The sequence below is a fragment of the Crinia signifera genome, chromosome 4 (assembly GCF_055691185.1).
Source record: "Crinia signifera chromosome 4, ASM5569118v1, whole genome shotgun sequence".
NCBI classification, from domain to species: Eukaryota; Metazoa; Chordata; class Amphibia; order Anura; family Myobatrachidae; genus Crinia; species Crinia signifera.
This window is the reverse complement of record NC_139220.1, coordinates 86696793-86768881: the sequence shown is the minus strand read 5'-3', so window position 1 is coordinate 86768881 and position 72089 is coordinate 86696793. Positions and strand designations below refer to the sequence as shown.

General features: G+C 44.7%; 1 protein-coding gene across 2 annotated transcripts; it reads left to right on the top strand.

Moving 5' to 3' along the window:
• The first annotated feature begins 35195 nt into the window (after window positions 1-35195).
• RNF14 (ring finger protein 14) lies at window positions 35196-69918 on the top strand. 2 transcript variants are annotated; one of them, XM_083181935.1, is made up of 9 exons: window positions 35196-35332; window positions 42040-42200; window positions 46294-46445; window positions 49175-49684; window positions 50724-50952; window positions 51308-51349; window positions 62208-62380; window positions 63889-64019; window positions 66617-69918. In XM_083181935.1, exons 2-9 carry the CDS (start codon window positions 42047-42049, stop codon window positions 66693-66695), a joined length of 1470 nt encoding a protein of 489 aa, XP_083038061.1. In that variant the 5' UTR covers window positions 35196-35332; window positions 42040-42046; the 3' UTR covers window positions 66696-69918. The 2 variants fall into 2 exon arrangements, with proteins under 2 accessions (XP_083038061.1, XP_083038062.1); XM_083181936.1 differs by lacking the exon at window positions 51308-51349.
• The last annotated feature ends 2171 nt before the right edge of the window (window positions 69919-72089 follow it).

Here is a 72089-nt window from a genome sequence, read left to right as displayed (position 1 = left end):
GTGGACATGCTGTGGTTGTACCGGTCAGTCATCTTCCTCTTCAGTGTCGTTTTGAAGTCTGTCCACCTACAAGTTTAAAAATACAAATATCACCATGAGATATGTGCACCACTGTGCTAGTGAACATCATGACTACGTTACATTTCCTAGTGTGGGTGATTTTATGTTTTTTAGCCATATGTGTCCCACACACACATTAATGTCTCCATTATGAGGCATTTCAGTGTCTCATCTCATTCATTAGGCCACTAAATGCACATACATAGATCACTATGCAGAAATGACATCATCCATGGCCAAATTATGCACCTCCACCTGTTGTGAAACTACACATTCCACCATAGCTTGACAGTGTGGTTATTATGGAGTAATTTAACTATGGGAAGGCATACTGGGATGTGTAGTTTCTCACCAGCTACATGTGCACAGTTTGGTCATTCTTGTTTCAGTAGCATCATATGGAACATGTTACAACAACTCTTTTTCAAAAACACACTTTCTCTTGTCCCATCACATACTTCACATGAGCAGAACTGTGCCCATAACCTCACATCACACCAATGGTGCATGTTTCATATATAAATGTGGGTTATTAGACATGGTTGTGTTCACATGTGACATTGAAGTGTAGCACTATTTACAACCTTTCTATTATTCTCAAAACATACATGTAACATATGTACACACATATGACATTATCAGGGGGAGAAACACACTTGCCTTTTCTTCACCGCTAGCCAATCTCTGACCACTGGTGACACCTGGTTCACTTCCTCTGTGATCTTGTCACAAAGGTTTCTCCTTGCACTGGCACCCGGCTTCCTGGTTGGCAATTCGATCCATTCGTGTGCCCTGGGCACTAAAATTCTCAATTCTGCCTCTACAAATGCAGGGTTTCTCTTTTTGGTGGTGGTATCCTGCTCAGTCCTCACCCTAGATGTTTCAGCTCGTTTTCTGGTGGCCCCAGTTCTCTCACCATGCACCTGCTGGGTCACACCTGTTTGGAGAGATGCAACCTCTTGTTCTGGCTGGTTGCTTGGCCCTTGTGGAGCTGGTGGAGTTTGAACAGGGCCTGTTAGTGAGGGGCCCGCTTGGTCTTGCAGGCTACTCCTCTCTTGGGCCCTCCTTCTCCGCTCCTGTTCCCTCTTGGTCAAAGCTTCAAGCAGGGATTCTGCTGTAGCTCTCTGTAGAGCGTCCTCAGCTGCGGAATCATCTGAGCTAGACATGTTTGCAGCAATTCTGGCCTGCATCTGACTGAATATTTATATGGTAATCTCCCGCCATGAACAAGGGGGCGTATATTTTTCCCCGCAATGTAGTAGCTAATTTACGCCGATATTTCCCGGCGATAATTCCCGCTTAAATTACGCAGGTCTCAACGCACCTGAACATTCACCTGTATATGCACATACACAGGTTGTGGAGCATTGTGTGCTACATGGTGAAATGTGTGCACCTGTCATTCCAATGATGAGTGTTGTCAGCTGGTATCTGTTGGAGTTCGTGTATGCTTTCTGAATCACATTTCAAAACATCACGTTATAATGCTTTCCTTACATATGTAATGAGTATGAAATTGTCATACACCAACATGTTGCATTGTGCCTTTTTTAGCAGCGTATTTATTAGTAGACGGTTGCGTGTATTATTTTCAGCACACTGTATATACAGTATGTCTCTCTATACATTGAAAGCATGCTGTTGGTTATGGTGTGTGTATATCAGAACAGTCCGCGTAAGTTTCTATTCGCATCCAGTTTGTTAATGTAAGAAGGATTAATAAAGTTAATACTAAACAAACAAGTTTTTAGACCAATCAGCAAGCACCAAAAGTGATATATGTACCTGCAATTAATAACTGCGCCATTGCCAATATGACTTCAACCAGGGCTAACGCGTTTTCTACCCAGGAGCTGGTGGCCTTGGTTGAGGTCATGGACCGGCGCCTGGGGCCCAGGGGCCCATATGTGTCCAACATGTACAAGCGGCGGGCATATAATGCTGCCCGCCGGCTAATATACGCCCGGACCGGCGTCCAGAGAAGCCTGGCACAAGTAGAGCGGTGCTGGTCTGACCTCCGCCGGCGCCAGCCAGTGATGCTGTGTTCGATTCGCCGCCATATTGCCCGATGTAAGTTTTTATTAACTAGTATGTCTGCGTTTTTTTGCAATGATTTCTGTACTTTTTATAAATATGTTCATGAGTATGTGGGTGTATATGGGGTGTATAGGGGGTGTATAGGGGGTGTATATGGGGGTATATGGGGTGTATATGGGGTGTATATGGGGTGTATATGGGGTGTATAGGGGGTGTATATGGGGGTATATGGGGTGTATATGGGGTGTATATGGGGGTATATGGGGTGTATATGGGGTGTATAGGGGGGGTATAAGTAGTCGCTCTGTTTTTGGGTGTAGCATATCAATTAGTTAGCATGATAAATGTATGAAATATAACAGAAATGTAAATTTGTAAGGTTATGAGCATGACTAATGCGAATTTTTCTTTCCCCCATTTTTATGAAACCCAACCTTCGATTTCTATGCCATCAACATTAACATTTCAGCACGGGCAAGGGCACGCATGGAAGCCCGGGAGGAGGCAGCCCGGGAGCAGGCAGCCCAGGAGGAGGAAGAGGAGGAGGAAGAGGAGGAGGAAGAGGAGGAGACTATGGGTCCTGCTGGTGACCACCACATTTCCACATCCCCTTCCACCAGCCACTCCCCTACCCCCACCCCCTCCCCTACCCCCACCCACACCCCTACCCCCTCCCCCCACCCACACCCCTACCCCCGTCCCCTCCCCTACCCCCACCCACACCCCTACCCCCACCCACACCCCTACCCCCACCCCCTCCCCACCCCATTTCCAACCCCCCTACACCTCCCCACCACCCACCCCCAAACCTCTCCAATCCCCACTCCAACCCACTACCTGTATCCCAAGTCCTATCCCATCCCCCTTGCTCCTGACCCCCCCCAACCACCGGACACCCAACCAGCGGCGAGCAGGATGGCTCAACTAGCCGTAAGTATTTAATGTGTCTAATGTTTACATACACATTTCTACACATAAACAATCACAACAACCACATATGTGTATCCAACATCAACATTAGTTGCAACATATCACTGCAGGGCGACCATGAGGTGTGGCCTGTCCTTCTCCAGGAACAGGGGTCCCCTTGGTGGTTTTTTTGAGTGTGGCCATGCCTCACCCCTTGAATAATTGACATAACAGTACATCCAATGACATATCCAACATTAGTGGTGTGGAGGTTATGTGGGTCCAGGTGTTGTGTAACTCCACTTCCCAGCATGATGTGCAACATTAATTTATAGATTGTTTTGTTAATAGTGTGTGAGGCCATGCGGATGCATGCTTTACAAACATAGCTTTAGGCCTATAATTAGTACAGCAATGGTCAACATTTTACTAAGTAAGGAGTGCTTAAGCCGCAACAATGTCATAACCCTTAAATAGCACAGCCTAATTGTGAGGTTAGAGGTGAGTCCCCCAAAACCAAACTACCAATTGGGATACAGCATACATTCATCCAATAAGGAGTAATTTTTATATTTTTATGTAATATGTACAGTATGTGTGTGTCAACAGAATAGTATTTTGGACCATGTTTACAGCATACCCATCTTCAATGTAGTGGAAAAATGTATGTGGCCTTCACACTTAACTCACAAATTCATATTATGTTACAATGCAATAAACATTTATGTATATGATATATTAATTATAATGTGTTTTTCCCCTTCACTACAGACACTGAACAACACCAGGAGGAGGTGGCACGGATAATGAGGGAAATCTTCCTGACCCTCCTATATTTATATATTCTTTTTGGCCAACTGGAGGCCCTCATTTAATGTTTTTTACAAGTTTAAAATTTTTGTTACAAAAAAAATAAAAGTTCATGTACAGTTAGAAGTTGCCTGTGTTGTTACTCATAAATATGTTTGAGGGTTTGTAAGGGCAGGTACATACAGATGTGTAATGTAAGTTATATTTGTAATTTGAGGTGAGGGGTAACGATTGCTGTGTGAATGTGTGTGTTTTTGAGTTAAATAACACATAGTGAAAATGCATGAATGTTTAATGTTGTTCGATTAAAACATCACACATAACATCAGGGTAGGTATACATGTTACACATTTTGGACAAACTAATTATGGACATAATTTAGTACATACACACAAACACCAACATAAATTTATTTACAAGTAAAAGCAATGTGGGGACACATACAGTAGATAGTGATTAAAATGCCACATTAGAACATAACAAATATACATGTAATGAGGGTTAAAATGTTGTTTTATTAGGGTCTTTATTAAGGTAGACAATTGAGTTAATAGAAAACAATAATTGAATAACAATTAGAATAATTAATTAATTGTCTGAATTATAGTTGAAAGGCAAGATTTGCAGGTCCATATATGTGAAGGGTATGCCAGCGTACACGGACGTACGCTCACTCTCACGAGCGGTGACATAAGCTGAGTTTTCCATTGAAAACAATAGCAAACCGTCCGTGCAAGCTGGCGTACGCTCAGATTTCCGCAAGAAGTCGGCGGGAAGACGGACGAGAGATGTCCGTAAACGGTGGCGTACGCTCTGTTGTACGCCAGTTGTCGGAGTCTAAGGGCTGATCCGTCCGTGTACGTTGGCGTACGCTCAATTGTACGCCACTCCCCTTTGACGTTGTTTCTGGCCGTACGTATGCGGCAGATTTGTGGGTGGACTTAACCTCAGCGGCCGCGTACGGAGAGCGTACGCTAATATGGAACGTACGCACGTTTGGCCGCACCAACCAGAATAACCTCCCATGTCTTTAGCATGTGTCTCTGAAAGTTCTAGACTTCTAGCATATTGCTGCAGTTCAGTCAGCGTCATTTCAGATTTAAGAGCACGTCTGCGTAACTTTCCACATTTTCCAAATGCAATTAACTGCTGCTTAATTTCATCTTCTACATCATGGAACTGACAAGGTTTGGCAAGAATCCTTAATCTAGTAATATATGCATCAACAGATTCAGTTTGTAGTTGCATAGCTGTCCTGAACAAGTATTTTGAATGTGACAGGCTGCATTTTGGAGCAAAGTAGGCATTCAGAGAGCCCCTGCATTTGTTATAATCCCTGGTGTCTTCCTCTGGCAAAGTATCATACAGTTCATATATCTTGGGGCCTGCACTGATAAGAAGCATGCTTTTCTTTTTGCTGTCAGAAGTTATCCCCATGGCTTCAATAAAGTGTTCAAACTGGGCAAGCCATTTTCTCCATAATTCTGCTGCATTAGGGGCATCAGTATGCAGAAACTGAGGAATTAATGCTAGCATGTCAGCCATGATTACTAAGAGGAATATATACTGTAGTTGCTGAATGTAAGTAATCAAAAGTTTATCCTCGTCGCCAGTTGTTGTATCTTGACATACCTTTGTTACTCTCAATTAATCTTGCACACTGAAGATTAGATGTTTTATTTCTTATGTATAAATCATACTTGCAGGAGTACAGTTAGACATCCCCACATGCTTGCTCTCCTCCTTCTTCTATATCCTCTTACTTCCTGGTCACATGTTCTATCCCACTGCAAGATTCTTATGTAGCTTTCACATCACATAAAACATTTTGAAACGTTTTGAAAAACTGTAATTTTAAATGGTATTTTAAACGGGTCTAGTGTTCATATTGCAGCAGATTACCATTTAAAAATACAGTTTAAGTACAATTCACATCACCAGTCAAGCCGTTTAACCTCTGAACACGTTTCTACCCACAGCTTATTTCCTGGTTCAGGGAAGGGACACAAGACAAGGGACAGTGCTCTAACCTTTATTTTTTACTAAATACCATTTCAGTGCCATTCAGACAGCACAAAAAACGGCTCTGAATTGGCTTTAAAACGGGTAGGACTCTGCTTTTAAAACGTGTTGAAATACCAGTTAACTTTAAATGGTATTTCAACTATGACACTTTCACACTGCAGCCTTAAACGTTTTAAAAGGCAAAAAAACGGCAATATACCGTTTTAAAAGTGTGATGTGAAAGCTACATTCAAGAGATACTAATACCCCTTTCACATCGCAGACACGGTTTAAAAACCGGTATTTTAAAACGGTAATTAAAACGGGTCAGAGCCTTAACAGTGACCCAGATTACCGTTTTAAATACCGGTTACGTGTCATTCACATAGCACTTGAAACGTTTCATCCAGAACACGTTTCAAGTGCTATGTGTGCCTTTTGCCTGTGCTAAGAATTTGGGGTACAGGCGTCCTTTAACCCCTTGAGTGGTGGGTTTTACTGGGGCAGGACAAACCTACCAGGGCAGGTTTATCCTGCCCCAGCAAAACCCACCACAGAAAGCCAGAAGCAGCCCGCCCCCCTCAACCTCCGCTCCGGCATTAGTACGCCGGAGCTTCCTTGCTGCCTCTCTCCCCGAGTCCCCCCTGCCTAAGCCGCGGCGCCTGTCATATTTAGCAGTGACGTCGGCGGCAGGCTGGGGGATGTTCGCTGCTCGGAAGGACTCCGAGTCCCCCCGAGCCTGGCCGACCATGTATGCTCAGACACTGCAGCGCGTGATAGTACAGCAGGCATGTGCCAATGTATGCACCCACGTTGTGTGTTTAACCCTAGTTTAACCCTCGGATGGTATCCCAGAGGCGCATTATCATACAGGATGAGTAGTTTTTTTTGGTGTTCAATGCGTGGCTGCTGAGCTCCTAGGGTGTGCAGGTATATCAGTGCACACACTTTAAGAGCAGGATAAGAGCGTGATACTGCTGCAGAAATGTGCTGGTGTATGTAAGCACGCTCTCTGTTCTCCCTCGCCTGAATGCCAGAGATCTAATCGCCGGAGCACAGGTACAGGGGGGGGGGACAATGACTGGGGAGACAGAAGGTGGTCACAGGGGTGTCCCGTACAGGTGCTGCGCCAGTGGTGCACACCTGGACACCACTGGCGCGCACCTATTGTATAGCAGTGGGATTGTGCTTGTGCTTGTGTTGTTTGCCTGAAATACCGTTTCAGACAAACTGTACACATTCACATTGCACAAAAAACGGCAAGGAACCGTGTAGGACTCTGCTTTTTACACGGTTCGAAATGCCAGTTAACTTAAAACGGTAAATTGCCTGTGGTGCATTCACAGTGCACCCTTAAACGTTTTAAAAAGGGAAAAAAACGGCAATATACCGTTTTAAAAGTGCGATGTGAAAGGGGTATAACTTATCTAGCTAATGCACATAAACTATCTTTATATATACTACAGTTTCTTCCGGGTATATGGTAGGGAATACAGATTGTAAGCTCCACTGGGGCAGGGACTGATGTGAATGTTCAAATATTCTCTGTAAAGCACTACGGAATATGTATGCGCTATATAAGAAACTGTTAATAATAATAATAATAATAATAACAATATACCTGCCCACACTCCCAAAGTTCCTTTTGACAGGATAAAAATATTTGGACACACAGAATGGTTTCATCCACTGTATGTGTGCAGTCAGTTTACTTAATGTGACACAGATAGTAAGCCTACTTCCAAAACACCTAGGGCCTGATTCAGTTTTGTACGCAATGCTGATGTTCACGCAGCTGAGCATTTACCGGTACACTCTGCATGCAGCAAGTTTCTCCATCAATACCGCCTGCAATCAGCAGCAAAAATATAGTGCTATGGATTGTGTAAGGGAGTAGGGGCCCGAACAGTTATCTTGCCTAGGGCCCAATGAGGTCTAATCTGCCTCTGGCTTTCAGCATTACTCACTCTACATGCAGAGTAATGAAATTATCTCTGTGCTATATATATATATATATATATATATATATATATATATATGTGTCATATTCTGTAAAAATGTCCCTTCTATTTATTTCCTTATTTTCTTAAAATAGACACTGTAGGTGTATAGCTCTATTTGTGTGCCGTTTGTACTGCTATCTATGTAGTACGTATCACATAAGGTTTGTTTTAATGAAATGTTTAGGTATTTCTTCCAACTTGCTTTGACACACTGGTGTAATGTTGTGATGATGTGTGGTACTTTGTGTGGTAACTGGTAATTCTTAGAATGCTTAGTGGTTGCTTATGGCTCTGCCAGCCACAAAAATAGAGATTGGCTTTTCTATGACTCATATTATGATGTAGCTACAGGTTTACAGCTCACAGAGTTGACTGATATAATATTGATCGCAGATTTGATATATTTCATCTCCAAATCTTAATTGTAACTGGATAACAGCTCCATCTACCTCACATGCTAGTTGCTGCACAAAATCTTGCTTCGGAAAATCTCTGTAAAACTGTTGTAGATAGCTCCTGGAAATTCCTCATATTGTGAATAGATTCCGTCTGATACAGAACATGTAGGTAATGGAGAAGGGCTACTAGCTGATTCATAGTTGCACAAATGGATTATCTTGTTTTAGTTTTTTTTTTAAACAATCCATGACTGTAAGTAAGTGGGACTGACAGAGCTCATATGTAACCCGTATTATACTGTACAGGAGAAATCCATATCATGGTTATTTGCCAGCTGTAACAATAATAAGGAAATTGTACTGTATGCAGTGTCGGTGCAAGGAGGTATGCACCGGAGCGCCCCAGACGGGGGAGGGGGAGACACACTCCGGTGCTCACCTGCCCCCCGGCCGCTGTACAGGGGGGGTTGCCGGTGATTGCGGTGGCAGACCGCCGTGGTGTTCTGGGCCAGGGAGGGGGGTTTGGCAGGGGGGGGCACGTCGGGTGATGCGGCGACCGCCGCTAAGTAATTCCAGGGGTAGGGAGGGGGATCGAGTGATGCGGTGGCGGGCGCCTAGTCGCTCCAGAGGGGGGGGGGGACTTGCGGCCGGTGCCACTCACCTCCATGGGGGGGGGGGAGAAACCTGCTGCAAACTGGCGCCCCCCAGTGGCCCTAGGCAAATGCCTAGAGCTGCCTAGTGGTAGCGCCGGCCCTGACTGTATGCTTGGATAAATGAGTGGAAGACTGTGGGATATCCATCAGGGAGCCCCCCAAAAATCCCAGCATTGACTTGGTGGTGGCACTGGCAGGCAGCAGCAGCACTCTGGCATTACCATCCTGTCCCTCCATCCTTATCTCTCTCCCCTCAGTCCTTATCTCGCTCTCTCCCCTCATCCCTCATCCTTATATATCTCCTCTAATACTTCAGTCCTTATCTCTCTCCACTTAGTCCTTATCTTTCTCTCCTCATCCCTCAGTCCTTATATATCTCCTCCTCTAATGTGGGGTACACCCCAGGACGATTTGGCCCAAAATGAGTCAATTTAGATACAATCTCGACCGATTGTATGTAAATTGGCCATGTTCTGCAATCTGCAATCCCGATCCGCGGCCCCGTGTGTCGTTAGGTCTTTTCTGAGATCCTACTTGTAGCAGGTAGGATCTGAGAAATGACCATTGAAGTGGGTGCGTGTCGCGATCGGATCGCGATCACTTCAGGCACATTTTCTGAGCGGGTCGTCGGGGGTCGTAGGCTCCGTCAGCTCGTGAGCGGGTTGTACGTTCCTGTAATGACCCACTCATGAGCTGCATCGTGCTGGCGTGTACCCAGCATAATACTTCAGTCCTTCTCTCTCTCCTCTCTCCCCTCAGTCCTTATCTCTCCCCATCATCCCTCAGTCCTTATCGCTCTCTCCCCTCATCCCTTAGGGCCAGATGTATCATGCTTAAAAAAGTGATAAAAATGGATAAATGGATAAAATGGAGAGTGATACACAGCTAGCCATGTTGCAGGTTGCTTTGAAAAATGACAGGTGGAAACTGATTGGCTGGCTGTTTATCAGTTTACACTTTGAAGACTGATACATCTGGCCGATTATCTTTTTCACTCTCTCTCTGGCCTCTCCACCTTTATGCTTCTATATTTATTGCTCTCTGAGGGGTAGATGTATGAAGCAGTGATAAGTGAGGAGAAGTGAGCCAGAGGAGAAGTGGCCATGGCAACCAATCAGCACTGAAGTAACATCTATAATTTGCATAATATAAAATTATACAGATCAGCTGATTGGTTCTCTACCTTTATCACTGTTTCACATTCTCCCACAGTGTTGACTCCAGAATTCTTGCCAATAGGAGTGGGTTTTCTGACTACCTGTCTCCCAGTGGCGTAAGTTTGTCCCAGTTTCCTGGAGGCAAGATAAATATTGGTGCCCCCCCCTGCATCCCCATACACACACACACACTTACACTAACTTATATAAATATATGTATGCATGAATGTACTCTATGTATGTCATATAAATTATGTTTCAAATAAGGAGAGTGTGATGTCTATGGTCCTGCTAGGAAGGGGAGTCAGACACAGAAGAGATATGATTGGCTTTCACTTAATTGTTTTAAAGTCACAGGAGAGGGGAAGTGTTCCCTAAGGAGCAGGAGCCCGGCGGCAGAAGACACCTTTGTCTCACAGAGTTATGCCTCTGCTGTCCCCCCCACCAACCACACCCCCTGCGTTCGCCTTTGACAATAAATCCTAATACGGAGAAGAGGAAGGTACTGAAGTTGTAGTCCTACCTGAACTTTAACATACATGTTGGATTACATTTTGTGGCTACTTCCAGCAGAAGGCCCAGCTTGTGTTCTACGGAATACAACTGCACCACTTCCAGTTTACGCAGAATTTGATGAAAATAAAAGAGACTTTTGTTGTCTTCTGATTGTAAAACGATCACCAACTTGGGTCCCCTATCAATGCCTCTTATCCGTATAATGTAATATATTACACACTGTGCATAGTATCACAATATAGGTGTTTAGCCACCCTGGAGAAACTGGTTGCTATGACAATGGACATACACAAACAAGTACAAATCTTAAACTGCAACAATAGTGTATAATGCCACTCAAATTTGGCGAAAAAAAACAGGGCTGATCAGAGCGCAACGAATGTTAATACATTCCACAGCGCTTCAACTTACATTGAACCCAATGCAAGTGTCAGCCGCATCGGAAGCTCTGTGATAGTTGAGACAGGCGGAGTTTTTTTTTTTTTTAAACGTGAAACTTTATTAGTACATTAAAGAAGGCACTGCGGATGCGGAAACGGGATGTCAGCGCTGCGGTAAGTGTTGATACATCCCGGCCATAAAGAGTAGATTTTAATATTTGCACAATTTATATATTGAATGTTTATATGTCTGCCGTGGTCATTACTAATTGATGACATCACTTTCTGCGAATTACAAATGGTTGTTACGTATGTTAAATATCAGGCTCATCACACTCCAAATGTGTCTTGATATTGGTGTAAAACAAAAAGGTGCCAGCAAAGAAATGTATGCTTCATGAAATCAATTAAATGGTATTATGATCATTGTTTTTCATGGGCTTGCTTTTTATGAATTACCACATTTACGTGTTGTTTTTGTGTGGATGTTTTTAATTTTTTACCATATGGTGTGGGCAATCTTGAAAATATTTTTTATATGTTGAAATGTATGATTTTGGATTATTCAAATGGTCAGTTGTGAATTAACTCCATATATAAGATGATTATCTGTTACATCATGACACTGCACTCACAGCAAACAATTTAAACACATTAACCACTAGAGTGGTGGCTTTTTCTGGGGCAGGACAAACCTATCAGGGCATCTTTGTCCTGCCCCAGAAATACTTACCACTCAAGCTGCAACCGCTGGTCTTCTGCAGCAGCCTCTGTTCCCCTGGGGCTGCTGCTGTTGCCAGCTTCGACTGTTTCCGTCGATTAGGGAAGTTCCAAACTGCTCAGGGGGGAGTCGAGCATGCTCGGGTGTTTGGGCACTCATGCATTTGTGTGTTCAGGTGCCCAAACACACAAACCCCTGAGGGGGAGCCCAATCTGGCTTACGATCGCCGGGAAGATATGCAATGGTGGGGTGGAACAATGAGAGGAATGTCTGCCCCTAGAGATGGTGTGTCAGTGGTGCACAGCTGGAGACACCACTGGCGCACACCTACTTATCAGTGGCAGGCCCGTAGATTTCTTGAGAGAGCCTGCTCCTGCAGTGCAGCTCAGCCTGAGAAATTTCAGGGCATACCACAAAGAGGTTAAGGTTTATTTTATGGATTCATATTCAGGGGTAAATTTACTAAGTTTCTATCTATTATCTTCTAGAAAGTGCTAAATAAATATGAATTAGATTCTGATTGGTTGCCCATAGCAACATCCCATCTGAAATGGAACTCCCATCTTAGTAAATATACCCCTGAAAATAGATCCATAAAAGAAACCTTAATGTGTTTGAAATTGTTTCTGTGAGTGGGGTATGCTCATCTAATGCTGAAACCAAACCTAGATGCTAAAGATACCTATATATGTTGTTGTTTTTTTGTTGTTTTTAATAAAGTTTTTTATTTTCAATAAGTATACAGATATAAATAAACAATATCCAATGCCATGAGGGGACCCAGAGCACATTACCAAGGGTAAAACAGAGTCCATGGGGCACAAAACTGTTGGACGGACCCAGTCCACGGATCACGGGTAGCATCTTGTACAACAACTTCTGGATAAAGAGCTTATATCTTTAGCTTATAGACCCAAAATTTGACCTGGGCGGGCCAATTTAAATCTTGGAAATGTGAGACGGCACACCTTGGTGAATAAACTCACTGTCCCACTCAATCCCAAAACATATCTTTCAATATAAACATCATTTGGCAATACATGTGAAAGAAAACAGAGAGAGAAAAAAAGAGGGGGGGGGAGAGATAAGGAGAGTTGGGAGGAGAGGGGGGTCGCAACTCTTATCAGTGGGTCACACTAAACATTATTTCGGTAAACCTGGTCCGGCCCGGGCCCCTATCAAGGTGCCTTGGAGTAAACAGAGTAGCTTCACAGGTAGCCAAAACTCAATTCAGTTGTGAGAAGTGTGTGTGTGTGTGGGGGGGGTAAATAGATGTTAGTTAAGTTAGACTGTAACACGGGACTCATCTGCTGTGTCATTCTGGCTAGTTCTCAATTGTCTATCGAGAGACCATGACTGGAACTCAGCATACATGTGAATCTTAGGTTGAGTGTCTGGATCAAGCGTGAGAATAAACCTTTCCCATATCCTACGAAAACGGGAGTCTTCAATGTGAGGCGCCTCCGTTAGGTATTTACGGTAGTAATACATTTGTTGAACAACCATTCTGTGCAAGTCTCCCAACCTCGGGCTAGCTTTGGTTGTCCAGTGCCTCAATATCAATTTCTTGGAAATTGTAAATATGACAAGTAGCAATGGAATCGCCGCTCTGTGCTGAGCCATGTCCGCCCACCCCGTGAAATTGATACACAGACAGGCTGCCGGGTTAGGTGACATACAGATATGTAGTCGAAGATTTATAAATTCAAACAATTTATTCCAGTACTTTTTGATTTTATGACAGTCCCAGAAACAATGAATCAAGGATGCCTATAGCGTGTCACATTTTGGGCAACGTCCCTCCTCGTTTGGAACAAAGTGGGCCCTGACGCTCGGGGGATATATGCCCTATGAAGGGTCCTAAAGTGCACTTCTTGCAAATAAGCCGAATGCAAAGTCTTCATTGTGGCCGAGTAGTTTCTAATAAGATCTGTCCCTGTCTGAATTTCTCCCACATCGTGGTGCCATCTGTCTGCCAGCTTTGTCATGAATGCAGTGGAGGGGATATCAACTACAAGTGTGTATATCTGTTTCAGTGTGTAGGCCTGAGTTTCCCATCTCTTTAGTACCCTCAGAATCCCGACCAAGGGCAGCTGTGGTGTGTCAGTGAGGTGTAGAGACTGTACATAGTGCCTTGTCTGTAAGTACATATAGAAATTGGCATTAGGTAAGAGGAAGTGTTCTCTCAGATCATGGAACGGAAGGATCACACCCCCAGGATCAAAAATTTGGTCCGCTGATGACAGTCCCTTTTCCCTCCATTGGAGAAAGGTGGCATTGTGCACGGAGGGCAAGAAGGAGGGATTGCCCCAAAAGTGGACATATGAAGTAGCTTTGTGACGTCCCTTGAGCTTCTTGTTGAGTGTTACCCAGCTCGCATATGTGTCGGGGGGATAAGGCTTTCCGGGGGGATAAGGCTTTGATACCTATATATGTTTAACATAAGTATATAAATAATGAGTGGGGCATGCTCATCCATTTAAGTAATGTGGGCATTTACAACAGAAGGTGAGTAATTAGCGTTACATCTCTACATTTCACAAATACATATGCCTTTATGGGAATGCCACCATCCATTAAAGTGTGATTTTGAGTATGCCCACAGCTTCAACACCTTCCCTTCTCCTATTAGCATCACTTGGGCTGATCTGCCTCTGGAAAATCAGGGTTTAAAAAAAACAATTCTACTTGATTCCAGTTGATTCTACTTTACTTTCTATGAACCGAGAGATGAAGTTTGTAATCTTAAGGGGCATACACACGGGACGATTTCAGCACCATTTCTAAGCGATCTGACTAGATTGCTTAGAAATGGAGCATAGATCGCTCCATTGGTGAAGCACCCTAATGCCATCGCCCGCAGGGAAAGACAGTGCTTGCCATTACCATGCTTGCTATATAAGGATAGGTAAAACCCAGCTGTGCTGAGCATTTTGCAAGCTCCTTTAGCACACATGGCGGGTTACTGAGCGGGTGTGCAGCGATGTGTGCTGAACAATCTTGTTTAAGCAAAATGCTCAGCATCACTGGCTCCTGTCGCTCCATGTGTACGGGGTTTAACATATTGAAGTGAAGAAAAAAACAAGACCGGGGACGAATAAAGCGGATAAAGGAAGGGGATGTACTGTATTGTATAAATATTTTATTCCTGCAGACCTAGCGCTTGAAGATGCATACAATGATGTTTATATGGTACAGCAGACCCACATGAATTAGTATTATACTTTAAACTAAACACACCTCACATGAGGCTCTCTGGCAGTCATGTCTGAGCCTTTGAGGCATTTATTTTAGTTTACACCACCATGTACCACCCAGGGCCGGTGCAAGGTACCCCAGCACCCTAGGCGAAATTTCAGCTTACAGCCCCCCCCCCCCCCCCCCCCACACACACACACACCTACAAGGATGGAGGAGCCAGGTAAATTGTAACACAAGGCTTGGACACATGAGGGGAAAGGGATAACATATGAGTGGGGCGGGAGGGTAAGAAGGAAAACAGGACATGAGGGAATGACACAGGACCTTGGCACATGAGGAGGGGAGGCCACAGGACACGAGGGGGGGCGGTAGAGAGGGGGAGGACGGACACACCTGGGGACATGAGAAGGGGGAGAGGATGGGCACAGGACCTCGTGACATGAGGGCGGGCACAGGACCTGGAGAAATGAGTGGGAAAAATGGGAGAGGAGGGACACAGGACATGAGCGGGGAGATGGAGAGGATATCAGGGGGAAGAGGAGGAAAACAGGACCTGTGGACAGGAGGGGAGGGGGAGATGACATACACATGACCTGGGAATATGAGGGGGAGGGAGATGAGTAACGCAGGACCTGGGGACAGGCTGGTAGAGGAAGATGTCGGACACAGGACCTGAGTACAGGAGGGGGGGAGGAAGGCGAGGGACATGACACAGGACCTGGGGTCATGACAGGGAGGGAGAGGAGGGACGTAGTACCTGGGGACAGGAGGGGGTGTGAGGGAGAGGAGGGCTACATAACCTGGAGACATGAGGGGGGGGAGTAAGATGAGGGACACAGGACTGGGAGGCAGGTGGGGGGCACAGGACCTGGGGACATGAGGGGGGAGGGAGCGGAGAGCCACAGGACCTGGAGACATGGGGGGGGGGGAGATGAGGAACACAGGTCCTGGGGACATGAATGGGGGGGGGAGTAGAAGGACAAATGGCCTGCAGACATGAATGGGAGGGGGTGATGAGGGACACACAACCTTGGGACTAGAAAGGGGTGGAAAGGAGGGCATATACAGAATACTGCACTGCACAAGTGGTCCAGCCTTGCACATGCTGGGGGAAAGTGTCCTCACCTGGAATTAGTTTCTCTGTGTCTCTACTCCTGCGCTGTGTGGGCGCCTCTGGTCAGGCTGGTTTGCCTGGCTGGCAGTAACCACTGCAGACTGCTGGGGCGAACATCGCCGGCCGGGTACAGCTTCTGGCCTTCAATTTCTGTGCAATGACACCTGCAAGCCAGGGCACTTGGATGTGGGGATGATGCCACTCAGTCCGGATCTCACTTTATGGTGCACTGCGTCCTCCTGCTTCCCGTAGTTGCCGCTTTCCTACTACACAGGGGGAGGGGGGGGGGCCCGCGGCCGGTATTCTACTGCGGGGGCGTGTGGGTGCTGCCTGCGGCCACGTTCATACTACATATGGGGGGTTGCTACCCGCAGCTGCTAGCATACTACACGTGGCGGGGCGCGCTACCCGTGGCCAGTATCCTACTGCAGATGGGGGGGTTGCTGGGTGCTGCCTGCAGCCAGTATCCTATTACAGGAGGGGCTATTACAGTGATAGTGTGAGGGAGCTACCGTTCTTGCTGGGATGGTTTATTGGTGGGCGCGTTTCTTTCATCCTCCTCCCTGCTTTCAAAGAGCTCAGCTCGGTGCCGCCCTCCAGTGGCCGGCGCCCTAGACAAATGCCTAAAGCTGCCTAGTGGTGGCGCTGGCCCTGGTACCACCACACACACATATGTCCTCCACTACCTGGAGTAATCAAAGCTGCCAATAGTTCTGCATTACATATCACTGGTAAATTTCTAATAACCAAGACTATAACTGTATCTCAGCGCCATGGTGCTACCTTCTGTTTGATGAGTACACTGAGCTCTATGTGTTGATACAATCAGCTTACTTATGATGAAATATTAAATCATAGCTGCCAACATTTTGACTGTTACCCCATCCAGCTAGACATGACCCGGTGCTAATTAAATGGTGGCCCCACCCCATGCGCTGCTGTGGCAAAATCTCCTGAAATGTAAAGTGAGGACGCAGACATGATTATGTGTTTCATTCTCCTGAACACAGGATGGCCAGGGTGTCTAGGAGAGTCATCAGAGGTTCAGGGGCCTCCTGGACATACCAGTAGAGGGTAGCCAGTTATTAGGTCATCAGCCAATTGTTCAACACATATGGTCAACATGCACAAGTTCGACAGACAAAAGCACGACACAAGCAAAAAGTTGACGTGAGGTTTTTCATACCATCTACGTGGACACTGGGCCTTATTCTGGTTCACTCTTAGAGGCAAATTCCTTCTCAAATGGACAAAACCATGGGCCTTATTCTAGTTCACTCTTTCTGACAAATTCCTTCTTAGATGGACAAAACCATGTGCACTGCAGGTGGGGTAGATGTTACTTGTGCAGAGAGAATGAGATTTGGGTGAGGTTTTACTTCAAAGTGAGATCTATATTGCAGGGTAGGAATAAAGCAGCCAGAATTTACCCTACACAGAAACAAAATAACTCACCCAAATCTAATTCTCTCTGCACATTTTACATCTGCCCCCCCCCCCCCCCTGCAGTGCACATGGTTTTGTCCATCTAAGAAGGATTTTGTCAAAAAGAGTGAACTAGAATAAGGCCCCATGTGCACTGCAGGGGGCAGATGTAACGAATGCAGATAGAATTAGATTTGGGTGAGTTATTTTGTTTCAGTGCAGGGATACTAACTGGCTGCTTTATTTCTACACTGCAATATAGATCTCACTTTGAAGAAAAACCCCACCCAAATCTAATTCTGTCTGCACATGTTATATCTGCCCCACCTGCAGTGCACATGGTGTTGTCCATTTGAGAAGGAATTTGCCTCTAAGTGTGAACCAGAATAAGGCCCTCTGGCTGGGAATGTTAAATTGTGCAGAGCGTGGCACCTTCTTGAAGCATGGGTGAGCAAAGCAGTACACTAATTGGGGTTCCTTTGTTGTAATCTACAAAGTGATACAAAAAAAGACATGAAAAACTCAGCGCTGCTAGGTGTCTGGTTGCCTCGCACTGGAAAAACCAGAACCCCCCTTCTCCACAATCATTGATTAATAAGATATGGTTTATAGCTTCAATGGAAAAAATAACAGCATTTCTACAGAACAAAACCATAAAATGTATTCAAATATGGAACCCATGGTTTGACTTTACCCAAACTCTTTGTGATAAAAAAAACTCTGAGCATCCACAGAATTGTGTATTCTAAAATTTAAATTTCTATGGTATTTCTATAAAAAGACATTTCTAATCCCCCCCGGGCAAATATAAATAAGTATATTAAATAAGTATATGCATATGTATATATATATATATATATATATATATATATATATATATATATATATATATGTATATTATTGTTATCTTTTTTTTTTTCTCTTTCCTCTCTTTGTTGTTTTTTTTATTTATTTTTTATTTACACCTTTATAATTAAAAATGTTAAGTAAGAGTAAATATGTTTGTAAAGATTTGGACAATTTTGGGGAACATGTCAAAAACATATAGCATAGGGTTAAGACTGGTGTCCTTCCGCAATTTTAGCTTTAAAAGAAAAAAAATGTTAGATTTAGGAACTTAAAGCTCGATCCTCTTGTTCTAGATTTTGAATAGTCACTGTGTACTTAGTAATATTTGGAAGGACATTGTCCCTTTATTGTACGTATTACTTGAAACTCTTGTATTGTAAACTATATGTCAAAAGTTGAATAAAATATATTAAATAATAAAAAAAAAAAACTCATGTTGACCTTCCACGTGTCGACCATTTCCATATCCACCATTTGCTTGTGCTGATATTTTGTCTATGTCGACCTTGTGCATGTAGACCTTTTTGTTTCAACCTATTTACTATTTACAAAGTCGACCCTCTATACCAGTGGTTCCCAACCCTGGTCCTCAAGTACCCCCAACAGTGCACATTTTCCAGGTCTCTACACAGAATCACAAGTGACATATTTAGCTCCACCTTGGGATCTTTTTAAATGTGTCTGAATAATCTGTGCACCTGCCGGGTGACCTGGAAAACGTGCACTGTTGTGTGTACTTGAGGACCAGGGTTGGGAACCACTGCTCTATACCATAACCCCAATTACCTTGTAATTAGTTTTTTTTTGTTGTTTGCTATGTACAGCGCTGCGGACACTTTGCGGCGCCTTATAAATAAACGTACTATTACTACTACTAGAGTATGGAAGTATGAACTATATTAACTAAAGAATATGCTGCAATACTGCCATCTACTGGTCCAAGTGCAGAACGTACTCTGAAGGCTCCTGAAATAGCTAATTTGTTTTGCATCAAGGGTGTAACTAAGGTCGATGTGCGGCGCCGCCGCTGCTGTCCCCGGGTGCTGGGAGGAGGGGGGTGTCTGCAGCTGCTGAGGGGAGGTGGGGGTACCGGTCAGCCTGAGGGATAATGTGCGCTGCTGCTGCTGTACCTCCCCCCCGGCAGCCGGTCCCTGCGGCGAATGGACAGTCAGTGTCGGCGGTCCCTCCAGCGCATGGGAACTAGTACTAGTTCCCATGCGCTGGAGGGACCCCGGCACTGACTGTACATTCGCTGCAGGAACTTTGCGGCTGCGGGGGGAGCACCCGGGGACAGTGGCGGCGGCGCACATCGACCTCAGTTTGACAGGTACCCCCACCTCCCCTCAGCAGCTGCAGACACCCCTCTCCGCCCTCAGGCTGACAGGTACCCCCCCAGCCCCTCAGCAGCTGCAGACACCCCCCTCCGACCTCAGGCTGACAGGTACCCCCCAGCCCCTCAGCAGCCGCAGGGCCCCCCTCCTACCAGCACCCGGGGACAGCTTCCCCCATCCACCCCCTCAAAAATGTTATTCAAGTAGTAGTAATATATATATATATTTATATATATATATATTATATTTATATAAATATAATATATATATATATATATATATATGCTGTGCGGGGGTCCGGCACTGGAAGCCTCCTCTTAGCAAACTAAGTAAACTTGGCCCGGGTGCTCGTTAATCCAGAGTAAAACTCTGGTACATGCAAGTCTTGAATAAAGAAAAACGTCACTCCAGGCTCTTAGTAAAAGTGAAAGACTTTATGCGTCTGTGTTGCCAACGGCGTTTCGAGCCTTATGGCTCGTCTTCAGGACATTAACAGTGTGTGCATACAAAGGCATACATTTTATACCTTACCTTGAACAGGTGCCTCCAGGCCGGCATTCCGTCCTCCCACCGGCTCCTGGACCCGCTTCCGGGTTCACTTTCCGGATGTGACGCGGTACCTGTTGCCAGGGGACGCGGTGTCAGCGTGTTGGCACTGTCCCTGTACAGATACAATAAAAAACAATTAAATAGTCTATTCTATCATCTCAACGCTAGTGACAGAATACTTATATATTAAAACAGTGACGTTATTATATTTTACATGTGCATAAATTTATCTCAGTGCTTGTGGATGTTATACCGGGTGATAGCCCCTAGATGGCGTTCACCACTCATACTTGTATATTGGTGTGAATTTTATAAATGACTTGCTATTTAGAAAAATAAACATAAAAAATGTGGGCAAAATCCAATTTGCTCCTATTATTGAGCTCTCGTACTTGTGCTATTTTATTGGAAAAGTATTTAAATAAAGGGAGAGATAACACATCTAAAAAATCGTCTGAAAAAAAGTGTCAACAACTCAATTAAGACCCAAGTAGACTATGTCGACCACTTGAGAAATGGTGTCAAAATACGTGCTCAAACCTATATTAGTGTCTATCCGATTTCTGTCATGTTGTTTCTTCCTTATACCCACCTACTTATCGTGCGTCAACCAAATCCGTGTCGACACATGAAAGTTTGTGGATTGCTGTGCACTATGTGCTATAAAAAAGGGGGGGATATAATTGTGTGCTAGGTGTACTCTAGCACCAATCCTATATAATCTGTCACTTGATTAGCTTTGTTACTTGCCCTACTTGTATGTTCACTATTCTGGATAATTATATTCATTCTTTTTAGAGAATTTGCTGTTAGCTGTCTAATTCTTACTAAATCTTCCAGTATAGTGGCTCTCTATTATAAATTCTTGCTGTGACTACTAATGCTTAGAACCGACCGTTGTATTATTTTCATGAATTTATAAAAAGCAGCTAAAGTTCAATGCCTCATTCAGGCCATTGGGTTTGACCGTATTTAATTTGCTGATCCAGCGACATTCCATTTGGAGAAGTCTCTTATTCCTGTCTCCTCCCCTTAATGTGGCAGGTACGTGGTCTATCATTCTGTATCTTAGGGTGGCCATACTATGGCCCTTATTCTGATTCGAGCGGTACGGCCCGCGTGCGGCCGTACCGCCGATGTTTTCCGTCTGCACATGCGCAGAGGTCAATCTGCGCATGTGCAGGCGAATTCGCCGCACATAACGTTACTACGCCGCAAAGGGGGCGTATAGGGGAGTGAGGGGATTCATGCCCTCATTTCCCTATGTATACGCCCCGCGTTTCATGGGCGTTCCCATGCAAACGCGGGGCGTACGCATGCTAATGAGGGTATGACGCCAGTGATGGGGGCGGAAAGCTGACGTCGCCGGATGTCAGCTCTCAGCCCCCATACAAGCTAGCACACTGACGATTGTCCGTGTGGTCTCAGCTTGCGGGAGCTGCTGGGGCGTGCGGACCTGCCTTCGATGGTCGACGACCATCGAATGCAGGGGGCAGCTCCCACCATGGTGGAGGCGTACGCCTCCACCATTTTTATGCGGATCGCCAGCCGTCCGTGTACGGACGGCCGTGGCGATCCGTCTCGTGGGCGGGGATTGGTTTGTGCGGCCAGAGCACCGTGTGCGGCTCTGGCCGCACCAACCAGAATAAGGGCCTATGGTCGACGACCATCGAATGCAGGGGGCAGCTCCCACCATGGTGGAGGCGTACGCCTCCACCATTTTTATGCGGATCGCCAGCCGTCCGTGTACGGACGGCCGTGGCGATCCGTCTCGTGGGCGGGGATTGGTTTGTGCGGCCAGAGCACCGTGTGCGGCTCTGGCCGCACCAACCAGAATAAGGGCCTATGGCCCTTATTCTGGTTGGTGCGGCCAGAGCCGCACACGGTGCTCTGGCCGCACAAACCAATCCCCGCCCACGAGACGGATCGCCACGGCCGTCCGTACACGGACGGCTGGCGATCCGCATAAAAATGGTGGAGGCGTACGCCTCCACCATGGTGGGAGCTGCCCCCTGCATTCGATGGTCGTCGACCATCGAAGGCAGGTCCGCACGCCCCAGCAGCTCCCGCAAGCTGAGACCACACGGACAATCGTCCGTGTGCTAGCTTGTATGGGGGCTGAGAGCTGACATCCGGCGACGTCAGCTTTCCGCCCCCATGAGTTGCGTCATGCCCTGATTAGCATGCATACGCCCCGCGTTTGCATGGGAACGCCCATGAAACGCGGGGCGTATACATAGGGAAATGAGGGTCTGAAGCCCCTCACGCCCCTATACGCCCCCTTTGCGGCGGACGAAATACGTCTGCGGCGAAGGGGGCTGCACATGCGCAGATTGACCTCTGCGCATGTGCAGAATAAAAACATCGGCGGTACGGCCGCACGCGGGCCGTACCGCCCGAACCAGAATAAGGGCCTATGTCGTGCCTCCCCAAAATGTCGGGCCACTGCCTGGTCACTGGTTCCGCTGTTCAATGCATCCCGGATGGCTTTACGGTGCTGTGCCATCCGTTCTTTAAATTGTCTCGCTGTCTTGCCCACGTAATGTAGGCCGCATGGGCAGGACAGTAAATATACCACGTATCGTGAAGAACATGTCAAAGCATATTTGATTCTGTATGCTTTGCCCGTGAAGGGATGTCTGAACTGGTCTCCGGTCACCATATAGGTGCAGGTCGCACATCCCAGACATTTATGGCATCCTGGCTTCTTCGTCAAGAAATGTGTTGGTCTCATTTCTTTAAATTCACTGATGTCCGTTTTTACGAGAAGGTCTTTGAGGTTTGGTCCTCTCATATAGCTTGGCATCAGTCGGCTCTCCTGTAGACTAGGTAAATCAGGATCTGTGCTTACTATGGGCCAATACGCCTTCACTTTTCTACTGATCTCTGGGCTTCTGTCCGTATAATGCGACACCCAGGTGATCATATTTTCTTTCCCTTCTTGGGCCATTTGTTTGTTTTTGCTCTTCAGGAGATCTGGTCTATGAATACTGCACGCCTTTCTCCTTGCTTTTTTCAGAGCCACATCCTGGTATCCCCGTTCAAGAAATTTGTTATGCATCTCTTCCAGTTGTTGGTCTCGTGTGTCTTCATTGTTGTTGATGCGGCATACGCGCAAAAACTGGGAGTATGGTAGACTTGAGATGGTATGTCTAGGGTGAAAACTCTGGCTGTGTAAGATCGTATTCCGATCTGTAGGTTTTGAATACAATTGTGTCTGTATTGCTCCTTCTTTGATATTAATTTGTACATCCAAAAAGTTCACTGTTTCCTTACTCAGGTTGTGCGTGAGTTTTGCGGCACAGTTGGATGCATTATGTTGTTGTAACAACTCTTCTAGGGCCTCTTGTGAGCCCACCCATAGCAGCAAGATATCGTCTATGTATCTGTGATAACGATAGACATTTCTTGTAACTTCAGGGTCTGTGAAAAATAACTGCTGTTCCACTAAGTGCATGTAGGCATTGGCGTATACCGGAGCTGCCGCCGAGCCCATTGCACACCCTGCGCTCTGATTATAGAATCTGCCATCATACAAGAAGCAATTATGGGTCAGAGTGAATTGTATCAGTTTTAAGAAGAAGTCAACTTCCGGTCCCTTGTATTTGTCGTTATCCACGATCAGTTCTCTTACAGCCAAAAGTCCCTGTTGGTGGGAAATACAGGTGTATAAATTCGTCACGTCAATGCTGGCCAAGATTAAATTATCAGGAATTTGTTCTATTGAAGCCAGGGTAGCCAATAACATGGTTGTATCCTTCAGGTACGTATGTGTGGCTTGGATACAAGGTTGGAGGTAATGATCAATGCATACCGCTAACGGTTCACATAGGGAACCCCGGGCAGATATTATGGGTCTGCCCGGTGGTCTCTGAGCGTCCTTGTGGACCTTCGGTATAGTGTAAAACAGTGCCGTCTTAGGTTCACTTCTGTGCAGGATCTTCTGTGTTTCCACTGTTATGATCCCTTCATCCACTGCTGAGGTCAGTAGTTCCCCCAACTCCTTCACATAGCGTGTGGTGGGGTTTTCTTTTAATGCCTCGTAAGTGTTAATGTCCGTAAGTTGTCGGTTACATTCCTCCCGGTAAGATGTAATATCCTGCACCACTATGGAGCCCCCCTTGTCCGCCCCCCTAATAATTATATCCTGTCTCTGACTCAGATTTTTTAGGGCCGTTCTTTCTTCCCTGGACAGGTTGGGTTTGAAATTTGAGCGGGCTTGTTGACAGGAGGAGTCCACCAATCGCGAAAAAGTTTTGATGGAGGCATTGAATGACTGTGGGTCAAATGTGCTGCTGGGTCCTAATTTTTTTCTTATGCTATTGTGCTCTTCATTTTGTTCCATCACCAATGTGGGTGCTTTTTTGTCATAATATTCTCTAAGGCGAAGCTTCCTCTTAAACTTGTAGTTATCCACTTGCGTTTGAAAGTCATCTTGTCTTACTGTGGGGGTATAACTTAACCCTTTACTTAAAAGTTTGGATTCGGCAGCCGTTAGAGGTGTTTGTGACAAATTGAAAACTATGGCTTGCGTCCCCTGGGTGTTTTCTTGTTTCTTGAGTCTTTGACTCTGGCCCCCCCGTCTTGTCCGTTTGGGGGTACATTGGCCATCCGTTCCCGATCTCTGATTGCCGATCGGGTATCCACCCCTAAAGGGAGCGTTGGTCTCCTTCTGTTCCTTCTATTTGACACCGCTGGTTCTGTGTCACTTGCCGAGGTACTGGAGTACCCCTCCCGTTGTATCGGTGGTCGTCTCTCCCTTCTAAATCGGGGTGCCTGGGTGTTTTGTGGTCGGCCCTCATTATTCAGCCATCGATACACCCGGTGTTGTTGGTAGTCCTGCTGGACTTTAAGGAATTTTTCCTTTTTAAACTTAAGAATGTCTCTTCTGTAGTTATCCACTTGGGTTTGCATCTTGTTGACCCAATCTGTATGACTGCTGTCATTGAGGGTCTGTTGATGTTCACCCTTAAACGTGGCTATTTTTTCTTTTACCACGTTGAGTTCCCTTGTGGATTCTTCTACCACCAAGAGGATCAGATCCATAGAACATTTGTTCAGGATACTGATCCACTTGGTGCAAAAGGCCGGATTATGGCGGCCTATGGTGGGGGAATTATGCACGCGAAAGCCACGTGGTATTTGTCTGTTCCTGTAATACTCTGACAGTGTGATCCCATGCATCAGGAAATCCACTTCTTTCTTTTTCATGCGGATTAATTCCTGAAAGATCTCCTCTCCGGTCGTATGGGCCCCCATATCAAACACTTTTTCCGTGTAGAGGATACCCCCGGCGTCACTGTCAGAGAAGCTGAAAAAATTGGTATTGTCACATTGTAGCATTTGTACATTTTCATCTCCTTCCGCTATAGTAGGTGTTGCCATCATCAAATCAAGGTACAGATATCAGGAAAAAGGTGCTGGTGCTCAATAATCGTGCAGTGTGTCGTCACTGTCGAAGGAAGTCGATATTTGTGCTGTGTTAGACAGCTAACAGCAAATTCTCTAAAAAGAATGAATATAATTATCCAGAATAGTGAACATACAAGTAGGGCAAGTAACAAAGCTAATCAAGTGACAGATTATATAGGATTGGTGCTAGAGTACACCTAGCACACAATTATATCCCCCCCTTTTTTATAGCACATAGTGCACAGCAATCCACAAACTTTCATGTGTCGACACGGATTTGGTTGACGCACGATAAATAGGTGGGTATAAGGAAGAAACAACATGACAGAAATCGGATAGACACTAATATAGGTTTGAGCACGTATTTTGACACCATTTCTCAAGTGGTCGACATAGTCTACTTGGGTCTTAATTGAGTTGTTGACACTTTTTTTCAGACGATTTTTTAGATGTGTTATCTCTCCCTTTATTTAAATACTTTTCCAATAAAATAGCACAAGTACGAGAGCTCAATAATAGGAACAAATTGGATTGTGCCCACATTTTTTATGTTTATTTTTCTAAATAGCAAGTCATTTATAAAATTCACACCAATATACAAGTATGAGTGGTGAACGCCATCTAGGGGCTATCACCCGGTATAACATCCACAAGCACTGAGATAAATTTATGCACATGTAAAATATAATAACGTCACTGTTTTAATATATAAGTATTCTGTCACTAGCGTTGAGATGATAGAATAGACTATTTAATTGTTTTTTATTGTATCTGTACAGGGACAGTGCCAACACGCTGACACCGCGTCCCCTGGCAACAGGTACCGCGTCACATCCGGAAAGTGAACCCGGAAGCGGGTCCAGGAGCCGGTGGGAGGACGGAATGCCGGCGTGGAGGCACCTGTTCAAGGTAAGGTATAAAATGTATGCCTTTGTATGCACACACTGTTAATGTCCTGAAGACGAGCCATAAGGCTCGAAACGCCGTTGGCAACACAGACGCATAAAGTCTTTCACTTTTACTAAGAGCCTGGAGTGACGTTTTTCTTTATTCAAGACTTGCATGTACCAGAGTTTTACTCTGGATTAACGAGCACCCGGGCCAAGTTTACTTAGTTTGCTAAGAGGAGGCTTCCAGTGCCAGACCCCCGCTCAGCATATACTTCAGTCAGCGCATCCTACATTGGGACACTGACTGCTAGTCAGGGCACGCTAGCTGTACATATCCTCTGGCCGCTGTTAACCTTCAGCACAGGACCTCAATCAGCACTGTCCCACGACGGATTGATATTGGACACAGAGGACACAGCACAAATATCGACTTCCTTCGACAGTGACGACACACTGCACGATTATTGAGCACCAGCACCTTTTTACTGATATCTGTACCTTGATTTGATGATGGCAACACCTACTATAGCGGAAGGAGATGAAAATGTACAAATGCTACAATGTGACAATACCAACTTTTTCAGCTTCTCTGACAGTGACGCCGGGGGTATCCTCTACACGGAAAAAGTGTTTGATATGGGGGCCCATACGACCGGAGAGGAGATCTTTCAGGAATTAATCCGCATGAAAAAGAAAGAAGTGGATTTCCTGATGCATGGGATCACACTGTCAGAGTATTACAGGAACAGACAAATACCACGTGGCTTTCGCGTGCATAATTCCCCCACCATAGGCCGCCATAATCCGGCCTTTTGCACCAAGTGGATCAGTATCCTGAACAAATGTTCTATGGATCTGATCCTCTTGGTGGTAGAAGAATCCACAAGGGAACTCAACGTGGTAAAAGAAAAAATAGCCACGTTTGAGGGTGAACATCAACAGACCCTCAATGACAGCAGTCATACAGATTGGGTCAACAAGATGCAAACCCAAGTGGATAACTACAGAAGAGACATTCTTAAGTTTAAAAAGGAAAAATTCCTTAAAGTCCAGCAGGACTACCAACAACACCGGGTGTATCGATGGCTGAATAATGAGGGCCGACCACAAAACACCCAGGCACCCCGATTTAGAAGGGAGAGACGACCACCGATACAACGGGAGGGGTACTCCAGTACCTCGGCAAGTGACACAGAACCAGCGGTGTCAAATAGAAGGAACAGAAGGAGACCAACGCTCCCTTTAGGGGTGGATACCCGATCGGCAATCAGAGATCGGGAACGGATGGCCAATGTACCCCCAAACGGACAAGACGGGGGGGCCAGAGTCAAAGACTCAAGAAACAAGAAAACACCCAGGGGACGCAAGCCATAGTTTTCAATTTGTCACAAACACCTCTAACGGCTGCCGAATCCAAACTTTTAAGTAAAGGGTTAAGTTATACCCCCACAGTAAGACAAGATGACTTTCAAACGCAAGTGGATAACTACAAGTTTAAGAGGAAGCTTCGCCTTAGAGAATATTATGACAAAAAAGCACCCACATTGGTGATGGAACAAAATGAAGAGCACAATAGCATAAGAAAAAAATTAGGACCCAGCAGCACATTTGACCCACAGTCATTCAATGCCTCCATCAAAACTTTTTCGCGATTGGTGGACTCCTCCTGTCAACAAGCCCGCTCAAATTTCAAACCCAACCTGTCCAGGGAAGAAAGAACGGCCCTAAAAAATCTGAGTCAGAGACAGGATATAATTATTAGGGGGGCGGACAAGGGGGGCTCCATAGTGGTGCAGGATATTACATCTTACCGGGAGGAATGTAACCGACAACTTACGGACATTAACACTTACGAGGCATTAAAAGAAAACCCCACCACACGCTATGTGAAGGAGTTGGGGGAACTACTGACCTCAGCAGTGGATGAAGGGATCATAACAGTGGAAACACAGAAGATCCTGCACAGAAGTGAACCTAAGACGGCACTGTTTTACACTATACCGAAGGTCCACAAGGACGCTCAGAGACCACCGGGCAGACCCATAATATCTGCCCGGGGTTCCCTATGTGAACCGTTAGCGGTATACATTGATCATTACCTCCAACCTTGTATCCAAGCCACACATACGTACCTGAAGGATACAACCATGTTATTGGCTACCCTGGCTTCAATAGAACAAATTCCTGATAATTTAATCTTGGCCAGCATTGACGTGACGAATTTATACACCTGTATTCCCCACCAACAGGGACTTTTGGCTGTAAGAGAACTGATCGTGGATAACGACAAATACAAGGGACCGGAAGTTGACTTCTTCTTAAAACTGATACAATTCACTCTGACCCATAATTGCTTCTTGTATGATGGCAGATTCTATAATCAGAGCGCAGGGTGTGCAATGGGCTCGGCGGCAGCTCCGGTATACGCCAATGCCTACATGCACTTAGTGGAACAGCAGTTATTTTTCACAGACCCTGAAGTTACAAGAAATGTCTATCGTTATCACAGATACATAGATGATATCTTGCTGCTATGGGTGGGCTCACAAGAGGCCCTAGAAGAGTTGATACAACAACATAATGCATCCAACTGTGCCGCAAAACTCACGCACAACCTGAGTAAGGAAACAGTGAACTTTTTGGATGTACAAATTAATATCAAAGAAGGAGCAATACAGACACAATTGTATTCAAAACCTACAGATCGGAATACGATCTTACACAGCCAGAGTTTTCACCCTAGACATACCATCTCAAGTCTACCATACTCCCAGTTTTTGCGCGTATGCCGCATCAACAACAATGAAGACACACGAGACCAACAACTGGAAGAGATGCATAACAAATTTCTTGAACGGGGATACCAGGATGTGGCTCTGAAAAAAGCAAGGAGAAAGGCGTGCAGTATTCATAGACCAGATCTCCTGAAGAGCAAAAACAAACAAATGGCCCAAGAAGGGAAAGAAAATATGATCACCTGGGTGTCGCATTATACGGACAGAAGCCCAGAGATCAGTAGAAAAGTGAAGGCGTATTGGCCCATAGTAAGCACAGATCCTGATTTACCTAGTCTACAGGAGAGCCGACTGATGCCAAGCTATATGAGAGGACCAAACCTCAAAGACCTTCTCGTAAAAACGGACATCAGTGAATTTAAAGAAATGAGACCAACACATTTCTTGACGAAGAAGCCAGGATGCCATAAATGTCTGGGATGTGCGACCTGCACCTATATGGTGACCGGAGACCAGTTCAGACATCCCTTCACGGGCAAAGCATACAGAATCAAATATGCTTTGACATGTTCTTCACGATACGTGGTATATTTACTGTCCTGCCCATGCGGCCTACATTACGTGGGCAAGACAGCGAGACAATTTAAAGAACGGATGGCACAGCACCGTAAAGCCATCTGGGATGCATTGAACAGCGGAACCAGTGACCAGGCAGTGGCCCGACATTTTGGGGAGGCACGACATAGTATGGCCACCCTAAGATACAGAATGATAGACCACGTACCTGCCACATTAAGGGGAGGAGACAGGAATTAGAGACTTCTCCAAATGGAATGTCGCTGGATCAGCAAATTAAATACGGTCAAACCCAATGGCCTGAATGAGGCATTGAACTTTAGCTGCTTTTTATAAATTTATGAAAATAATACAACGGTCGGTTCTAAGCATTAGTAGTCACAGCAAGAATTTATAATAGAGAGCCACTATACTGGAAGATTTAGTAAGAATTAGACAGCTAACAGCAAATTCTCTAAAAAGAATGAATATAATTATCCAGAATTGTGAACATACAAGTAGGGCAAGTAACAAAGCTAATCAAGTGACAGATTATATAGGATTGGTGCTAGAGTACACCTAGCACACAATTATATCCCCCCCTTTTTTATAGCACATAGTGCACAGCAATCCACAAACTTTCATGTGTCGACACGGATTTGGTTGACGCACGATAAGTAGGTGGGTATAAGGAAGAAACAACATGACAGAAATCGGATAGACACTAATATAGGTTTGAGCACGTATTTTGACACCATTTCTCAAGTGGTCGACATAGTCTACTTGGGTCTTAATTGAGTTGTTGACACTTTTTTTCAGACGATTTTTTAGATGTGTTATCTCTCCCTTTATTTAAATACTTTTCCAATAAAATAGCACAAGTACGAGAGCTCAATAATAGGAGCAAATTGGATTTTGCCCACATTTTTTATGTTTATTTTTCTAAATAGCAAGTCATTTATAAAATTCACACCAATATACAAGTATGAGTGGTGAACGCCATCTAGGGGCTATCACCCGGTATAACATCCACAAGCACTGAGATAAATTTATGCACATGTAAAATATAATAACGTCACTGTTTTATTATATAAGTATTCTGTCACTAGCGTTGAGATGATAGAATAGACTATTTAATTGTTTTTTATTGTATCTGTACAGGGACAGTGCCAACACGCTGACACCGCGTCCCCTGGCAACAGGTACCGCGTCACATCCGGAAAGTGAACCCGGAAGCGGGTCCAGGAGCCGGTGGGAGGACGGAATGCCGGCGTGGAGGCACCTGTTCAAGGTAAGGTATAAAATGTATGCCTTTGTATGCACACACTGTTAATGTCCTGAAGACGAGCCATAAGGCTCGAAACGCCGTTGGCAACACAGACGCATAAAGTCTTTCACTTTTACTAAGAGCCTGGAGTGAAGTTTTTCTTTATTCAAGACTTATATATATATATATTTATATAAACAGTTTATCACTCCCCATTTTATCACTTTTGAAGCTTAGAGAATCTGGCCCATTGAATGATAAATTGGCTCCTTAGTGAGATAACAGTAGAATTTTTTTTCTTCATCACGATGCTCCCCCTCCAACATTTATTTGCACATTATCTGAAGACTCCAAAAGCACATTTAATAATGAATCCAATTTCCCAATTCTTGCTGCCCCAGTACCAGGAAAAACACTATGCTTTTGGGAAAAACATTTATTCAGCCAACCTTTTGGCTGCCCGGGTGCACCACTTGATGGCCAGGCTTACCCACTAGATGGCAGGAAGGCTGGCAGGCTTGCACCCTCCTCAAACATCTCTCTGTCCTCCACAGTCATCGTCCTTCCCCAGTGCAGTTTCTTGCAGTGAGCGGAACGATATCATGACATCATGCCGCTTACTGGCATCCAAAGGAGCCACATTAAGCGAGCTGGAGAATAGGAGGGCCAGTATTCAACAAGCTGGCAGTGGCTTCGTTATGTGACAGGTGGACACTGTGTGGCGCCCAACTCGGCTGCATACCACATGTAATTATAGAGGTGGCCCTGGCAGCAAGTGAAAACACCACAATAAATTATACAGAGCTGCCTACTACCTACACAAGTCACTCTGTGTTATAGGGCCTTATTCTAGTTCACTCTTTCTGACAAAATCCTTCTTAGGTGGACAAAACCATGTGCACTGCAGGGGGGCAGATGTAAAATGAGCTGAGAGAATTAGATTTGGGTGAGATATTTTGTTTCTGTGCAGGGAAAATACTGACTGCTTTATTTTTACACTGCAATATAGATCTCACTTTGAAGTAAACCCCCACCCAAATCTAATTCTCTCTGCACAAGTAACATCTGCCCCACCTGCAGTGCACATGGTTTTGTCCATCATAAGCCCCGTACACACGGGGGAGATATATTGCTCAGTGCCTCCTTTTCATCAGTGACCATATTCCCAGCGATTTCAGCCCCTATCGCCCCCGTGTGTACACAGCTTAAGAAGGATTTTGTCATAAAGGGTGAGTGTCTAATGTGTCCATTACAGCAAAATACTGTAACTAATGCTGTGTACACATAATGCCTTTATTCTGGATGACTCACAAGGCTGCAAATTTGCAAAGTCCCAGAGACGCTGCCCGCCAAATGCCGGTCTGCTCGCTCCCCCCCCCCCCCCCCCCCCTCGCACACGGTTTGTTTGCACAGCCTGTGAATTGATGTTTCACTTAAACATACATTTGCAGCCTATGCGGTCACCGACCATCGAATGATGTGAAACCTGCATGCATAACTAAGTGACTCTCAGGTCACTTAGATTTGCGTGCACACTCCACAGGAACTTGGCGGCCAATTGACATCCGGTGATGTCAGCTGCCTGCCTCCCCACACCTACATCATGGCCGCATTATCATGGGAACACCCAGTGTTTTCATGGGAACGTTTTCCCATTGGCGATTCCTGCAGCCCCACGCCTGCAGACTTGGATGCGTACGCCTTGCAACACTCTGTTCGCCGTGGCAGCATGCGTCCAGAATTGTGTCTGCACATGCTCAAAACATCGGTCCCCTGTGCGAACACACGAGAGACCGAACAAATCTGATTATCTCCCACAGTGCGATTTTGTTTGTAATTTGAATCGAACGGCAAGCAAAACACATTCGATTTACACTATATAGTATAGATCTGTGTTATATAGTCTTGCCTGCAGTCTATTTTGCTGTTCAATTTACACTAAACGGAAGCGCGCATCAGGATAGAATCGGCATTGAATGAGACTGAAACCCGTACTATGCCAAAATCGGACACAAAATCTCACTGTGTGAACACAGATTAAGTTAAAGCAAGAGGGTGGTACAAACAAAGAGGGGCACCTCTGTGCAAGAGCAGAGCCAGCACCATCTGTCGGGGTATACGTCTTTAGGTCAACAGCACTAAGGTCGAAATGCATTGGGTTGACCACTGAAGGTCGACACAAGCATTAGGTCGACATGGGTTAGGTCGATAGTCAAAAGGTTGACGTAGGGTTTTTCACCTCTTTTTTGAGCCGCCATGTCCCATGTCTTCTGCCGCTATTTGGGCTTGTGCATGCGCGATGCCTACGGTACGCATACCCAGTCATTATATAATCACTTGAATTGCTAATTCGCTCATCAGCGATCAACTCAGGCCCTTGGTTCATTAGATCTGTAGTGTCTAGGCTGACCCTAAAAGGTTGACATCACAAGGTTGATACAAGCAAAATGTTGACAAAAATTGGTCAACACATGAAAAGGTCAAAAGATTTTCTATCGTGTAGCACATGGACCCCTATTACTATATCATGTCCCCTCGCATGTCTAGATTCGCTCGCCTTCCTTCAGCAGGGTACCTCACTCTGCACATTTTACTGTTTCAAATTGTAATCCACATGGATGGAAAACTAAGAAAAAGAAAGTTTGAAAAAAACTGAAAAAAAAAAATCATGTTTATAATTTGCTGTGTCGACCATTATCATATTGACCATGTCAACCAACTATGGGCGGGATTCTCTATCACAGAAATGCGGTAAAAACCCCGTTATCAGGGTTTTTACCGCATTTCTGTATTCTCTAATGTCCCTCCGCAGTGTCACCGCTGCGGAGGGAATCGCCAGCAAAAGCTGGCGGTTCCCTGCAGAAGCCTATGGGCTTCTTACCGCAGCGGTGTGTGAGGGATCCGTCACGGATCCCTCCCAGCATGCCCTGCGGCCGGCGTGTCAGTCTGCGCATGCGCAGACGGACTCCCGGGTCATAGACCCGGAAGTCCAGCAACGGCGCCGCATCACAAGGGACAGCTCTTACCGCAAGAGCTGTCCCTTGCGTTAATGACCGCATATTTTAGAGAATATGCGGTCATTAGAAATGCGGTGGCCGGCGAAGAGGGCTGCGGATTTTAGAGAATCCCGCCCTATGGGGGAGATTCTCTAAGCTAAAAATGTGGTAAAATCCCCGTTATCAGGGTTTTTACCGCATTTTGGGATGCTGTAAGCATCCCCCGCCGGGTTACCGCGGCGGGGGGCATCGCCAGAAAAATCTGGCGATGCCCCATAGAAGCCAATGGGCTTCTATCGCAACCCTCCGCCGCCCCATGCCGACCCCCCGCCGCCCCGCATCGCCCCCTCCCCCGTGTCCGGGCAGCACAGCGCAGTGCTTCCCGGACCTGTGACCTCCTCCCTGCACTGATCCTCTTCCGGGTGCAGGGAGGAGGAGAGCCCTGCGCAGCAGCAGCAGCGCCGGGTGTGGGAGGGAGGGGAGAGACGCCGGGACCTGCTGGGACCCGGCGACTCTCACCGCAAAGGACAGCTCTTAACGCAAGAGCTGTCCTTTGCCTTAATTATCGCATATGTTACAGCATATATATAATTAAATATGCGATGGGCGGCGAAGGGGGGGCGGAGATTCTTAGAGAATCTCCCCCCAAGTCCTTAAAGTGCCTAATTCTTGTTGTCTAATTAAGAACTGCTCAAATCACTGCTTACCAAGTGCTGAAACGCTGCCCCACTGAATGTCCGCCACCCTCCCACACCGAATACCCTTGGTACCATGATGACAATGATTTCTCCTGCCTTCAAAAATAAAATTCAGTCTGAACTAACGTCGAAGAGGGGTCAGGCGCTGATGTGATGTGACGTCACACACCCCTGGTAGGCATCTGCCTGCCTGCGTTTCCATAGGAACGCCTAGAATTTTCATGGGGACACCCATAAAATACTAGGTGTTCCCATGGATGAGTCCTATTTCTATAACCGTCCGTCACTGGCCCTCTGTCCGCACAACAAACGGCCCGGTGAGTATGTAACTCGCTGACGCCATTCGTTCCCATTTGTGCATGCGCAGACCTCCAAACATCGGAACGGGCCCGAATTTGGTCCCATCCAAGTCTTAATGAATCACCCCCAAAATGATATAACTTTTTCATAAATGTTGGACTCATAACATTTACATCATAACACCGATGGTTCCAGAGGAAAAGTAATCTCATTGCGTAGCATGATGGCATGAGTCCTCTTGTCCATAGGTGGCGCTATTACTAAGCCGCAGTACATTGCCGCTGTGGGTGCCGCCTCTACCCGCAGTGCCGGGACACTCTATGAGCAATAGGACTGGCTGCTGGCAGCTCGCTCATGCCCAGGTTAGTATCTGCTAGTCCTGGCACCGGGGGGGATTGGTGACTTGTCTGGTCTGCGAGCAGTGCACGGGTGACCGGCCATGTGCATAGAAGCCTCCCCCTGTGCTGTGGTGTCGCGGCTGTATACCAACACACGCACAGTACTACACCCGAGCATGCATTATGCAATCATCAATCACACGCTAGTGTATCCAGCGCTGTTTACAATGCAATGTGTCCCAAGCTGTTTATTATTCAGTGTAAATACTTTATCCTTATATTTATAGTGTACTATACTCTCATGTATAACTTATTATCCTATGCCGTGAGTTTTACATATGTAACACAATTCCATATAAAGCACAGTGTTTGGTGCTTTATTATATCCAATACAATATATAGAAAACAAATTTTATATATATATATATATATATATATTAATATATATATAAATATATATTAATATATATATATAAATATATATATATATATATTAATTATAAATAGTCCAACAAGACCCGGCACTCCAGGAAATAGCAACAACTGCCTCGGTGCACAGCCAAGATAATAATATAAAGGTCCAAGATGCGGGTGGCACTCAGGAATAATAACGAACACACCATACCTCCCAACTGTCACGATTTCCGCGGGAACGTCCCGATATTCGGGGACGTTCCCGCGTCCCGCCCGGGGCCGCCATTGTCCCGCGGTGGGGGGACAGTTGGGAGCCCCCCCAGCTTGCCGAGAATAGACGCTGTGCGCATGCGCACAGCATCTAAGCATCTATTCAGCGCCGACGAGCGGCGAAAACGGGGCGTGGCCGGAGTTCGCGTCACCCAGTGAGGCCACGCCCCCTTTTCTCGAGGTCACGCCCCCTTTTCGGGAGGGTATGAACACACTAGTAGCTGTCAACGTTTCAGGGTTACCCCTTTTATCAAGACATGACATGTCTTGATAAAAAGGGTAACCCTGAAATGTTGACAGCTACTACTGTGTGTTCGTTATTATTCCTGAGTGCCACCCGCATCTTGGACATATATATATATATATTTCTGAGGAAGGGGAATTTATCCCCGAAAGATAGACTACAATAAATAAAGACCACTATATTTCACTACTTCTAAGGCTAAAGAGTGCCGTTGTTGCCATGAGTGATTATATGTAAAGGTTCTCCCTTGATAAGGCACCAGGACGGAGCAGGTATTTCAGCCGTGTGGCTACCGGAGTGCCGGAGTTATTACACACACACTCTCCCCTGTCAAGAGTATTGCCTCCTGTGCTCTCTAGCTATGTTCACATACAGTCAGCGGCACTTGGATGGGTAACGTAAAATTGTGATATAAAAAAAAAAAATATATATATATATAACATAGCCAATCGAGCAGCACAACACCGCAGCACTAGTTAGCTTTAAAGGGTGCCCGTCCAGAAGCCGGTATCCTGGCAACAATACAACCAATTCCTCACGGCGGCACTCCCCAATAACATACACGATGACAACGGTGTTGACCGACATACATACACACACACACACACACTATGTATTACAGTTTATGTATCTATTTCAAGTAATGCACCTGAATTGTTGTGGTGTTTTATATAGACTCCTATAAACTTGATTTACAATTGCAATCTGTCTGGACCAATACACATTATGTAGCACTTAAATCTCATGTAAGATATTCCTAATTCGCGTACAGCTTGTGTATTGAACATGTTTAATACTAAATTCAACAACCTAGTATGGGACTATCATTTGCATGAGCACATACAGCATTTTCAGCTTTATGTCTGCCATATAAAGTAGGCCAGGTATGAAATCCAAAAGCTCAAAGGCAGATGTTGTACTAAGAGTAGTATATTATTCAATATCCTAGATTATTATACATTTATTCTAAAGCGCTTAGTTAAAATAAAACAATTTTGCTTTATCTCCAGCAAAACAATGTCATTTATGTAGGTGAATTTGCTGAATCATGCTGGTGTGTAATACTGCTGTAGTCATCCAGGTACTTTGTGTGCCTGCATATTTTATCATCCAGATCCTCCAGTGACTAATATCTTCTGTTTACCTGCTTTAATAGGTAGCAAAAGCATGGAGTCCTGTCAGACAGTTATTGCTGGCACGATGAGCGGTATTCAATGAGACTGATTCGCCAGGTTTTTATGGCGATTTTGTGCTGTAAGGGGAACTTCTGACTAAAACGGTGAATCACCCTATTCAATGACCAGATGGCGAATACATTTCAAGGTTTTTTTCGCCATGATTCACTGAGTAGCAATCGCTATCTTTTTATGGTGAAGTGGAAGGTGAACTTTTAAAATAAAGTTTTGTTTTTTACATTTGGTGTCAAAAAATCATGAATTTTATTCTGAGGAGGGGCATGCTATTTTTATTCATGTGCTGTAAGCACATGAATATATATATATATATTTTTTTTACACAGCAGCCAGCAGGGGGGCGGGAGCCGAGCCGCTCATTAGATATTCATATATTCACTGCACCCAATCATTACATATGCATGATCGAGTGTAGTGAATATACCCGGTCCCCTGCTGGCACCCCCGGGGGGCAGCCTGTGCTGCCTGGCACCCGGGGAGCCCACCTCCCCCCCACAAACGTTCTGGGGCAGGCAGGGAGACTTCCATCTCCCTGCCTGCCGCCGTCCTCAGGCTCCCTGCGGCATCGCCGCAGGAGTTAAAATTCGCCAGTCAGGGGCAGGGAGCCCCTGACTCGTTTAATACTGGAGCCGGCGAGGCTCCGGAACGCAGTGAGCAGTGGCGAATTTGCACATCGCCAAAATGCTCATTGAATACTGCCCATAGAGAAGAGGTAACATCATCTCTTTATGCCAATAATATCACACATGCTTTGGAGCACCTCTGCTGCTTTACAGTGTAGATAAGCGAGCCAACTTTTGACTAAAACAGAGCAGCAATAGGGAAGAAATTGGATTGCCTACTATGACTTCCGTGTGTACTCCACCCACCTCTCCTCAAGCAATGCAGTCTATCCTGTTCTTATTGTCATGTTATTATATGCATCTATTAAACAGTACCCATTTTTGCATGAGGGGGGATTCATTTCAGCGCAATGGATGCAAGGTGCCGTTCCAGAGTGGCGTTTCGTGCTCTTTAGCATTGCACCTCCTATGGGGGCTAAAGGGCAAACTTGCTATGTCGCCCCTACCATATATAACTAATATGTGCACATCTGGGTGCTGTAGCATTGCATGGCGGCACATTGGGCTCAGTTGAATTTCCCTCATTGTACTAAAATATGCAGGTTGGGATAAACAACCTTCTATGTAATATTGGGGGTTTCCTATGTTATGATCAAATACAATTTTAGCCTAGAAGCCAGTGCGGTAGTGCCCATATTATTGCTGTAATGGTAGAATACATGCTTGGGGCTTTAGCAAGCAAATCGCTTTATAAAAAAAAAAAAAAAAATTGGTACTTGTGTATTTTGGCGGCGCCCGTCGTGGGCATCGTGTGCCTTAACTTTAAGGCACAGGACGCGACGCGATGGACGCGATTTCTCCATAGGCTTCAATGTTAAAATATTTTTAACATTGAACCCGATGGAGAAATCGGGTCCATCGCGTCGCGTCGTGTGCCTTAAAGTTAAGGCACACGACGCGACCGACGCGACCGACACGATTTCTCCATAGGCTTCAATGTTAAAATATTTTTAACATTGAAATACTGTCGGTCGCGTCGGACTTGTGCCATTATAATGGCACAAGATCAAATGTAGTTGATAAAGTCCATCTAACATAGAAAACAATGGGAAATGGGCCAATATGGCCCATTTCTCATTGTATATGGTCCCGTCATGTCCAAATAAAAATGCCCCCCATTGTTAGCGGCACCCCAGTATTGACGCCAACCCGAAGCGTGGCGAGCGGCGGCGGTACGCGTCCTACGACCTTTTCATACCCCTACTATCCACGTCGGCGTGGAGTTGAGAATAGAATAGTGTGGCGAGCGCAGCGAGCCACCGAGCCCGAAGCGTGGCGAGCGCACGCGGATACCTTCACAGGTAAACGCGTCCCTTCGCGGGCTTCACAGGTGTCCGCGTCGCCATGGACACCTGTGAAGCCCGCGAGGGGACGCGTATAGCTGTGAAGGTATCCGCGTCCCCTCGCGGGGCTCGCTGCGCTCGCCACGCTTCGGGCTCGGTGGCTCGCTGCGCTCGCCACACTATTCTATTCTCAACTCCACGCCGACGTGGATAGTAGGGGTATAAAAAGGTCGGAGGACGCGCACCGCCGCCCCTCGCGGGCTCGCTGCGCTCGCCACGCTTCGGGTTGACGTCAATACTGGGGTGCCGCTCACAATGGGGGGTCAGTTATATTTGGACATGACGGGGACATATACAATGAAAAATGGGCCATATTGGCCCATTTCCCATTTTATTACATGTAAAATGGACTTTATCAAGTCCATCTTATCTTGTGCCATTATAATGGCACAAGACCGACGCGACCGACACGATTTCAATGTTAAAATATTTTAACATTGAAGCCTATGGAGAAATCGGGTCCATCGCGTCGGTCGCGTCGTGTGCCATGTTAATGCACACGACGCGACGCGATGGACCCGATTTTTCACACACGATGGACGCGATCCTCATCGTGGGCGCTGCCAAAATACACAAGTACCAAAAAATTAAATAAGAGGCAACATTTGCTTTGAGGAGCAGCCAATAAATATATATTTTCTATGTAAAGTAGGAATTATAACGACTGTAAAGAAAATCACCTGTGATTATTAACTCTTGGGGCCCTATTCAGATCCGTATGCTCCCATGTGAATTTGCATGTGAGCGCATTGTTTTAGAAATGCGCATGTGTCGGGTGCGTGTGTCCACGATGAATAGATTGTTCACTGGGTGCACGCACCCAACATTGAGACCGATGGGTGGCGGGCGGGGGGACTCGCCATCATTTCATGGGCATTTCAATGCTTGCGAACACACGCTGTGAATAGGTGCAGAGAAGACAGAAGGGTTCCAAACTCTAGAAAGTTTTGTTTTCTGGAATTTGGTGCATATGGAGGATGCAGTCAAACCTCTGACATAGAAGGTAATCAATTGTGCCAATATTTACAACAGTCGAAGATCAAGTTATCAGAAAAAATATCATGAAGGGTGGCAATGGGCTAAAATGTATTCTTGCAAATGCAAGAAGCCTATCGGGTAAAATAGGAGAATTTGACCTGGGAGCACAGAACAAGGCATGTCTTTATGTTACGCCAAACTTAAAACCATGTATAAAGGAAGTTATTTATGAGGATATTGGTGATAATATATAGGCATTATGGGAGTGTATATCCAGCTGAGGTAAATGTCCAGAAGAAGAAGTTGCTGATATGTACATACAATAAACTGACAGACATTAGAGAGGCTGAGGAAGCTCAACTGCTGCAAATAGAAAAGGCTTCAGAAATTATAATTATGGGGGATGTTAATTATACAGACATTGGAGTGTGGAACAGCTAGGGGCACCAGGTTTCTAGGCATACAAAAGACCTTTACATGTCCCAATATGTAGAGGAACCAACTAAGGACAAAACAATACTGGACATAGTAATAACTAATATAGAGGCAATATAAAATACTAAGGTAGGGGAGCACCTGGGAAACTGACCATAATATGGTCTCATTTGAAATTCGCTTCCAGAAGCAGCAGCATAAGGGATCATCTATGATATAAAATTTGAAAAGGTCAAATTCTGCTTTGCCTAAACAGTCTCTAAAGGGCAGATATTGAGATATAGTATTTATAATATTGCTGGAAACTTATGGTGGGTACACCGGGTTCAAACCCGGCGGCCGTTGATACCGATTCGATATAGACGGCCGCTGGAACCTGGCGGGTTGCCGGAATCAAACAGGTGGGAGGGAGGGGAGATGCTGCATAGAGCAGCATGTAACTGTCTTCGATCTTCCAAATCAAAGCAGAAATAGTCTTGCCAGGCCACGCATCAGGATTGAATCTGCATTGAAGGCAGTTACACTTCAATTGCCATTTTTTTTCGTATTTGGTTTGGCTTCTACAAAATTATTTCTTATTCGGCGTAGACAATATACTATACAATTATCAGTGAGCGAGCAGCCAGCTGATTCCCGGACATTGATCTGAATTAGCAAAGTGCTGATTTACAAGCCAAAACAAGCAAGCATTCTCTTGTGTTTCGTATTTGATCTCCAATCAGCACACAGCTTTCATTTCAATGGGGCACTGAGTATCACTGGAGGTGAGCCGCAGATGTCTCAGCTGTGCAGCAGTACAATAAAACTAACTGTGCAGGTCCCAGTGGAGAGATCCCCACCAAATAACTATTACTAGGAAATGTAAAATAAAAATCATGATGGAGGATTTTCACTTAAAAATATGAAATCTCCCCATAAAGATTGTTAAGGGATCCTGAAACGTGTCTTGTGAAGGACTTGCAATCACCCATGGAATCTAGAAAATCGACAGCAAAAAAGTTTGAAACTGGCTTTGTAGTAATGGTACAGGTGATGTAAGCCTGCCATTGCAAATAAAGCTGCCCTTGTGGGACAAATACATAGATTATCACTGATCTTTCACCTAAACCCCTGATAAATGGGGAATGCAGACACAACTAGTGCTGTACGATGTGTATTTCTAGCATTGTCATTTGAAGACCATTAAACGTTAGTAGCTGTTATATTAATTTATGTTTCTTGATCCTGGCAGATAATCAATGTCAAGTGAAAACCAGGAAGCTCAGGAGGATGAACTGCTAGCACTTGCTAGTATATACTCTGAGGATGAATTTAAAAGGGCAGACACGGCTCCAGGAGGGGAAATTCAAGTGTGTTTGGAATTACCTCCACCTTTTAAAATATCTGTGAGAAGTGAGTAATGTCAATAATGGGAGTTCACTGTTTTCTTATCCATTCATGCAAGAAAAAGTAATCAACCGTTGGTTTATGATGTATAGGGAACCTGTTTTCAGCCATTGCTACTTTGCTGCCCCTTCCTCCAGCAGCATAGGCGTCATGGTAGGCCGGAAGGTCAGCTGTCTAGGGGCTTGGCATCATGATTGCGTCTTCGTAACCCCCAGCCGTATAGTGCTAAAAAGAAGACACTGTATAGCGGGGGCAAAGCTACGATGATGCAATTCAAAGCGAATTGCGTCATCTGGTCCCCCACAGACCATGCACCTTTGCTTAGAGGGTGGGTTCTGGTGCAGGTGGAGAAAATGGGATACTTGCCCACTTTGCCAGGAGTGCCACACCATTTTCGGGAGTTTCCTGGCTGTTCCTGAAGCGCAGGTAAGTATGTTGTAAACATGCCATGGGGAAGATAGCATTTCTGTTCTGCATATGTCTAACATAACAATTTACAATGGTCATGTTGGAAGTTACTATGTTATGCTGAGGATGGGGGGCTTGTACAATCCATTAGCTTTACCCACTGACAGCCACAATATAACAATAAATAGCTATCTGGCTAGAACAAAGGCACGGTACTGGCCCAAGTACTGAACAATAAAAGTAGAATAGACGGTACCAGTAAAAATGTTACTTATAATTACCAGTGCTGTAACAAGACATTTTGGTGCCATTCCTCCCCCCAAACACACACACACACACACACACACACATATACTCAGAACAGGTACATTGCGCACTGAAGGCACTCAGGCAAAAACTAGGGTCTTTGCTTCACGGGAAGGGGCGTGGCCAAATATTAGTACTAATTAACACCACACAGTAATGCCCATTATTCCACATTACAGTGCAGCACCGGCACACACACGGTGTTACAGTGTGCATCGGGTACAGTGCAGAAAACAAAGTGTGTCAGATACAGTCAGTGTTGGTCAGAGAGTGTTGGTTACAGTGTGCGTCGGACACAGTGCAGGATAAAGTGAGATTTGGATACAGTGCAGGTTGGATACAGTATTTCTTTGGATGCAATACGGGATACAGAGCAGGTTGGATACAATGTGGGATACAGTGCAGACTAGATATAGAGCGGGATACAGTACAGCATATAGAGCAGGTGGGATACAATGTGTGATAGTGCAGATTAGATATAGAGCAGGATACAGTGCAGGTTGGATACAACGCAGGATAAAGTGTGGGTTGTATATAGTGTCGGATACAGTGAAGGGTTGATACAATGTGGTCGTGTACAGTGCGGGATATAGTGTTGGTCGGATTGGATACGCCAATAGTACACCTACTGTGACAGGGTGTTGGCAGTGCAGGAGCATGGACTGTGTATGCAGTACATGTGTGCCGGTGATGTATTCAGTTAGAGAGTGGCAGTGGCCGATGCCAACAATCTCCTTAATGTGCAGGTACTGGCAGGGTCTGCAATGTGAGGGTGCTGGTGGCACAGTCCTCAGTGCAGGGAAGGGGAGGGTGGCACTATCCTGATGCTGCCTGACTATTGCAGAGAGAAAGGCTGGAGTGGTGGGGACAGGAAGCGGCGGGCAGGAGATTTAGAAAGTCTATTAGAACTTAATGGGAAACTGCAGATTGGCTGAGAGCCGTGACAGGCGTCTCTCTCAGCCAATCAGCGGCTGCCCATTGAATTCAAATTGACTTTTAAAATATCCTGGGTGCTGGGCCAGCCTTTCTCTCTGCAATAGCCAGGCAGCAACAGGATGCAGATCGGAAAGAGCACCTCTCCTGACTTGCACTTCCCCGCTCTGCAGATTAGGTGGGTGACATCAGATGCACCCACAGTGCAGATGTGGTGTGGGCGAGGCACCTTTGGCACACATAGTCGTGTCCCTGTAAATTACTATATTGGGGAATCTGTTCTCCACAACCATTTTGATAACTTTTGATAACTTTTTCATAGTCACATTTGATTGACTGACAAGCTCCGAAAACAAATCTAGAAATCTACAAATATGTAGGCTTACAATTACAGCATATGCTTGCAGAGCTGTGTGTGAACTGTATAGGCATGACAGGATCCCCCAAAGTGACATTTTCTGAAATATTATTGAAATTAAGGCTAAATTACATTAATTGCTTGACATATTATTAAAAACCCATGAAAGTCAACATTTTTTCACTTTTTTTTTTTTTTTTTTTTTTATTTACCTTAATGCTGTTTACAAATGGTGAGGTTCAGTGTCATTTTTTATTTGGTTTGGACTATATAATGAGCTCTCTGTGGACCAGATGTGCTAAGCCTTAAAAAGTGATAAAATGGAGAGTACCAACCAATCAGTTCCTATCTGTAATTTTTTTTAACTTGTGACATGGAGGTTAGGAGCTGATTGGCTCGTGGTTTATATACTCCATTTTATCACTTTTTAAGCTTAGTACATTTTTTCGCCTAAGCCAATCAGCGACGGCCTGTTCATATGTATAGGTTTTTTAAATTCGCCCAAATCCCTGACCCAGCTCTCTGCATCAGACCTGACAGAGATGTCAAACACCTCCAATTTATGCCAATTTCTTGGCCCATTCCATCGGGACCAAGTGAAATCGGCCCAGATTGGACAAGTGTAAGGGCAGCTTTAGGTTAAATTATGAGGTACATGACTCGCTTCTGATTGTCCACTTCAATGACAGTTGGAAGCCACAATCACTAAATAATTTTAGTTGGTCCTGTACCACCAACTTAAGGTAACCCTACAAGTGTCCTGGGGCACCCCAGGGAGACATGGCACACAGTTTGGGAACCTCTGGCCTAACCCTAGCAGGGCAGACTAGATGGGCCAAATGCTTCCTCTCTGCTGTCAGATTCTATGATTGTATGTTACTTTGTCATTTTTTGTTAAAATAGTTTTTTCATCATTTTTCAAATATTTAAATGATAATAATTGACCATTCACAGTGACATGTCACGAAATAAAGCTAACTTAAACATGCCCTATTTAATAAAAATGTGACATCCATGACTTAACAGTGACAGAAAATTGGCACATTCACGCATGGAGAACCAAACAGCCACAAATCAGTCAGAAGCAGGAACATGTCCTCCCATGGGAAGTTTAATTACAGGGCTCCTGAAGTATGTAATATTCCTGGGCTGCCCAAGGAAGCAATGAAGCTGTCATTATCTGGCTGAGTTGCAGATTTGTTGTTCTTATTGTGTATATTTGAGAATACTGGATGCATGGGCAGACGATCTAATATAAACCTGCCCATTTATCTCATGGTGTAAAGGTGGCTGCACCCTGGACTCTGCATGCTGGTAGTGATGTGCGATGACTCATACATGAATGAGTGGCAGCTTCAGCACATCAGGTGACTTCCTTCCATGACCAGAGCAGTTTCTTCTGCTCCCATTTCTTTGCTCTTTTGATTTTTCCGACATAACATAGTTCAGGAAAACCATGTTATATATTATTATCATTACTGCCAAATATAGTTCTATGGTTATTGGGTCCACCCATGTTAGGTAGACATGTGTTGGGTTGACCACAGACTGTTAACATGGCTTAGGTCGACACCTGAAATCGGTCGACATGGCTAAGGTCAACTGGGTTGGAAGGTCAACATTAGGTCGACAATGACAAGGTCGACAGTCAAAAGGTCGAAATTAGTTTTCCCCAAAAGAATTGTCTTGAATGTCGATAAAGTCGACATGGGCACTGTGAAAGTGTACACATCCCTCACAGCAATGTTGGAAATCAAAGGGTTAAAATGGTATGTAGTTGGCTCCCGGTGCTCAGGATGCTGGTGCATGGAAGTCCCGACACCTGTCAGAATACCGACGCTGGATGCCCGACTGCCGACATTCTGAATAGCTTTGGTTTCGGCTGTGGAGGGAAAGCGAGGGTGAGAAGACAGATTACTTACCCTATAACTGTTGAGATAGTGGCCATCAGGGGTGAAGGGTCGGTTTTCTGACCCCTGCCGTTCTCCGCGCCTTTAGCCTGTAGCCAAACCGTATAAAACCAGTGAAATAATGATAGTAGTAGTAGCATATTATGGAAAGCTTTGTGTAAAAATGCATTTCTGTCTTCTGCAGGTAACTCTGAAGCGAAAGCCATTACAGAAAGCTTTGAGAACACGGTTTCCTTCCTTCCACCTATTGTGCTGAACTTTGAACTCCCTGCTGGTTACCCATCCACCGCATCCCCAATCTACACACTCAGCTGCAAGTGGCTTTCCCCAAAACAGGTTTGCTATACATTAATATTGGAAAAGATCATGTGGTAGGATGTAATCCGGTGCGAGTCCGGCGGCTGTGCTGGATGCTGGCTGAACCAAAACCATGCCTAGTAAATGATTGCCCCTTTTTAAAAAACCTCAGACTTTGGCCAGCATTGCGCATGGCTGGTGGACTCACACCCGAATTACATCCCACCCTTGGAATAAAAAGGAGCTGTGTGCACTATATATTTTAAATCAATATTCATTTCATGTGTGTAGATAATACAATACTTAAAGCAGCAACCTTTGTGCATAATTATCTGTGATAAACAATTATAAAAACAACTAAAAGCATATAAATGAGATCAATTTTTAGTAAATATCAAAGTAATGGTACTGTGCACAAGACGCAATGAAATAGACTCCTGTATCAGCTACGAATAACCTAGCATTTCCCCTCTTATGTGAAGCAGTTCAATCATTGCGTGGTTTAGCAGGGAAATCCAACTTGTGAAAATTCCATATATCCTTACATTTGAAGAGTTTTTTCAAATATGTACTTGGTTCCAAGTGAACAAGCTAATGTCCACTTAGCACATACACCATAGTCCAATACTGATTAATATCTGTAAGCTAATATGCACTTGTTTTTATCTTTAAATAAATGAGCTGTCATCCTGCTTTTGTGGATTCCTGATGAGCGTATTCATTTCCTGCTAGCTTCTGCTTGGGAGCCGTTTCTCGTGCCCTCGGTCTTCCCATCCGCCTCTATCGTGCTGTCTTCCCAGTTTCAACTGGTCCGCTATTGTAATGCGCAGTGATTGCTCTCCGCACCAGGGATCTCCTGTAGGTAGCTCGGCATAAGTCAAAGGCTTGAACCATAATGCTTTTGGTATGTTTAGGGGATTTTCGTTGTCTGTCGTCTGTGATGCTATTTCTTGTAACATGTTCACCACAAGAACTTTGTCAGAGATAGTGCAAGCCTCTGATTTGCTGATTCTTGATTTGTCCGCAACTTCTACTTGCAGTGAACCTGCTGTTTATCGTGTTTTCAGTATGGAGTTTTTCTCTGCATTGTAAAATCTGTGAGGTCCCAGCCAGAGGCATAATTAGGGTTGATGGCTTCCAGGGAAAATGTAAAAAGGTTTCTTGACCTGCACAGAAACAAATGTAACTCTCGCTGCACATGTTACATCTGCCCCACCTGCAGTGCATATGGTTTTGGCCATTTGAGAGAGATTTTGCATTTGCTATCAACTGTGAATAAGGCCCATAGAAGAAATCGGAACATGAGGGAAAAGAGAGCGAGAGACTGGGGGAAAATTAAAGTGACAGAGAGACCTGGGGTAAAGGAGAGAGAGAGAGAGACATGGAGAAAGTAAGAGAGAGAGACATGGGGAAACAGAAAGAGACTGGGGAAAAATTTAAAGTGACACAGAGACCTGGGGTAAAAGAGAGAGAGAGAGGCATGGAGAAAGTAAGAGAGAGACAGACAGACATGAAGAAACAGGGAGACATTAGATAAAATAGAGAGATAAAGACACAGGTGGAAACAGACATGGGGGAAGAGAGAGACCTGGGGCGGGATGTTATAACATCCGCGGCCCCCCTTCGCCGGACATCGCATTTTTAATAACGGCATATGCTGTAACATATGCCGTTATTAACACAAGGGACAGCTCTTGCGATAAGAGCTGTCACTTGCGATGCGGTGCCGGCACTGGACTTCCGGGTCTGTGACCCGGGAGTCCATCTGCGCATGCGCAGACCCCGGCGCCGGCCGCAGGGCACGCTGGGAGGGATCCGTGACGGATCCCTCAAACAGCGCTGCGGTAAGAAGCCCATAGGCTTCTGCAGGGATTCGCCAGCTTTTGCTGGCGATTCCCTCCGCAGCGCTGACACTGCGGAGGCACAATATAGCATATAGAGATGCGGTAGAAACCCCGAAAACGGGGTTTTTACCGCATCTCTGCTATATAGCATCCCGCCCCTGGTGAGAGACAAAGAGACTTGGAGAATGAGAGAAGGAGGTAGATTCTGCGCCTTTCAGTGCCCACGCCACAGTATCACTAACATCTCACAGTACCGCACCTCCAGTTCTGGGAAGGGGGTTATAATCCTACATCAGCTATATCCTCAGCAAAGGTATATGTTACACTGCACTGGAAGTAGAGTGGCCAATCCTGGGATCGGCCACAAAATTGCCTGGATTTCAATCCCGGAGGGATGGGATTGCCGGTATTTCAATCCCTGATTAGACTGTGCATGCAGGGTGTTTTTTTTAATTAGCGAGGCCAAACACTCAAATCCCCGAATTCCTGGGACTGGAAAAATTGCCCCGCGATTGGCACCCGATAACTGAAAGGGAGAAGATAGGCAGTGATAAGGCAAATGCATGATGGTGAGAGGGAGGAGAGGATCCAACTCGTCATCAACTTTATTATTTACAGTATTTGCTCCCTGGCTGTTAATTTGTCCTGTAGACTGTTTGAGAGGGGAAGAGGGGGGGGACTGACCATTAGATGTCTCAAGAGGTAGCAGGTGCATACTAGGGAAGGCATTTTCATATCATTTGCATGAACTCGTAGATGTGATGCTTCTGCGTGTGCGATTCAGAATCGGATTCATAATATTGTAGCTAATCTAAACTGAGTCACTATTCGCCACAGCGGTGTCATGTAACCAACCTGTCTAACCATTATCCTTTCTGAAATGATTTCATTCCTTTAATAAACTGTCTTTGGTTAACATTTCAGCTTACTGTACTGTGCCAGCACTTAGATGACCTATGGGAGGAGAACAGAGGATATGTCGTGCTGTTTGCCTGGATGCAGTTTCTTAAGGAGGAGACCCTCGAGTACTTACATATAAAATCCCCCTATGAAATCCAAGTGTACAGTAATGGTTCCCAGAGCTGGATGCAAGCGTGTGCAAAACCATATACCTGCAGTGCCTCGGTCACACCAGAAAGAGGGTCGTTTGACAAAAGGGCCATACAGGACGTGCAATCAGTCTCTGCCCTGGTCAAACACATCTTGGACTTCAATGAAGCTCAACAGAGGAAGTGTTTTAATAGCAAACTGTTCTTGTGCAATATCTGCTTCTCAGAGAAGCTGGGCAGTGAGTGCACACACTTTAAGGACTGTCATCATGTCTACTGTAACCTCTGCCTCAAAGATTACTTTGAAATCCAGATAAGGGATGGACAGGTCCATGCACTAAACTGCCCAGAGCCAAAGTGCACATCTGTTGCAACACCTGCTCAGGTAAGCTATGTATTCACCTTATCTATTGCCATTTATGGGACAGTATACCTGCCACTATGGTACCCTGAAAAGTAAGGTACTGTCGATGCTTCTTTCTTGGCCTGATCCAGAGGTGAATGCTGGTACCATGGCAGTTTCAAATCTATTCTCAGTAACTGTGTACAAATGCTGCAGCCACCAGCACACATGTATTGAGACTTGCAATATGCAGCATCAGTCGCAGATCAATCATTTAACAAACTGCTGAGTAGGATAAGGTTGTGTAGCTTGGCCGCAGGAAGTAAGATGCTGGAGCCATTGCATATATGCGCTGGATCACATTCGAAGACTGATACACGCTCCAAAAATGGTCACGACACAGCTGCAGTTTTGCTGCCACTACCCATAACTGCTCCAAACGTTCCATGACTATCAATCACTTTGAAAATAAATCATTCCTGCGAAGATTTTAAGCAGTTGAGTGATAATCGTGCACATATGCCATGTGACTTTGACAATCATTCAGCTGCATAAAAATCTGGTTGGCATCCAACTCTGATTCAGATGCTCTATTAGTAGTGTATAGTACTAGTACTACTTTATATGGTACTTTTTTATTGCTACATTATGGCTTACACCCGTTTGTGTGTTTTTGTATTATGAAGGTTTACAGAAGTGTGTGTGCGCAAGTGTCGCATTTACATTGCGACTGAATGGGTGTTGCCATGTAGGCAGTGTTCATAGAGCACGTGTGGATGGAATTGCAGTCTATGCAGAGTTGGATAGAACGGTGGTTGGGTTAGGGCTAGGCTACAGAAGGGACGGCGGTGGATAGTTTTAGGCCGCGGACAGGGTGGTTATGGTCAGGTCACAGTCTGGAGTATTGGGTTTAGTTATGGAGAAGAATTAGGTGGTGAGAGGGTTATGTTTGGGCTAGTTATCTAAATGCTATTTATATTTGTTGATTGTGGAGTAATGAATAGTAAGAATATTTATACAAATTACTTGTATTTATTCCTGAATATCATTCGTGTCATTTCCTGTCTATGTTATCTTCCAGGTGAAGGACCTGGTAGAGGAGCAGCTCTTCAGCCGTTATGACCGCCTCCTCTTGCAGTCTAGCTTGGATCTGATGGCCGATGTTGTTTATTGCCCTCGCCCAAGCTGCCAGACGCCAGTAATGCAGGAACCAGGGGGGACAATGGGAATGTGTTCTAGCTGTCAATACGCTTTTTGCACCCTTTGCAAAATGACCTACCATGGAGTTTCCCCTTGCAAAGTAACAGCAGGTAGGTTCCTCAACTCCTGTCTCTTAGCAGGTAGCACAAATAATAATCTAATAATACTAATAACACTCTCCCTGTTGGCTGATTGTGGGGACAGGGCCGCATCCGTGGTGTTCTGCAAAGTATGCCAAATCAAATATATAAAAGTATCAATAAATTGTGATTTAGGAATTCAGCCAATTGGAATTAAATAAATCACCCCAAAATTAGCAAATTCTAAATGATATAATGCTGAAAAATAACTGGTAGTCCCCGACATTTCTAAATGATGTACCTATGCCAGTATGCTGACTGCATGCAATGTCGTCTTGAATCTTCCTTGCTGCAGTTATAATAGTAATTCATGCTCTTCCTACAGAACCCACCCAACTCCTGCCCTGCCATCTTCCAGCAGATCCAGGTAGCCCATTCAGAAAAATACATTTATATATTTGGTTAAATGATACTTTAGCAGCATGTTGATTTTGTATTGAAAGTGGTGCCCAGCTTCAGAACAGTTTGGAAATGTGTTTTATTTACTCCATAAGTGTCACAAGGATGTGCCACATCCGGGTGTCTACAATGTGAGACCAAAATGCAAATTCCTCCGCAGTGACAGGCGCCATGTGCTGCAGTGTGACATTATCCTATAGCACTTGGCTCCTGTCACTGAGAAGAGCCGGAAACACTGACACTATTCTCCGGAGGCAGCCTAGCAAATCTGGGGATGCTGGCCATGCCCCCAGAGTGATGCAATCCTGCAAGACCAGGCCTTACCCCCTTACCGACACAGCCTGTTTTTGCCTTCCTGACAGAGCCCTTTTTTTCAAATCTGACATGTATCACTTAAGTGGGGATAACTTTTTTTTGCTTTTACTTATCCCAGCGATTTTGAGATTGTTTTCTCGTGACACATTGTACTTCAAGATAGTGGTAAATTTTGGTCGATACAGTCTGTGTTTTTTTGTGAAAAATACCAAAATGTCGTAAAAAAATTGAAAATTTTGCGATTTGCAAAATGTTAAATTTTCTGCTTGTGAGACAAATAATCATACCACTCAAAATAGTTAATAACTAACATAGACCATATGTCTACTTTATGTTTCCATCATTATTTCAACCTCCTTTTAATTTTTTTGGACACTAGGAGGCTTAAAATATGAATAGCAAATTCTCAAATTTTCAAGAAAATTTCAAACACTGATTTTTTTAGGTACCAGTTCAGTTCTGATGTGACTTTGAGGGACTTGTATGTGAGACACCCCCATAAATGATGCCATTTCAAAAACTGCACCCCTCACAGTATTCAAAACAGCATTTTGGAAGTTTGTTAACCCTTTAGGTGTTTCACAGGAATTAAAACAAAGTGTAGGTGAAATTTGAAAATTTCATTTTTTTTGCAGATTTTCAATTTTAATACATTTTTCTAAGGAACACAGTAGATTTTACTAGAGAAATGTGACTAAAAATTGATTCCCCCAATTCTTTTGTTTTCATAAATATCCTATATGTGGCCCTAGTGTGCACGTTGACCAAACCACAGGCTTCATAATAGAAGGAGCACCTACTTGATTTTGGAGCCTCCTTTTTATGAGATTATTTTTTAGGCACCATGTAGGTTTCTAGGCACCATAAGATGCTAAAAGTTAGGAACCCCCCCACAAGTGACCCCATTTTGCAAACTACACCCCTCAGGGAATTCATCTAGGGGTATAGTGTACATTTCAAACCCCCAGGGGTTTCACCAATTGTGGTACAACTGGGCTGTGAAAATGAAAAATTAAATTTTTTACACAAAAATGCAGTTCTGGCTCAAAATTTTTCATTTTCACAAGGAATGAAGGAGACAAAGCACCCCAAAATCTGTGCCCCAATTTCTCCCGAGTACGGCAATGCCTCATATGTGACCAAAAATACCATTTGGGTGCATGGCAGGACTCAGAAGGGAAGGAGTGATATTTTGATTTTGCAGCACAGATTCTGGTGGAATGAATGGTGGGTGCTATGTCGCATTAGCAAGACCCCCGAAGCACCAATACAGTGGAACCCCCCCACAAGTGACCCCATTTTGCAAACTACACCCCTCAGGGAATTCATCTAGGGGTATAGTGTACATTTCAAACCCCCAGGGGTTTCACCAATTTTGGTACAACTGGGCTGTGAAAATGAAAAATTACATTTTTTTACACAAAAATGCAGTTCTGGCTCAAAATTTTTCATTTTCACAAGGAATGAAGGAGACAAAGCACCCCAAAATCTGTGCCCCAATTTCTCCCGAGTACGGCAATGCCTCATATGTGACCAAAAAATACCATTTGAGTGCATTGAAGGACTCAGAAGGGAAGGAGTGATATTTGGATTTTGCCGCACAGATTCTGGTGGAATGAATGGTGGGTGCTATGTCGCATTAGCAAGACCCCCGAAGCACCAATACAGTGGAACCCCCCCACAAGTGACCCCATTTTGCAAACTACACCCCTCAGGGAATTCATCTAGGGGTACAGTGTACATTTCAAACCCCCAGGGGTTTCACCAATTGTGGTACAACTGGGCTGTGAAAATGAAAAATTACATTTTTTACACAAAAATGCAGTTCTGGCTCTAAATTTTTTATTTTCACAAGGAATGAAGGAGACAAAGCACCCCAAAATCTGTGCCCCAATTTCTCCAGAGTACGGCAATGCCTCATATGTGACCAAAAAATACCATTTGGGTGCATGGCAGGACTCAGAAGGGAAGGAGTGATATTTGGATTTTGCCGCACAGATTCTGGTGGAATGAATGGTGGGTGCTATGTCACATTAGCAAGACCCCCGAAGCACCAATACAGTGGAACCCCCCCACAAGTGACCCCATTTTGCAAACTACACCCCTCAGGGAATTCATCTTGGGGTACAGTGTACATTTCAAACCCCCAGGGGTTTCACCAATTGTGGTACAACTGGGCTGTGAAAATGAAAAATTACATTTTTTACACAAAAATGCAGTTCTGGCTCAAAATTTTTCATTTTCACAAGGAATGAAGGAGACAAAGCACCCCAAAATCTGTGCCCCAATTTCTCCCGAGTACGGCAATGCCTCATATGTGACCAAAAAATACCATTTGGGTGCATGGCAGGACTCAGAAGGGAAGGAGTGATATTTGGATTTTGCCGCACAGATTCTGGTGGAATGAATGGTGGGTGCTATGTCGCATTAGCAAGACCCCTGAAGCACCAATACAGTGGAACCCCCCCACAAGTGACCCCATTTTGCAAACTACACCCCTCAAGAAATTCATCTAGGGGTATAGTGTACATTTCAAACCCCCAGGGGTTTCACCAATTGTGGTACAACTGGGCTGTGAAAATGAAAAATTACATTTTTTTACTCAAAAATGCAGTTCTGGCTCAAAATTTTTAATTTTCACAAGTAATGAAGGAGACAAAGCACCCCAAAATCTGTGCCCCAATTTCTCCCGAGTACGGCAATGCCTCATATGTGACCAAAAAATACCATTTGGGTGCATGGCAGGACTCAGAAGGGAAGGAGTGATATTTGGATTTTGCAGCACAGATTCTGGTGGAATGAATGGTGGGTGCTATGTCGCATTAGCAAGACCCCCGAAGCACCAATACAGTGGAACCCCCCCACAAGTGACCCCATTTTGCAAACTACACCCCTCAGGGAATTCATCTAGGGGTATAGTGTACATTTCAAACCCCCAGGGGTTTCACCAATTGTGGTACAACTGGGCTGTGAAAATGAAAAATTAAATTTTTTACACAAAAATGCAGTTCTGGCTCAAAATTTATCATTTTCACAAGGAATGAAGGAGACAAAGCACCCCAAAATCTGTGCCCCAATTTCTCCCGAGTACGGCAATGCCTCATATGTGACAAAAAAATACCATTTGGGTGCATGGCAGGACTCAGAAGGGAAGGAGTGATATTTGGATTTTGCCGCACAGATTCTGGTGGAATGAATGGTGGGTGCTATGTCGCATTAGCAAGACCCCTGAAGCACCAATACAGTGGAACCCCCCCCACAAGTGACCCCATTTTGCAAACTACACCCCTCAGGAAATTCATCTAGGGGTATAGTGTACATTTCAAACCCCCAGGGGTTTCACCAATTGTGGTACAACTGGGCTGTGAAAATGAAAAATTAAATTTTTTTACTCAAAAATGCAGTTCTGGCTCAAAATTTTTCATTTTCACAAGTAATGAAGGAGACAAAGCACCCCAAAATCTGTGCCCCAATTTCTCCCGAGTACGGCAATGCCTCATATGTGACCAAAAAATACCATTTGGGTGCATGGCAGGACTCAGAAGGGAAGGAGTGATATTTTGATTTTGCAGCACAGATTCTGGTGGAATGAATGGTGGGTGCTATGTCGCATTAGCAAGACCCCCGAAGCACCAATACAGTGGAACCCCCCCACAAGTGACCCCATTTTGCAAACTACACCCCTCAGGGAATTCATCTAGGGGTACAGTGTACATTTCAAACCCCCAGGGGTTTCACCAATTGTGGTACAACTGGGCTGTGAAAATGAAAAATTACATTTTTTACACAAAAATGCAGTTCTGGCTCTAAATTTTTTATTTTCACAAGGAATGAAGGAGACAAAGCACCCCAAAATCTGTGCCCCAATTTCTCCAGAGTACGGCAATGCCTCATATGTGACCAAAAAATACCATTTGGGTGCATGGCAGGACTCAGAAGGGAAGGAGTGATATTTGGATTTTGCCGCACAGATTCTGGTGGAATGAATGGTGGGTGCTATGTCACATTAGCAAGACCCCCGAAGCACCAATACAGTGGAACCCCCCCACAAGTGACCCCATTTTGCAAACTACACCCCTCAGGGAATTCATCTTGGGGTACAGTGTACATTTCAAACCCCCAGGGGTTTCACCAATTGTGGTACAACTGGGCTGTGAAAATGAAAAATTACATTTTTTACACAAAAATGCAGTTCTGGCTCAAAATTTTTCATTTTCACAAGGAATGAAGGAGACAAAGCACCCCAAAATCTGTGCCCCAATTTCTCCCGAGTACGGCAATGCCTCATATGTGACCAAAAAATACCATTTGGGTGCATGGCAGGACTCAGAAGGGAAGGAGTGATATTTGGATTTTGCCGCACAGATTCTGGTGGAATGAATGGTGGGTGCTATGTCGCATTAGCAAGACCCCTGAAGCACCAATACAGTGGAACCCCCCCACAAGTGACCCCATTTTGCAAACTACACCCCTCAAGAAATTCATCTAGGGGTATAGTGTACATTTCAAACCCCCAGGGGTTTCACCAATTGTGGTACAACTGGGCTGTGAAAATGAAAAATTACATTTTTTTACTCAAAAATGCAGTTCTGGCTCAAAATTTTTAATTTTCACAAGTAATGAAGGAGACAAAGCACCCCAAAATCTGTGCCCCAATTTCTCCCGAGTACGGCAATGCCTCATATGTGACCAAAAAATACCATTTGGGTGCATGGCAGGACTCAGAAGGGAAGGAGTGATATTTGGATTTTGCAGCACAGATTCTGGTGGAATGAATGGTGGGTGCTATGTCGCATTAGCAAGACCCCCGAAGCACCAATACAGTGGAACCCCCCCACAAGTGACCCCATTTTGCAAACTACACCCCTCAGGGAATTCATCTAGGGGTATAGTGTACATTTCAAACCCCCAGGGGTTTCACCAATTGTGGTACAACTGGGCTGTGAAAATGAAAAATTAAATTTTTTACACAAAAATGCAGTTCTGGCTCAAAATTTATCATTTTCACAAGGAATGAAGGAGACAAAGCACCCCAAAATCTGTGCCCCAATTTCTCCCGAGTACGGCAATGCCTCATATGTGACCAAAAAATACCATTTGGGTGCATGGCAGGACTCAGAAGGGAAGGAGTGATATTTGGATTTTGCCGCACAGATTCTGGTGGAATGAATGGTGGGTGCTATGTCGCATTAGCAAGACCCCTGAAGCACCAATACAGTGGAACCCCCCCACAAGTGACCCCATTTTGCAAACTACACCCCTCAGGAAATTCATCTAGGGGTATAGTGTACATTTCAAACCCCCAGGGGTTTCACCAATTGTGGTACAACTGGGCTGTGAAAATGAAAAATTAAATTTTTTTACTCAAAAATGCAGTTCTGGCTCAAAATTTTTCATTTTCACAAGTAATGAAGGAGACAAAGCACCCCAAAATCTGTGCCCCAATTTCTCCCGAGTACGGCAATGCCTCATATGTGACCAAAAAATACCATTTGGGTGCATGGCAGGACTCAGAAGGGAAGGAGTGATATTTGGATTTTGCAGCACAGATTCTGGTGGAATGAATGGTGGGTGCTATGTCGCATTAGCAAGACCCCCGAAGCACCAATACAGTGGAACCCCCCCACAAGTGACCCCATTTTGCAAACTACACCCCTCAGGGAATTCATCTAGGGGTATAGTGTACATTTCAAACCCCCAGGGGTTTCACCAATTGTGGTACAACTGGGCTGTGAAAATGAAAAATTAAATTTTTTACACAAAAATGCAGTTCTGGCTCAAAATTTATCATTTTCACAAGGAATGAAGGAGACAAAGCACCCCAAAATCTGTGCCCCAATTTCTCCCGAGTACGGCAATGCCTCATATGTGACCAAAAAATACCATTTGGGTGCATGGCAGGACTCAGAAGGGAAGGAGTGATATTTGGATTTTGCAGCACAGATTCTGGTGGAATGAATGGTGGGTGCTATGTCGCATTAGCAAGACCCCCGAAGCACCAATACAGTGGAACCCCCCCACAAGTGACCCCATTTTGCAAACTACACCCCTCAGGGAATTCATCTAGGGGTAAAGTGTACATTTCAAACCCCCAGGGGTTTCACCAATTGTGGTACAACTGGGCTGTGAAAATGAAAAATTACATTTTTTACACAAAAATGCAGTTCTGGCTCAAAATTTTTAATTTTCACAAGGAATGAAGGAGACAAAGCACCCCAAAATCTGTGCCCCAATTTCTCCCGAGTACGGCAATGCCTCATATGTGACCAAAAAATGGCAGGACTCATAAGGGAAGGAGTGATATTTGGATTTTGCAGCACAGATTCTGGTGGAATGAATGGTGGGTGCTATGTCGCATTAGCAAGACCCCCGAAGCACCAATACAGTGGAACCCCCCCACAAGTGACCCCATTTTGCAAACTACACCCCTCAGGAAATTCATCTAGGGGTATAGTGTACATTTCAAACCCCCAGGGGTTTCACCAATTGTGGTACAACTGGGCTGTGAAAATGAAAAATTACATTTTTTACACAAAAATGCAGTTCTGGCTCAAAATTTTTCATTTTCACAAGGAATGAAGGAGACAAAGCACCCCAAAAGCTGTGCCCCAATTTCTCCCGAGTACGGCAATGCCTCATATGTGACCAAAAAATACCATTTGGGTGCATAGCAGGACTCAGAAGGGAAGGAGTGATATTTGGATTTTGCCGCACAGATTCTGGTGGAATGAATGGTGGGTGCTATGTCGCATTAGCAAGACCCCCGAAGCACGGTGAAATGATGAACCTAATAATCCATAGATGTGTGGTATATTTTAAAGCACTCCTTTATACATAGGCCGGGTTTGTCGGGGCAAGTTTCACAGTGGAAAATAGTTTGCTTTCGTATTCCCTTTTTATAGCAAACTTTGCACCTTTTTTGTGTCCTGCCCTTTTTTCCAGTGGAGGGGATTTCGTTAGGAAAATGCTGCCCTGATACAATACGGGGGCCAGTACTAGAAGTACTGGGGCCAGTACTAGAAGTACTGGGGCCCTCTGCCTGCTGGTGCCCAAATATTAGGCCCTTTATGACTTCCTCTTGAAAGTGCATAAATGTCCCCGTCTGGCTGGTAGAACGGAATAGTACGTAAGCGTTATACAGTGCCATCTGGATGATATACACGGCCAGCTTCTTATACCATATTTTTGTTTTCCGCAGGGCACTGTACGGCTTCAGTACCTGATCTGAAAGATCCACTCCGCCCATGTACTTATTGTAATCAAGGATACAAATAGGTTTTGAGGTGTGGGTACTGGTACCTCGTACAGGGACGGAGGTGGTACTGTCTCCGTGAATTGTTGTCAGTATAAGGACATCCCTCTTGTCCTTATATTTGACCAACAACATATTTTCGGTGCATATTCCCCTGCTTTCACCCTTTCTCAGTAATTGGGCAACGTGTGTTTTTGGGAGGCCTCTTTGGTTCTTGCGGACAGTACCGCAAGCTGCTGTACCTCTTGAACCAAGGGCCTTAAACAGGGGGATGCTGGTGTAAAAGTTATCCACATAGAGGTGATAACCCTTATCCAGGAAGGGGTGCACTAAATCCCAGACAATCTTTCCACTAACACCTACGAGGGAGGGGGGGCATTCTGGCGGTTCAATTCTTGTGTCCTTCCCTTCATATACCCTAAACCTGTGGGTGTACCCTGAGGTACTTTCGCACAGCTTATTCATTTTTATGCCATACCTTGCCCTCTTATTGGGAAGGTACTGGCGGAATTTAACCCTTCCTTTAAAATGTATAAGTGACTCGTCTACACAAATGAATTTTTGGGGGATGTACATCTCAGCAAATTTGGCGCTGAAATGATCAATGACCGGCCTGACTTTAAATAGCCGGTCAAAGGTGGGATCATCTCTGGGTGGGCACTGTGCATTATCGTTGTAATGCAAAAATTTAAGGATCGTCTCAAAACGAGTCCGGGTCATGGCCATACGATGAAGTGGGGTGCTGTACAGAACATCTGTACTCCAATATTGCCTAATTTCTGGCTTTTTAACTATGCCCATATGTAACACCAGACCCCAAAACGTCATCATCTCTACTGCATCTACAGGGGTCCACCTAGCAAATGATGACGTGGGGTTTTGGGCAATAAACTGCTGGGCATATAAATTACTTTGGTCCACCATTAAATTTATAAAATCATCAGAGAAAAAGACTTTGAAAAAGTCAATTTCTTTGAGGCCTGTACTATCAAATTGGATTCTTGGGTTGGCCAAAAACTCAGGAACCTGGGGCTCAAAATTGTCTGGTGGTGGGGTCCATACGAGATCAATCATTGGGGGGGGGGTCTCAGCTGCTCTACGGGGGCGTCTTTGAGGGGGTCCCTCATCACTAGAGGAGGAAGAGGAGCTTAAGACAAATGCCAATTCTTAGCTTACTTCACTGGCTGTGTCAGTGTCAGAGGCAAGAAGGGCATATGCCTCCTCCGCTGAAAACAGTCTTTGCGATGATTGGGACATTTTTATTATTTTTAAGTGTAGTGTTTCAACACGTGTATAGTGTAGGGGGGGGGGGGGTACAAACTTTATTTCAACACGGGGGGTATGTAGTGTGTATGTAGTGCTTTAACACGTGTAAGTTAAAAGAAAAAAAAAACTCCTGCGCCAAAAATTAAGCACAGATGTTGGTCAGTAACGTCCGTCACTGATCAGCGCTCAGCGGGCACAGGACACCCACAAAAGCACCGTGGGTGTAAAAAAAAATAAAAAAAAAGACTCCACAGCACCCTCCAAAAAAAAAAAATTAAAAAAAACTTCTGATGAGTCAAAGTCAACAGGAATTTGACCCAAAAAAAAAAAATAGATCAAAAATGCTGATCAGTGATGTACGTCACTGATCAGCGCTCAGCGGGCACAGGACACCCACAAAAGCACCGTGGGTGTAAAAAAATTTAAAAAAAAAGACTCCACAGCACCGTCCAAAAAAAATAAATAAAAAAAAAATGCTGATGAGTCAAAGGCAACAGTAATTTGATAAAAAAAAAAAAAAAATAGATCAACCCTGATCAGTGATGTACGTCACTGATCAGCGCTCTGCGGCCACAGGACACCCACAAAATCACAGTGGGTGTAAAAAAAATAAAAAAAAAAACCCCACAACACCCCCCAAAAAAAAAAAAAAACTGCTGATCAGTGATGCAACTGATTAGCAGTGAGGGGCAGCAGGCACACAACTGTGGGTGCAACCTGACAGGGTATATATATAAAAAAAAAAAAAACCTGCACCCCAAAAAAGGTGCTGATCAGTTAGTTTATACTGATCAGCACAAAAGGGGGGCAGCAGGGGGCAGCAGATACAAAATGATATCACACAATTTCTGACACAATGACGCTGCTGCAGCAGCAGCAGCAGCAGCAACACAAGCACCAGGAAGTCACAGGAGGTGGCACGGATGCCACCAACGCTGATCAGGTAAGTATAGGGCACAGATGGGCACGGAGACCGCTCTGCACGCTGTTCCTGACCGGAATGGCGGCTGCAGAGCTGTCTCTGGTATTTTCTATGTGGTGTAATGGCTGTGATTGGTCCGTCGTTCCGACGGACCAATCACAGCCTTTTGGGGGCAGGTGGGGTGAGGTGGGGTGACACCAGTGTCACCCTTACACCCGGTGGTGATTGGTGCTGTACTTAACAGCACCAATCACCAACGATCCCTGTGTCACCGGCGAACGTTATTCGCCGGTACACAGAAAACGCTGTAATTGGCTGTTCACATTGAACAGCCAATCACAGCGATCGCCAATGGCGGGGGGCATCGCTGTCCCCCCTGGGCAATGAGGGAAGATGTCTGCTGTCAGGGACAGCAGACATCGTCCCTCTGTCACCTTGTCTATAGACGCGGTGACAGTTTGAACTCATGACGTACATTTATGCCATGTGTCGGGAAGTACATCCCGACCATGACGTAAATGTACGTCAAATGTCGGGAAGGGGTTAAAGAGATGTTAATGGGGCTTCTATGAGGCCAGATCCTCTTATGGATGCCTTGAGTGTCCTCAACCCCGGTGCCAACACTAACTCCAGGCACTACCGGTACATTCTCTTATCCAGGTTTCAGAGCCTGGATAAAGGGGAAATTGAGCTTGTGGCTAAACGATGCCTAGAGTGCGTACACACAGTTATGTGGAATTCCATTCGATATGCCATTCGATTCAATTTGAACTATATAGTCTTGCCTGGTAAGATTATTTTTCTTTGTGATGTCCACTATAAATGAAACATGCATTTGGATCAAATCTGCATCGAATTCTGCTAAAAGCATTGGATGTGCATTCGATTTTGATTCCATTTTGCTTCTTTTAACAAAATCAAATAGAAAACAATGGACATCTCACTGTGTGTACCTTCTATTAGAGTTTGTTACACAGCGCTCCATATCAAGGTAAAATAAATTAGGATATATGTGGTATATTTAGTAATATTTCGTCTAAACATAAGCCGTGTTTCTTGGTGTGCTCCTAGAAAAGCTCATCTTGCTGCGCACGGAGTATCTGAATGCAAACGAGGATGGCAAGAAATTCCTAGAGAAGAGGTACGGCAAGAATGTCATCCGAAAGGCAGTGGAAGAAATGGAGAGTAGGGAGTGGCTGGAGCAGAACTCCAAGTGCTGTCCTCGCTGTGGAACTCATATTCAGGTTTGGTTACCCAATGCAAGACCTAACCCATACGTTTTCTCTATACCGAACAAAGCAAGATCTTGTTCACGGTATGGTGCTTCACATGAATGTTACATTGGGGAGTAGCCATCAGTGCAGATATACTAAGCACTCTGGGACTGCAGGCTGAGGTAGAGGACCCCAGTAAGTGTCTAAGTGGACTGAGGAGGATAGTGGCACCGGAGACCACTCATACAAACTAAACACTGATATAAAACCTACTATAACCAGAATACTGTTATATGGCCTTCCAGCACCGCACCTGTATTACAGTATAGAATTCTAAATGAAGTTTTTATATAACATTAATTTGTTGCAAGCTTCTAGCCATGTATAGATGATATGATTGTTTATAAAGTAGGTGGCCATGGACATCCACACTTTTTGATTATGTCTTCCATCCTGCTTAACTGCTGACTGCATCAAAACTAGATGTATATCACAGATTAGCATAGACCACCTGAGGAAGTGGGCAGTTTGCCGGTGAAACGCGATACTAGAGTGCGTGGCCTACACTGAAGAGCTGTGTGAGGCGGTAACCATCAATCATTAGAACCTGCACCTAAAAGATCTAATATAAATGACCAAAACCTAATAAGGATATAGATCTCTAAATGAAATCCGTAATTAAATCAGTAGTACTTGTGATTATTCTTCTGCAATATTCAGTGGACCTAAAAACCCGGTACTTATGTAGTATCTGGGCTGCCGATTTTTTGATTGTATGCCTTAAGTTAAGGCATACAATCAGATGCGATGCGATACGATATCGCATCGCATCGCATACGATGCGATGCGATGACCCGATTTTTCCATAGGATTCAATGTTAAAATGGACTGAGTCCATTTTAACATGGAATTCAATGGGAAAAAGGGGTCCTTTTCATACCCCTACTATCCAAGTGGGCATGGAGTTGGATATAAACCTGTGGCGAGCGTAGCGAGCCACCGAGCCCGAAGCGTGGCGAGCCCCGCGAGGGGACGGTATTCTGTGTCCCCTCGCGGGGCTCGCTACGCTCGCCACGCTTCGGGCTCGGTGGCTCGCTACGCTCGCCACAGGTTTATATCCAACTCCATGCCCACTTGGATAGTAGGGGTATGAAAAGGACCCCTTTTCCCATTGAATTCCATGTTAAAATGGACTCAGTCCATTTTAACATTGAATCCTATGGAAAAATCGGGTCCATCGCATCGCATGCGATATGGTCGGGTGCGATGCGATGCGATGGACCCGATTTCAAAATCGGCAGCCCAGTTACTACATAAGTACCAAAAACCCTTAACTACAGTGCAAAACACTAATCATTGTGCACTAAAATTCTTATCTAAAGACTGATTTATAAAATGTTATAATAGTGTAAACATATAATGTTGATAAGGGCCTTCACTATCATTTATGATACAAAGTGTGATACTGTATATATGTTATGATGCTAATAAATGATAACAGGTGTGTTTGTAACTTAAATGTCTGTGTTCTGTTACAGAAAGTCGATGGGTGCAACAAAATGACTTGCACTGGGTGCCAGCAGTACTTCTGCTGGCTGTGTTTGAACGCGCTGTCTAGAGGAAACCCGTACAGCCATTTCAACAATTCTGCCTCCAAATGCTACAACCAGTATGTATCATTCAAGGTTTTGGGCAGTTTGTAGTAAACTGAGGTTTCAAATGTACCGTGGCACTAAAAAATCATGCACATTTAAATTATCAACATTGGGTTCTTACAGTCTATTCATGGTAGAATACAGTAATCTAATCATATCCACTCCATTTATAAAGGCCTAGCTGTGTCACACATCAAAATCTTTTAATCCCCTTGAGATTAGGGGAGTTGTCTCCCTAAAAATGTATGCAAAAGATATAACATCCATTCATTGATGCTGTAATTTATTATTTATGATGATAATAACTAGAAAATAACATATGCAATAATGTATTTACTTGTTCTCATGGACACTGTGTTGTGACTCAAGCCTCATACACACTAGAGCTGGGGTAGCCAACCCTAGTCCTTGAGAGCTACCAACAGTGCACGTTTTGCAGGTCTCCTCACAGAATCATAAGTGAGCTAATTCGCTCCATCTGTGTATCTTTTAAAATGTGTCAATGATTTTACAGTGAGGTCGGTGGCAGGCTCGGGTATGGTCGGCGCGGCTCGGGGGGACTAGGGAGCGCTCAGGCACCCGAGTCCTCCCGAGCCACCGCGAACATCTCCCAGCCTGCCGCCGACGTCACTGCAGTGCTGAATGTGACAGGCGGCTTAGGCTGGGGAGAGAGTAGCAGCAGGGAAGCTCCGGCATACTAACGCTGGAGCAGAGGGGGGGGGGGGGCTTTCAGCTTTCTGTGGTGGGTTTTGCTGGGGCAGGACAAACCTGCCCTGGTAGGTTTGTCCTGCCCCAGCAAAACCCACCACTCAAGGGGTTAATGTCTACAGAATTTTCAGGTCAATTTGGCTACATAGACAAATGACCCGAATGTTCAGCGGGTCACGGTGACGTCACTGAACTATATTGTTTACTGATATCTTTTAGTGTGTATGCCCAATATCAGGATCCTCTATCGTTTAGTGTGTATGGGGACCTTAGGCCCAATAACTCATATGCAAATATTACTCACAAAAGAAACCATAGGAACAGGCAACATGTTCTCATCACATCCTACAATACATAAACATGCAGCCATCAATATAGGACACAGGTCACAGGAATGTTAATATGAACCTTTTGAGTGCCAAGTGCATTTGATAAAATATGTGAGAAAATTGCCAAGCAAGTATTTTTATTCATCATAATGACCTGTAATTACATAGACAAAAGCGGTATACACTCATCCAGCGCTTGCGTGATGCTTGCCTTGTATTTCAATGTGCAGGTGAATACGTCACTTATTCTACAGATGTACCCCAAAAATAAAATTGAGGGTTTGAAAACCGTGAAGCAGGTTTTAATACGTTAAAATCACACAATATAAAATCACACAATGAAATGGCACGGTAAATATATAGTAAAAATTAAAGAAAGAAATAAAATTGGGAGGATTGAAAAACAATAGGGTGACTGTTACCAGCAGCAGCGGAACTTCCAAAATTGATCAGAGTGAGCGTAATCAGGGGAGTATCCCGGGCTGGCTCCTCAATACAGGCTTCTCTATATCACGGGATTGAAAAATGCTGAATCCCGGGATTCCCAGGATCCCGAGCTTGGCCTTTCCCTCCGGGGAGTCACATTAGTTTATAGGCACCTTAAGGATATAGCATTTATTTGTTTTTGTTGTTTTGCAAACTTTGTTGCTATCAGGACTCCAGATGATAATTTATACGTTTTAAGGTGCCCATACACGGTGCAAGGGTGCTATGTGATGCTCGCACCCGTGGGCATCCCATCGCACAGCACATAAAGTCTGTTCAGCCCGTGCTTTTTTAACTATGTCCCGATCGCATCGCATTGCACGCAAATCACATGCGATGCAATGCGATCTACTTCAAAACGCACGGGAATATTGTACCATGTATGGGCTCCTTAATATATAAATAAATATTTTCAGTGTAGCAACCTAGCCATCTCTTTGTTGATGTGATAAATATGGATGCCTCATGTGGAACTAATATCCCAGCATGCCCCTTATAGCAAAACTATGGCAAGGCACGCTGAGATGTGCAGTTCCACAGCAGCTTGAGGGCCACATGTTGAATACCCGGGGCAGCACGGATGGTGTAATGGTTAGCATTACTGCCTCATAGCGCTGAGGTCATGGGTTCGATCCCCACCATGGCTCTAACTGTGCGGAGTTTGTATATTCTCCCAGTGCTTGCGTGGGTTTACTCCGGGTACTCCGGTTTCCTCCCACAATCCAAAAATATACAAATAGGTTAATTGGTTTCCAACAACATTAACCCTAGAATGTTCTTTGTGTGCATGTACATGTGGTTGGGAAATATAGATTGTAAGCTCCACTGGGGCAGGGACTGATGTGAATGTTCAAATATTCTCTGTAAAGCGCTGCGTAATATGTATGCGCTATATAAGAAACTGTTAATAATAACTGTTAATAATAATACCCCCTGAACTAAGTAATAGGTTTGAACAAACAATTTATCAGAACACCACAAAATGACTTTCATTTTAGTAAGGTTGCAGTATAGTATATACTAAGTTCCACTTAAGTGACATACATACCTAGGACTTATACATGTTTCCTGTGTTTATTAATTTACAGATTGTTCTATGGTACTGCAGCCAATCTCGATCCATTTGATGAGGAAGAGGATGAGGAAGAGGAGTTCTTGGCTCTGTGACTGGAGTTGCTACAGCGGCTCAGAACCAGTGTTGATCCTGTTGATTTCTGTCACACCATAGTGAACGTCACTACAGTTATCACAATAATGTCACCTGTTCCTTTAATACTCTAAGATTTACTGACAGAAACACATATTAGAAAGTTACTTATAAACACCTGCCCTTCATTTTACTTTCCAAATTCCATGATTTTGCTTCAGTTCCATACATTAAGTATGGCTTACACTTCATAAACATTTTGTCCCCTAATAAGAAGTTAATTTATTCTGTTACTAATCTGTAAAACATTGTTATAAGGGCAAAAAAAAAATAAAGACACTTATTGCCCAAGTGTGGGCAAAGATGTGTGAATACAAGAGTCAGCGTTCGGTTCACTTTACGTGTGCCTTGTTTAAGTGAAATTTACACACTCATTCAAGTAAAGCTAATTATTGTCTCCCCTCACGTCAGAGGGGTCCTCCTATAGCACAGTGTAACTGCCATAAGAGGCAATTCAGTCCTACACCATGCCATGTGAAAATGCTGATCGCAGCATGACATTGCTTAAACATCACATAATTTACCTTGCCTTCCCATAGGGCTTTGCAGGAAAATGCGTGATGTTGGGCTACCACGTGCGTCACATGATTTGACACCAATTGGCCCCATAGAGTTTTGCAAATGTAAACTGCACAGGAGTTTCTGACTACACAGGATGGAGAACTTCATGTGTCTGAGGTACAGATATAGAGGTTGGGGGAGGAAGAAAAGCACAACATTGAAGAATGCAGATCGAAGCCTAAAGATATTTTTTTTTCAAAGGCCTGAATTATGTTGCCTATTTTATGGCTCTGCCTATTATTACCTTATGTATAAGCCATATAAGAGTCTCTGACATCTGCATGTCACTTTTTGTATGGTATACATTGCAATGGGATGGTATTGGTATCCGTCATTAGGATGCCAGTGGTCAGAAGACCGGCAGTGGTATCACAATGTGCAGAAGCGCAACACAGGGTGGTAGATATTCTAAAAATCCCCCCAACCCTTCCTTTCTGCAGCCTGACTCTAAACATATCCTCTTAGTGCCTAACCCTAAACATACTCCTCCCTTAGTGCCTTATTCTAGTTCTTATTCTAGTTATTCTTATTTCTGACAAAATCCTTCATAGATGGACAAAACCATGTGCACTACAGGGGGGCAGATGTAAAATGTGCAGAGAGAATTAGATTTGGGTGAGTTATTTAGTTTCTATGCAGTGTAAATACTGGCTGCTTTATATTTACACTGCCATATAGATCTCACTTTGAAGTAAAACCCCACCCAAATCTAATTCTCTCTGCACAAGTTACATCTGCCCCACCTGCAGTGCACATGGTTTTGTCCATCTAAGAAGGATTTTGTCAGAAAGAGTGAACTAGAATAACACCCATAGTGCCTTAGGACCTGATTTTAACCTGACCGCTTATGTGAAAATGTCAGTATGTCTGAGGATTCCACTAACCTGTGACAGAGACAGGCCGGAAGTGTTCACTGCTGACGGCACAGACCTTCCTCAAAAACCTGTCTCTTCTGTGCTGCGCGCCTCTGGAGTCACCGGCACTGCAGCCCTTCCACGTACCACTGCTCTCTTCACTTTGCTCCAGCTTCTATACAGCACGCACACCTCCATTGCTCCTCCAGTCTCTTCTCCCGGCTGGGTTTCTCAGTCACCGCGCCTCACTCTAGTGGCCACTACTCCTGCCTCAGGGTCTCACTGCCCGGCAGTACATGCGGCTCGTCCGTCAGGTGTGCTGTGTCTTCCTCCTGGCTCTCCCGGCACTCTTCTCCTGCGCCGTGGTCAGTTACTCCATTTCTTTCGGCTATGGGGGTGCCAATCACTGAGGGATCCTATCTTACCACTTTTCCAGGAACTGCAGGTAATTCTGGGTCCTAGGGCTACGCAGGTCTCAGTCATTTAGTATCATGGCTGCATAGCAACCTGTTCAGGACACTATCTCCTGCAGTGTCCAATTTTAACAGTATAATAGGCACATCAGCTGTTTGTTCCAGGCACAAAAAGGGGTACCCCACACACATGCAGTCAAGTTCTAGTCAGGCGATAGTGGGGTGGGTGCCGTGCATGTTGATATGGCGTGTACACACATGGGGGCGATGTGTGCTTAGTTTCTAAGTGATCTAGTCAGATCGCTTAGAAATAGATGTAAAATTGCACCGTGTGTATAGGGCTTTACTTGGGAGCTGCAAGAAAAGGTACTTGTGTAGTTTCACGGGGGCAGTTACGTAGTCAGCGTAGTGTTCCCGCGGCCAGTGCATTCAGCTTGTGTCTGCAACTGTGTGTACGTTCGCGCCTAACCGAAGCTCACGCCGTTAGTGTAGTCAGTCAGCATTACGCAGTTAGCGTAGTCAGTGCTTATTACATTGTGTGGGAACCATTGACCATTTTTAACCTGCCTGACATGACAGGTGTTCATTAGCCCGAAGCGTGGCGAGCGGACGCGGTATGCGTCCTCCCGACCTGTTCATACCCCCACTATCCACGTCAGCGTGGAGTTGGTTTTATAAAGTGTGGCGAGTCACCAAGCCTGAAGCGTGAACGTGGATTACTTGATTTGTATTCAATGTCCCCTCGCGGGGCTCACTGTGCTCACCACATTTCGGCTCATTTTACGCGTTCCCTTGCAAGGCTCGCTGCGCTCGCCATGCTTCGGGCTCAATGGCTCGCTGCGTTCAGCTCACTTTATAAAATCAACTCCACTCCAACATGGATAGTGGGGGTATGAACAGGACGTGTACCCTCGTGGGGCTCGCTGTGTGAGAGGTGCTCACTAGGCTTGCCAGAGCTAGGCTGGTGACAGAGCTGCAGCTCGCTGGGACACTATGTTGGGCTGCGCTGACAGTGTAGCGTGCTGCCGTGAAACTACACAAGTACCCAAGAAAATATATTTTCAGCTTCATTTTCAGTCCAGCAATAGAATACCAAAACCCTTTGCCTGTAGGAAAAACCTTGTGCGTTTTTTTTTATTATTATTCCCGCCTGCGGTTGAATCTGCCCCTTAATCTACATCTGCATATGAGATCTATAGTACCCCTGACCAGCAACTTGGCCTCGTCTCTAGTAATCACATCTCACTCCTGCCTGGAAGACTTCTCCCGTCACTATCCACATAATGAAATTCCCTAAAAGCCTTTAAATCTTTAAATGCTCTGTAAAAATAAAAAAAAGTTATTAGTTTTTCCTCCTACTTATTTTATTTATTAACAGTTTCTTATATAGCGCAGCATATTCCATTGCGCTTTACAATAGGAGACAGTGATAAAACACTGTATGTATTTACAGACAGTCAAAGGAATGAGGGTCCTGCTCGCAAGCTTACAATCTATAGGGAAATAGGCATTAGTTCCACCTGAATGCAAAGGTGTGCTGTGTGATACGGTGACCCAGCAGTTTGGTCAGGAGGATGGAAAATGTGAAAAAGAAAGAGTTGATATATGTGGACTGTACAGTGGGGATGTGATTAGATAGGAACGGTATATAGGTTAAGTGACTGGTTCTGGAATTTGAGAAGCTTGCCTAAAGAGGTGATTTTTCAGGGAACGCTTGTAGGTTTGGAGACTGGAGGAGAGTCTTCTTGCGCGTGGGAGAGCATTCCACAGAGTGAGTGCAACCCAAAGAAAGTCCTGCAATCTGGAATGGGAGCAAGTAATGAGTGTGGATGAGAGACGCAGATCTTGTGAGGAGCGTAGAGGTCAGGTTGGAAGAAATTTTGAGTTAAGAGAAGAGATGTATGTTGGTGTAATTTGGTTTATGGCTTTGTGTGTGAGTAAAATAATTTTGTATTGAATACGGTAGAATACAGGTAACCAATGAAGTGACTGACAGAGTAGCTTTGCAGAAGGTGAACGTCTGGCTAGGAAGATTAGCCTCGCAGCTGCATTCATGATGGACTGTAGTGGTGAGAGTCTGTATTGGGGAAGGCCAATAAGGAGACTATTGCAATAATTAATGCATGAGATGGTGAGAGCATGGATTTGAGATTTTGCAGTGTCTTGTGTTCAGTAAGGGTGAATTTTGAATATTTTTTTAGATGCATGTGGCATGATTTCGAGACAGATTGAATGTGGGGAACAAAGGAAGGGTCAGAGTCAAGGATGACACCGAGGCAGCGAGTTTGAGTAGTAGGAGTGATTGTGAGATTGACCCTTATTCAGATCTGATTGCAGTACAAATTTGTTCTTGAAATGGGCAAAACCATGTGCACTGCAGGTGGGGCAGATGTAACATGTATAGAGAGAGTTAGATTTGTGTGAGTTATTTTGTTTCTGTGCGGGGTAAATACTGGCTGCATTATTTTTACACTGCAATTTAGATTTCAGTTTCAACACACCCACCCAAATTTATCTATCTCTGCACATATTACATCTGCCCCACCTGCAGTGCACATGGTTTTGCCCATTTTGAGAACAAATTTGTACTGCGATCAGATCTGAATAAGGGCCATTATCAACAGCTATAGTGATATCTGGTTGGTAACTACTATTTATTATTTACCCCAACTCCATACTGAACCACATTTGCTCTTTTTCCAACTATGTTCTTGTCCAATCAGAATGTGAGCTCTCTCATAAGCAGGACTTTTCCCACCCTTTGTTGTAATATCTGCATTTATTTTGTCTACCTTATACAGTATGTGCCTATTATTTTTGTGTCCTGTCTGCCCTACTGTTCGGTGCTGGGGAGCTGTAAAAAATCTACAATAATAATAACAGAAACAGCTGATAGAAACCATTCAGCAGGCACAAAATGTACTGTAAGTAACAACGTAAAATGAAAATATTTAAATTCTGATATTGAGAGAAAAAACTCACTAGAAAATTCTGACCCCTAAATCCACCCCTGCACTGCAGATGACTATTCAAATCTCAGTCAGTGATTCAAGGAGTCTGAAAAAACTATTGAATTGTCTGTTATTTTAGACTCCTCCCATCATTGTGTGCCTCCACAAAGCTGCCATGTATGTGCTGTCTGCTGACTACACACGTGATGTGATGACCTCCTGCAGTAACTTACTGGGGTCCTGTAATTGTTTTTATTGTCTGATGGGGTCCCAGAGCAAAATAGTTTGAGGACCTCTGCTCTAGTGCATTACACCTGCATATACCTGCTACCATAAATTACATGACAGCATCCAAGCTAGTTCTGGGATTTTATATGTCACTCATTACTCTGTGCTGCTAATATATGCACCTGTCACCCTTACTTATTACTTGTTCCCATTTCCAGTTACATGGGACTCGCTCATTAGTACTCATTCACTCCCTCGCACAACAAAACTTTACCCTAGCAGACCATTATAGAAGCATCTGGTTGCCGTGAGGAAGACAGAGGAGCTTACATGGCTGTTTTGATTGT

Bases quoted from the DNA above. Each gene is read 5' to 3' on its own strand.
- RNF14 (XM_083181935.1), top strand. From the start codon at position 42,047: ATGTCAAGTGAAAACCAGGAAGCTCAGGAGGATGAACTGCTAGCACTT. The intron at 46,446-49,174 runs GTTTGCTATACA...TTAACATTTCAG, and splicing joins AGTGGCTTTCCCCAAAACAG to CTTACTGTACTGTGCCAGCA. The intron at 64,020-66,616 runs GTATGTATCATT...ATTAATTTACAG, and splicing joins GCCTCCAAATGCTACAACCA to ATTGTTCTATGGTACTGCAG.